The sequence below is a fragment of the Cynocephalus volans genome, chromosome 15 (genome assembly GCF_027409185.1).
Source record: "Cynocephalus volans isolate mCynVol1 chromosome 15, mCynVol1.pri, whole genome shotgun sequence".
Taxonomy (NCBI): domain Eukaryota; kingdom Metazoa; phylum Chordata; class Mammalia; order Dermoptera; family Cynocephalidae; genus Cynocephalus; species Cynocephalus volans.
In genome coordinates, this window is record NC_084474.1 from 71,755,519 (window position 1) to 71,827,607 (window position 72,089).

At 36.6% G+C, this 72,089-nt stretch overlaps 1 protein-coding gene across 1 annotated transcript; it reads left to right on the forward strand.

Moving 5' to 3' along the window:
- Window positions 1-28,350: 28,350 nt before the first annotated feature.
- Window positions 28,351-56,990, forward strand: MED30 (mediator complex subunit 30). The gene is made up of 4 exons (XM_063080027.1): window positions 28,351-28,673; window positions 41,854-42,012; window positions 43,958-44,062; window positions 56,781-56,990. Exons 1-4 carry the CDS (start codon window positions 28,497-28,499, stop codon window positions 56,874-56,876), a joined length of 537 nt encoding a protein of 178 aa, XP_062936097.1. The 5' UTR covers window positions 28,351-28,496; the 3' UTR covers window positions 56,877-56,990.
- The last annotated feature ends 15,099 nt before the right edge of the window (window positions 56,991-72,089 follow it).

Sequence of the window (72,089 nt, forward strand, 5' to 3'; positions counted from 1 at the left end):
ACTTAGTTACTCTGCTTTAAGGTAGCGAGGAAGGAGGAGGCTGGGCTAATAAATTATGAGGCAATGTTTCTCAGCAGGGGTTCCATGGACTCTTAAGGGTCTCAGATTTGTGGCTAGGAGTTCCACAACAGATTGTGATTGAAAAACAAAAACCAAAAACCTTTATTTTTTTCTGAATGTGCCATGCAATGTTAGTGCTCACAGAGGTAAACAGTGACTGATTGGCCCTATATGCTGTTTTGATAGAAACCTTTCAGTCCTGTGTGCCAGTAGGACTGTGTTCATTTGCTTAAGCCAATTTTCAGTTTTGGGTGTGGGATAAAGATCACTGATAACAAGTGAGCACTTTATTGCACAAAAAGAAGAGCAGGAGGCTGATGGTATCAGTTTATCTCTTTTAAACTCCTACCGTGTGCCACCAACTGACTTATGAGAAATTTCTATCCTGAATAAGGAAATTTTACATGCCATAGCTTAGCTGCCACTATGCTATTGTTGTGAAAGTTGTAAAATATGAATTGTGTAAATTCAAATTGAATTGTGTTTGGAATATTCATATTCTGGGTGATTTTCTTATTTGCTTGTTTTTAATGTGCTTATTTCCATATGTTATTAATGTTTGTGTTTCAAAAGTATATTTGTTGATACAATGTGGTTTTGTTTTTGTTTTTGTTTTATTTTATTGTTCTTTTATTTTTGGCCATAAAATAAGTCTGAATACATTTAAAAAGACGAAGATCATAGAAAATATGTTCTCTGACCACAATAACGGAAGGAAATTTAGAAAATTCACAAGTGTGTGGAAATTAAACAACACTCTTCTAATTAAAAAATGGGTAAAAAGAAAAATCACAGGGAAATTAGAGAGTACTTTGAGATAAAAAACAAAGTGCAACATCAAAATTTATAGGACGCAGGGCTCCTGCAGTGCTAAGAGGAAAATTTATACTTGTAAACATCTATATTAAAAATAAGAAAAATCTCAAATCATTAATGTAAACTTCTACCTTAAGAAAATAGTAAAAGAACAGCAAACTAAACCAAAATCAAATTATAAATAGGAAATAACAAAGATTACAACAGAAATATATGAAATAGGGAATTAAAAAACAATAAAGAAAATCAACGAAGCCAGAAGTTGATTCTTTAAAAAGATCAACAAAATTTGCAAAACTCTATCTGTAATGACCAAGAAAAAAAGAGAGAAGACCAAACTTACTAAAATTAGAAACAAAGCAGGGTTATTACATTGTCATTATGGTTTATCGTGGTGGTAAGATTTAGTTTCATTCTCTCTCTCCTTTGCCTTTTTGTTCTACCAGTGAGTTTTGTTCTTTCTTGTGTATTTGTGGTAGTGATTATCATTTTTTGGATTCCAGATGCAGGAATTCCTTGAGGATTTCTTGTAGGGCTGGTCATGTGGTGGTGAACTCCGACAGTTTTTTTCTGGAAAACACACTATTTTACCCTCATTTCTGAATGATCGCCTGGCTGAGTATAGCATTCTTGGCTGGCAGTTTTTTTCTTTTAGTATTTTGAATACATCATTCCATTTTCTTCTGGCCTGTAGAGTTTCTGTTGAGAAGTCTGACAGGGGCTCCCATATAAGTGACTTGACGCTTTTCTCTTGCTTCTTTTAAGATTCTCTCTTTGTCTTTGAGTTTTGCCACTTTGACTATATTGTATTGTATCTTGGAGAGGATCTTTTGGGTTGAATCTGTTTGGAAATCTTTGAGCCTCTGGGATCTGAAGGTCCATGTCTTTCTCTACACCTGGAAACTTTTCTGTAATTATTTCATTGAATAGATTTTCCATGCCTTTTCTTTTCTCCTTCCCTTCTGGAATACCCATGATTTGGATGTTTGTGCATTTAAAGTTGTCTGCTAGCGCTCTTAGATGTTCTTCATTTTTAAAAATTCTTTTTTCCTCTTTTTTTTTCCTTTTTTTTTTTTTTTTCTTTTGTCTGCTTGGGTTATTTTGAAAAGACTGTCTTCAAGATCAGAGATTCTTTTGTCTGCTTGTTCTAGCCTGCTGTTTAAGCTCTTGGTTTTGTTTTTTATTTCATTGAGTGAATCTTTCAGTTCCATGAGTTCTGCTACATTCTTTTTTAAAGTATCATCTCTTTGTAAATTTCCTCCTTCATATCCTAGATTATTTTTCTTATTTCATTATGCAGTCTAACTGAGTCTTCTCATATCTTAGTGAGTTTCCTTAAGATTGTTGCTTGGAATTCCTTTTCAGTAATTTCAAGGGTTTCCTGCTCTATAGGAACCCTATAAATACCTATCTGGTATTTGAGAATTACTGTATTTTTTTGGTGGTGTTATACTTTCTTGGGTTTTTGTATTTCTAGTATCTCTACATTGATGCCTGGTCATCTGATAGATCAGTTAGATCTTCTATTACTCTGGAGTGGGCTTTGAGGAAAAAGACATCCTCTTCTTTTTCTGGTCTCTGTTGGTGACTTTCCTTGTGTCAATGCAGTCGAGTGGCAGGCCACCTGCACAGTGGCTGTGGCTACTGTTGTGACATCAAGCCACTTCTGCAGCAGCCATGGCTGTGGTGGTGGCTGTGGTGAGCTACTTGAATGGAAGTAGTGTTTTCAGTGTGTTCCTTGCCTGCTTCGAGCCAGGGATGCTATCCTCTGCTCCTGCCTAGGACCCCAGGCATGCTCTGCTTCCTGCCTGCTTCCAGGCAGAGGGGGCTTCAACAATGTGGTATTTTTAAGACAAGTGTAAAACAGAAGAAATGAATTCTAGGCCTAAGACTACAAACAAAACTGATATGTCTACTGAAAAAGAATTACAATCTTCTGAGTCATTTCACTGTACTAGTGAAAAAAGACACACACACACATACATACACACACACACAAAGTCTGTCACTATGATGAAAGCTACTTGTCAATAATTTTAAATAGGCTGGTAATCCAAATTGTCCAATATTTTTGTGCATTATCTGTGGCCAACAACTTATCTACAAATCACAACCATTTGATAAGTAAAAAGAGTGATTATTTTAAAGGGCTATTGGAATCCCTAAACAGAGTAAAGATTTTTACTAAAAAAAATAGTGATAACAACATTCACTAAAAGAGCTCAGGAACCAAGTTATTTAGCAGCAGAACTTACTGCCCCAAAAAGTAAAGGTAACACAATTGGTAAGTGCCTAAAAATGTCAGCATGTTATATTCAATTGAGTAAAATGCAAGGACAGAGACAGTATTAGAAATTGAAAAGGCTCCACTTTCATTACAATAGGTCAATGTATTAATGACATGGTCAATAAATATCAGATTGTAAATAACGTTTATTAAGACCTATTTGTGACTTTTATTTAAATTAAGCATAGCAAGTCTATCTTTAGAAAATTAAACCTCTTTTTGACCTATGTCTAAAGTTATCTAACAATTTATTATCCTTGCCTTATGAGCTTTAAAAATATATTTTACAAAAAAGAAGGGAATAATTTTTTAAAAGGTGAGCTGTGCCTACTTACCTGTTTCTTTCTTTAATTTGAGAAAGTTTGGCTACAGAGTGTTTTTCTTTCTTTCTTTTTTTTTTTTTCTTTTTTTTTGAGTTCCAATTAGAGAATAAAACTACTCTTGTACATGACTTCTTCTACATATAGCTCCTTAGCAACTATGAGGTAGAAATTAGTGGTAAGATTTTCAAGTCTACTTGGATGACGTTTAAAATGATCGAGCAGGAATTTAAAAACCAATAGAACTGATGTTTCTTCTGTCTTCACTACTGACTAGAATTAGAGTGTGAGAAGGCAGAACCACACAAAAAGAATATCTCAGACCAAATAAACTGATATACAAGAAAATATCATTCTATACTCAAAAGAAGATTGAGATTATTATTGGATTATTATATCTACAACTTACCAATAACTCTAATGTACAGAGAGCTGTAGATACAGTAATTTTATCAGGGATTCCCTGAAACCTAAAAACTAATTCAATAGTTCTTCCAGGGTAAAAAACTTAAGAGAGGCTGCAGTAAATTTTTCCTCACCCTTTCTCCTCCCTGCCATGTATAACTTCCAAATCAGGGTAAAAATTTCTAAAAAAACAGCAACTAAAGGTTTTTTTAAAAGACTTAGAAAATCTTTCCTTGATTCTTTGGTGCACTAACAAATATTGTTCCTTCTTAACTATATTGAGATTTAGTCTGAGACACAAACCACTAATTCAAATACTGGGAAGATAGGAAATATGATTGATTAATGGTTAAAATGGACAGTTCTCTAGTGAAAAGGACCAAAATATACTCAGGAGAAGGATCTTGGAATAAAATTAAAGTCTGAACTTGGGAAAATAAATTTGGAGGGATGCCATGGCAGATTTAGAGGCAAGCAAATTAAACTTAGTGAATTTCAAATTAATTTCACAGATGGTATCCAATTCTGGTTGGGCTGGCAGAGTTCCAGGTTATATTTGAAACATAAAGAAAAAGCAAAAATCTTACTTTAATTTTCTGTGGAGATGTGAGATGCCTGATCTTTATGATATGTTTATATGTATGTTTATGTGTGTTTGTGCATATGAGTATGTGTTTTGTGTGCATCTAGTCAATATGATATAAAAATTAACCAAGGGTAAAAGTAATACAACCTGCTATCTGCTAGGAAATAAATTCTCAGATACTTGTCAAGGAAAATATCAAGTAAATATTTATTGGGTCTAACTAGTTTTAAGAACTGCCAGATTCATATTGTTATGACATTGAAAATAAACTTGATCTTTACTCAAGAGACAGGATTATATGCTAGCAATGTATATGTTATATTTCAAGGTTTGATTCTATACTTTTTGTGTAGAAATAGAAAACACACACACACACACAACACACACACACCTAACTGAAAAAAATATATAATATCAACTATCTAATATTCAATGTTGATATTAAATAGTTGATATTATATCTTTTTATTGATATTATATATATAGCACTTTTTACTATCTCAGAGAATTGCTGGGTATCATTTACTGATAGCTATATACATAAAAATTATTCACCTTTTGATTCATTCTTGTCCGCTGAGACACTATGCTCTTTTTAGATATTAACACGCAGATTCATGGCAGTTTTGAGACTTCTTAGTCCTCCAACATTCTAAAGTGTAAGAGGTTCCCATCCCATATCATTTCATCCAAAAAAGATACACATCTATATCAGATGTTAAATATAACTTCTTTAAAATTTTTTGAACTTTTTAAATAATTTTATGAATTTGAGTTTTCTTAAAGATAAATTACTTATTCTGCTCTTGTGGTTTACACCTATTGTATTTATATTTAAGTAGAGTTGGATTGAATTACACATCACATATTATATTCTGTAGACATTTAATCATATTCTTATTCAATTTGATTTTTCAGGTTTTTTGTTTTCTTATTTTGAAGCCAAGGAATTTTTTCCCAGATTTTATATAAGCGATTGACAAGCTTGTAGACTAGTCTAGACACTAAGCCTGCAGTGCCTAATGGATATAATTGCTGTTTAGTTACCACTAACAATGCTGTACTTGGTATAAAACCAAGTTTTGTATAGTGGCCTATAATGCCCTACACAAATTATTCTATTATTATTATTAAATTAAAATTAATTAATTGTTAAATTATTCTATGCTTTCTTCTCTGGCCTCATCTCATGCACTCCCCTTTATTCTATCTAAATCATATTGGCAGTCCTTTGGTTCTAAGAGTCCATCATGTATTGAAAAGGAAGAGGACAGTATGTTAAGAATGTGTCAGGACTGAGGAAAAAGTTTTGAAGGTTTCATTTCGATTAGTATAGGATAGGAAAGATCTGGGTCTGCTAATAGGCAGATGGGAAGTAGCTTTGGAAAGAAAAAAGCCCGAAAAAGAACAAAAGGCCTCTGTCTTTTTTTATTATTGAACTACTGCCCTAGCGTGGTGCCTGCGGAGCACATGGTAGGAATCCTTAAATAAATATTTCTTGAAGGACAGTGTCATGCAGTAGATGCCTTGATACCAAGGACAGTATGATTTCCTACCGCTGGGAAAGAATCTTCTTCCAAGCTCCCTCATGTAGTTGTAGACAGGAGTCAATTTCTCAAGGCACTGGACTAGAAGACCTCACTTCCTCTCTATCTGTTTGTTAGAGCCCTCCCTCAGTTCCTTGTGACATCAGCCTCTCCGTGGGGCAATGCACAACACAGCAGCTGGCTTCTGCCAAGCAAGCAAGAGACCAAAAGAGGGTGAGCACCCAAGATAGAAACCAAAGTCTTATTTATTTATTTATTTATTTATTTTTAAATTTTATTTTACTTTGTCGATATACACTGTGGTTGATTATTGTGGTCCATTACCGAAACCTCCCTCCCTCCTTCCTTCCCCCTCCCTCCCAACAATGTCCTTTCTGTTTCCCTGTCATATCAACTTCAAGGAATTGTAATTGTGTTTTCTTCCCCCACCCCCAGTTTATTCGTGTATTTATTTATTTATTTTTAGCTCCCACAAATAAGTGAGAACATGTGGTATTTCTCTTGCTGTGCCTGACTCATTTCACTTAATATAATTCTCTCTAGGTCTGTCCATGTTGTTGCAACTGGAAGTATTTCATTCTTTTTTATAGCAGAGTAGTATTCCATTGTGTAGATATACCACATTTTCCGTATCCACTCATCTGATGATGGACATTTGGGCTTGTTCCAACTCTTAGCTATTGTAAAGAGTGCTCCGATGAACACTGGAGAACAGGTATACCTTTGACTTGATGATTTCCATTCCTCTGGGTATATTCCCAGCAGTGGGATAACTGGGTCATATGGTAGATCTATCTGCAATTGTTTGAGGAACCTCCATACCATTTTCCATAGAGGTTGCCCCATTTTGGAGTCCCACCAACAATGTATGAGAGTTCCTTTTTCTCCGCAACCTTGCCAGCATTTATCATTCACAGTCTTTTGGATTTTAGCCATCCTAACTGGGGTGAGATGGTATGACACTGTGGTTTTGATTTGCATTTCCTGAATGCTGAGTGATGTTGAGACTTTTTTCATATGTCTGTTGGCCATTCATATATCTTCCTTAGAGAAATGCCTATTTAGCTCTTTTACCCATTTTTTAATTGGGTTACTTGCTTTTTTGTTGTAAAGTTGTTTGAGTTCCTTATATATTCTGGATATTAATCCTTTGTCAGATGTATATTTTGCAAATATTTTCTCCCACTCTGTTGGTTATCTTATAACTCTGTTAATTGTTTCTTTTGCTGTGCAGAAGCTTTTTCGTTTGATATAATGCCATTTGTTTATATTTACTTTGGTTGCCCGTGCTTTTGGGGTCATATTCATGAAGTCTGTGTACAGTCCTACTTTTGGAAGTGTTTCTTCTATGTTTTCTTTAAGAAGTTTTATTGTTTCAGGGTGTATATTTAATTCTTTAATCCATTTTGAGTTGATTTTAGTATATGGTGAGAGGTATAGGTCTAGTTTCATTCTCCTGCATATGGATATCTACTTATCCCAGCACCATTTGCTGAAGAGGCAGTCTCTTCCTCAGTGTATAGGCTTGGTGCCTTTGTCAAAGATCAGATGGCTGTACGTGTGTGGGTTGATTTCTGGATTCTCTATTCTATTCCATTGATCCGTGTGTCTGTTTTTATGTCAGTACCATGCTGTTTTGCTTATTATAGCTTTGTAGTATAGTTTAAATAAAGTCAGGTAGTGTTATGCCTCCAGCTTTATTTATTTATTATTATTTTTTTTTGCTCAGAATTGCTTTGGCTATGTGTGGTCTTTTGTTATTCCATATAAATGTCTGGATAGTTTTCTTCCATTTCTGAGAAAAATGTCATTGGGATTTTGATGGGGATTGCATTGAATTTGTATATCAGTTTGGGTAGTATGGACTTTTTCACAGTGTTAATTCTTCCAATCCAAGAGCATGGGATATCTTTCTATCTTCTTGTGTTCTCTTATTTTCTATCAGCAGTGATTTGTAGTTCATATTATAGAGATTTTTTACATCCTTGGTTAACTCTATTCCTAAGTATTTTATTTTTTTGGTGGCTGTTATAAATGAGCAAGCTTCCTTGATTTCTCTTTCTGCATGTTCACTATTGGTGAATAGAAATGCTACTGATTTTTCTGTGTTGATTTTGTATCCTGCAACTTTGCTGAAATCATTTATCAACTCCAAGATTTTTTTTTTGTAGAGGCTTTAGGCTGTTCAATATATAGGAACATGTCATCTGCAAACAGGGACAGTTTGACTTCATCTTTTCCAATCTGGATGCCCTTTATTTCTTTTTCTACCCTGATTGCTCTGGCTAGTACTTCCAACACTACGTTGAATAGGAGTTTTGAGAGTGGGCATCCTTGTCTAACTCCTGTTCTTAAAGGAAAAGTTTTCAGCTTTTCCCCATTCAGGATGCTATTGGCAGTAGGTTTATCATATATGGCTTTAATTATGTTGAGATAATTTCCATCTATATGTAACTGTAGAGAGTCTTTATCACGAACAATTGTTGAATTTTGTCAAAAACTTTCTCAGCATTTATAGAGATGATCATATGGTCCTTGTGTTTGCTTTTATTGATGTAGTGTATCACATTTATTGCTTTGCATATGTTGAACCAACCTTGCATCCCTGGGATGAATCCCACTTGGTCATACTGTATAGTTTTGTGTATGTGTTGCCGTATTCTCTTAGCTAGAATTTTATTGAGGATTTTTACATCCATATTCATCAAGGATCTCAGCCTGTAGTTTTCATTTTTAGTTGTATCTTTGTCTGGTTTTGGTATCAGGGTGATGTTTGCTTCATAGAATGAGTTTGGGAGAATTGCCTCTGTTTCAATCTTTTGGAATAGTTTGAAGAGAATTGGTGTCAATTCCTCTTTGAATGTTTGGTAGAATTCTGCTATGAATCCATCTGGTCCTGGGCTTTTCTTTGTAGGGAACCTTCTGATAACAGCTGCAATCTCTTTTATTGTTATAGGTCTGTTCAGATTTTCTACATCTTCTTTGCTCAGTTTTGATAGTTTATGTGTGTCTGGAAATTTATCCATTTCCTCCACATTTTCAAATTTGTTGGCATATAGTTGTTTATAGTAGTCTTGAATGATTCCTTGTATTTCAGAGGTATCGGTTGTAATATCACCTTTTTCATTTCTAATTTTTGTTAATTGGGTCTTCTCTCTTCTTTTTTTAGTTATCCATGCTAATGGTTTGTCAATTATATTTATCTTTTCAAAAAACCAACCTTTTGATTCATTGATCTTTTGCATCATTTTGGTAGGTTTTGATTTCATTAAGTTCTGCTCTGATCTCAATGATTTCTTTCCATCTGCTAACTTTGGGTTTGGATTGTTCTTGTTTTTCTAGTTCTTTAAGGTGAAGTATTAGGTTGTTCACTTGCCATCTTTCCATTCTTCTGAAGTAAGCATTTAATGAGATAAACTTCCCCCTTCGTACTGCTTTTGCAGTATCCCACAGGTTTTGGTATGATGTATCATTGTTTTCATTGGTTTCAATAAATTTTTTGGTTTCCTGTTTGATTTCTTCTTGGACCCACATGTCATTAAGTGGAATGCTGTTTAATTTCCCTGTGTTTATATAGTTTCCAGAATTTCGTTTATTATTGATTTCCAATTTTAATCCATTGTGGTCTGAAAAAATACATGGGCTAATTCCATTTTTTTTAAAATTTGTTGAGACTTGATTTGTGACCTAACATGTGATCTATCCTGGAGAATGATCCATGTGCTGATGAGATGAATGAATATTCTGAGGTTGTTGGATGGAATGTTCTGTAGATATTTGCCAAGTCCAATTGGTCTATAGTGTTGTTTAGATCTTGCATTTCTCTGCTGATTCTTTGCCTAAATGATCTGTCCAATATTAATAGTATGGTTATCATGTCCCCTGCTACTATGGTGTTAGTGTCTATTTCCTTCTTTAGGTCTAATAGAGTTTGCTTTATAAATCTGGCTGCTCCGACATAGGGTGCATATATATTTATGATTGTTATGTCTTCTTAATGGATCAATCCTTTTATCATTATGTATTGGCCCACATTATCTCTTTTTATGGTTTTTAGTTTAAAGTCTATTTTATCAGATATAAGAATAGCTACTCCAGCTAGTTTTTCATTTCTGTTTGCATAGTAAATCTTTTTCCATCCTTTCACTCTTACTCTGTTAGTCTTTATAAGTGAGTTGTGTCTCTTCAAGGCAGCATATAGTTGGGTCCTCCTTTTTAATCCAGTCAGCCAGTCTGTTTCTTTTGATTGGGGAATTTAATCCTGTTACATTAAGAGTTGTTATTGAAAAGTGTTGATTTACTCCTAGCATTTTATTGATTTTTGTTTGGATGTCTTAAGTGTCTTTTGTTCTTTTCTTTCTGATTTACTGCTTGTCTTCTGTATTTGTTGGTTTCTTGGGTTGCTTGGTTCCTTGGGTTCCTTGGGTTCCTTGGGTTTTTTTTATCTCTTCATTGTTGGCATTTTTATTTTATCAGTGGGTTTTGATTTTTCTTAAGTTTTTATGGCAGTGGTAGTTATTTTCAGGTAACAAACCCAGTACTCCTTTGAGAATTTCCTGTAAGGGTGGTTGTGTGGTAGTGAACTCCTGCAGTTTTTGTTTGTCTGAGAAATATACTATTTCCCCTTCATTTTGGAAGAATAGCCTTGCAGGGTAGAATATTCTTGACTAGCAATCTCTGTCTTTTAGTATTTTGAATATATCATCCCATTCCTTTCTGGCTTTTAGGGTTTGTGATAAAAAGTCTGATGTTAATCTGATTGGGCTCCCTTATAGGAGATTTGATGCTTCTCTCTTGCAGCTTTTAAGATTCTCTCTTTGTCTTTGAATTTTGCCAATTTGACTATAACATGTCTTGGAGAAGACCTTTTTGTATCGAATACATTTGGGGATCTTTGACCTTCCTGAATCTGAAGATCTTTGTCTTTTCCTTTACCTGGGACGTTTTCTGCCATTATTTTGTTGAATATGTTTACAATGCAATCTCCTTTTTCCTCTCCTTCTGGAATACCCATGACTCAGATATTTGAGTGTTAAAGTTGTCTGATATCTCTCTTAGATTTTCTTCAACATTTTTAATTCTTTTTTCTTTTCTTTTCTTTTCTTTTTTTTTTTTTTTTTTTTTTTTTTTTTTGTCTGCCTGTGGTGTTTCAAACAGCTTATCTTCAAGGTCAGAAGTTCTCTCTTCTGCTTCTGAAGCCTGCTGGTTAAACTCTCTGTTGTGTTTTTTATTTCACTGAATGAATTCTTCAGCTCAGCAAGCTCTACTACATTCTTTTCAGGGCACTGATTTCCTTGTACATTTCTTCTTTCAGGCCCAGTATACTTTTCCTCATTTCATTGTGTTCTCTAGCTGAGTTTTCTTGTATCTCATTTAGTTTCCTTAGAATTATCACTCGAAATTCCTTGTTAGACATTTCAAGGGCTTCTTGTTCTATAGGATCTAGAGCTTGAGAGTTATTATCCTTTGCTGGTGGACTTTCTTGATTTTTCATATTTCTGGTATCTTTCCTTTGATGTTTAGACATTGTGGAAAGGGATTTCATGGTCCACTGGTTTGACACTATTGTCTGGCTAGGATGCTGCTGGGGCTACCAATTTGGCATGGCTGCCTCAGTGTCTGCTCAATCACCCACTGAAGCCTCGGATGCTTGTTTGCCTCGGGTCTTGGGCCTCTCCAGGGAGTGCTTCTCCTGTCATTGTGCACTTGACTGGGCTGGGGATGGGGTCTGGTGGTGTTGAGGCCTTCCTACTAGGTTGTACGTTGGTGCCATGGGGTGCATAGTCTCCACAGATCTCCCAAAGTCTTTTTTATAACCAAGGCTTGGAAGTGACATCCCATTCCATCTGCCATACTCTATTCACTAGAAGTGCGAGTAAGTCCAGTCCATACTCATGGAGAAGAGTTACAGAAGAGCATAAATATCTGGAGGTAGGGATCATTGGTAGTCATCTTAGAGCTACATTTGCTATCTAGTAGAAAATTCAGGCATCTAAGCAAATAACAGTATAGAATGGTAAGTAGTATTTTAAATAGCAAAGAACTTACAATATTTATCCCTATCTGGAGCAGTGAAGAAAATCTTCAGAGAAGGTGACATTTGCACTAAGATGTGAAAAATAATGAAAATTCACCAGGCAGATAAAATATCTATTCTAGAAGAATAGATGCACAGATGTTTATGTCATGTTTCTGAGACTTTCAGTATTCCAGTGAGCTTGAAGGATATGTCCAGGAAAGAGGACGAAGATGATATTGAAACAGATAAACCATTGCAGAATATAGAGTTTCTCAACTGTTATGCTGAAAAATTTAGACTCCATCTTATACTTAAGAAGTAGTTACCCAAGGGGAAGTGATGAAAATTATATCTTAGAAAAATAATCCTGGTAACAGGATGCAGAATGAGAATAGGAAAAGAAAAGTCAAGTAGACCATTTGGGGGCATGTTGTGACAGCATAGACAAAGATACGGTGCCCTAAACTAAGTCGGTGGCCATGAGTATGGAGAAGTTGAGACAAATTTGGCAGATATAGATAGGGGTTGAAATAGAAGAAGAAATACAGTGTGATTTCCGATTTCCAGGCATGCATGACTAAGTAGATGTCGATGATATGAATCATAGATGGTTAAAAGAGAATGAATTCTTTTTTGGTTATGTTGAGTTTTGAGTATCCTTGTAGATACAATATGGACAGGCTTTACTTCATAGATAGAGAAAGGGAGGGGAAATATAGAGCAATCATCACTTGGATGGAAACAAGCAGGACCAAATTTAGTTTCACAAATATTTATTGAATGCTTGTTATATTCTTGGCCCCATCCTAAATATGTTATTATGGTGAATTATACCAAAGTATTAATGTATAGATTACATTCTGAAGAAAAAATAATCTCCTGTAGTATTATTATTAAATTCAGTTTCACTATTCTAAGTATACTATCTTCAGAATCAATTCTGGACTTCCAAAATAAACATACAAATCAAGATGAATGTGAAGAAGATATATGATCCAACACATACCAAGCAACTATACTCAACTATATTTGAATCACATATACTGTTTCATTTCCCAGAGTTTGTCTTTTACTGACATTTATTTTCTCTTGATTCAATTAGGAATATAGTCTGTAGTTTGGAAGCAATTCTACATTTTATGTGGATGAGTTTCACACAAACAATTAATAAAATGTAGGAAAAGACAATACTTAATGAATCTCTTATGTATGAACTTGATTACTAGAATTAAGTTGGCTAGTTCCATTCTGCAATGTTTAACACATAATGCTTACATAGCTTAGGGGAGTTTGCAATTCACAGCTTAGTTAATTAAAGTTTGTAGTTACTTGTTAAAATTGTAATTGCACAGTGCCTTGATAAGGGTCTTTTAAGAATTAAATTGTTACTTACCCAAGTGGTGATGAGTTCTTAGTGTGTGTGTGTGCGCGCGTGAGCACGGGTACACTTAACAACGCAATATTTAAGATTTTTTTTCTCTCATTACTTTGTTCTTGGAAAAAAGATATGTCCTTCAGCTGCTTAGTTTCTGGTCGCTGTTTTGTGTGTTCTGTTTTCCAAACGCTCCCGTTTGCTTTTTCACACACTCTTCAGAAGCATGACTACAATTCCTTTTATCTTCTCAGGATTCTAAACATCACACATTTTACAGGAAATTACACATATGCCATTGATTTCAATCTAGTCTACCCACTTTAACTTCACAGCTTGAACCAAAGATGGTAAATTCCTAAAATCCTTGACACATTAATGCTGTCTCCTGATTTCTGTGTTTGGCAGTTGTCATCACAAACTTACAATGGTTCTAACGATGACAATAATTAGAGAAAGGGGAACTGGGATTTTTTTAATTGTCCTTAGCATACACAGAAATTCTCTTCCCAGCAAGAAAAGAAAAGGGTATGTTTTGAGCCATATGGAAAGTAACAACCCCAAAACCAAGAAAACATCATCAATTTGGGGAGTGGGATAGCCACTGGATGGCAGAGGAAAGTGAATTAAAGTAGGTCCCTCTGTAGTTTATCTGAAGCAGCTATGAAAGTTTACACCTTTCCTTATATTTAGAACTAAAAATATATATAATAACTATAAATAATAAAATACTTTTAACTAGTTTTTTCTTTAATTCCAATTTTGTTAGCTTTTTATAGAAATCTGCTTGTGAGTGAATTTTGATTCCTTAAGGTTCTGTATTAATGTTTCAAATGTGCTAGTATGTATTTTCATTTTTAGATGCAACCTGATTAATACTCTATAGAAGTCAGAGATTTTCATGAAGAAATGCAAGCACACCAATAAAGAAATTTCTCAGCATTGGAAAGAATTGTGTCTATTTTATTCACCAATATATACCTAGAACATCACATGAGGCATGGCACCTAAAAAGCACTCCAAAATATTTGTTGATTTACATAAATGAGTAGTTAATTAATAGAATAAATAAATGATGATCAGACTGCATAAATTAAATATGATTCTTTTTTCAAAACAAGAGAGTTGAGGAAGAAATAATAGACATTGGAATTGGACCCACCCGCTCTGGCATGGCCCTGGGTAGATGGGTGGGCAAGCCAAAATGAAGTGATGTAAGCGTTATGCCAATGCAGGGAATCCAACCTGATAATACTCAAAATTCAAGTAAGATCAGGACCCTCTGGAAGAAACTCCAAGATACAAGAAGCAAAAGTACGACAGGACTGCAGTGCCAAGGACAAGAAGGAATGGGACAAAGGATCCCAGGAACGGTTCATGTGAATGGGAACCAAAGACTCAGCTAAGTGAGCTGGGGCATGCAAAGTCAAGAAAGCCAACACAAACAATGTTTCCAATTTGAAACAAAAAAAAGGACAAGAATGGAATGTTGTTGTGCACGTCACTGTGATTTAACTAGACCCCTTTAAGAGCTATGAGAGGAAACTATGTAAGATGTTAATAGAACCCAAATCATGTGGCTTTTGACTTCTGTCTAGTCCTCATTTTTACTGAAGCATTGACTACAAAACCAAGATGAGTTTGAAGTATCTACTCAATTAGAATAGTGATTCTTAACTTGCAGATGGTCCCATACAAGTAAAACTCAAACCTTAGTTGGTATATCTCCAAGGTGGTGGCCCCCATAACAATTTTTCTAAGGATTGCAGAGATTTCTAGCTAGAAGGAGATTCCTAACTGCTAGAAAGACTTTATTTTCAACTTGTTGCCTCTCACCGTTTCACCTTCTTCCCTAAGGCCTCTCTCGTAAAAACAAAACAGTTCCAAGCCTTTCCCTAAGTCCTTCAACCATGAAAGAATCCCCAGAGTTACATGAGAAATATTTACTACCTGTAGGATCCCAAACAAGGTGTTTAACTTCTCTGAACCTCAGCTTACTCATCTGCATAGAAAGTATGATGAAAATAGCACCTGCATAAGGTTATTGGGAGAATACAATGAGTGCAAACACTTTTAAAGTGATTTGCACCATGACTGCCATCTGGTAAATACTCTGTGAATTGTCATTACTGTTATTACTTAAAAAAACAAAAATCATTTCACAATAGAGAAAAGCTGCTAGAAACCCAAGACAAGAAAGTAGAAAAGAGATGCTTTTCTACCAATAAGATGGTAAAATCCTCAGTCTCAGTAAGAGACAACTGACTGACCCAAAAGACAACAAAGATTCTACATAGAGAGCCAAAAAAGCACTCTAAATTTAGCATCTAAAAAGAGAAAAATTGGTTATAGGGATAATTGCGTGTGTCCCAAGGCTAAATTGGAGGAAGAAAGGCAATGTATCCAAAGAACTTTTTACTTCTTCAGTCCTGAGCAAACTAGCTTCATCTCCCTTTAGTTGGGTCATGAGCGTCAGGCACAAAAATAATACAAAATTTTGATTCTAAAATAACTGGATTTTTTGGCTCATTGGATTGCAAGTGACATGAGTCAGGGTTTTCTCTTAAATCCTGATTCTCATGTATATGTCAGCTTTTCTTCCCACCAACGATCTCAAGATTTAAGAAAAATGAAAATCACTTCCATTCATCAAAGGATCACTGAGTCTTAAACTAGCTTATGAGTTTTAAGTGGAAATTATCCCAACACTCTTATTTTCATCATTTTCTTTCTCAAATCAGTCATTTCTTGTGTTTGGACATCTTATTCATCATTACAAAAGGAGGAATTCTGAATAAGTGACATTTTTTAGAAAACTGAAACTTATTCCCTAAAGTGTTAAAACATTCATTTTAACTGCATTTGATTTAAATATTTTGCCACCTTAATAAAGATATTGAAAACAATATAATCTTTTGGATAACTCAGGAGCATGATTTGAAATTTCATTATTAGAAGTAATAAGGTATATAAATTCAGATTTGGAATTCAGATTTGGTTCATGCCACCTATTGCTGTGTAACCTTTGAAAAATTAGTTACTTTGAGATATCAATTTTCTCATCTGCAAAATTGGTAACAATAATATAATAAATAACTCCTATTATGTTTTTGTGATGGTTGGATGAAATAACACAAAAGATATGAAAGACTGCAATTCATGATTTCCTATTACTATATGCTTATTGGGTAATATACTCTTGTTGATATAAACCAACCCTCCTCCCTACTGCCTTCCTCAGAATAAATGTTCTCCATGATATAGCAACCCTCACTCCACCTGCCCCTCACACCCCTTCCTTACTCAGGGCCTCCCTACTGAGGGCCTCTATACTTGCTGTTTCTTTAAGCCGTTGGCCATGTAAGACAGATAACAAGCTGTTAATGCCTGTCAAGCTGTCTCAAATGCTTTGCTCAAATACCTTTTAAAGGTATTTCATTCACCACTGTGCTCTTCGCATTTAGTTCAGTGCCTTGGATACGGGAGATTCTTAATATTCATTGAATGAATGAATGGTGAATTATAAGTTGTTCTGCTCATTCTCCTCTACCCTTCTTAAGTCTAGATTCAAGGCCTTTCACTCTTTCACTCCTTTCTCTATCTCGATGTCACCTTCTTTTCTGATCTTTTAATTGCATTTATAGATTAGCCAGCTTAAATTTTTATTTATTTTTTATTTTTTTTGTGACCGGTAAGGGATAGCAACCCTCGGCACGGTGTCGTCCGCACCACGCTCAGCCAGTGAGCGCACCGGCCATCCTTATATAGGATCCGAACCTGCAGCCTCGGCGCTACTAGCGCCGCACTCTCCCGAGTGAGCCATGGGGCTGGCCCAGTATGGTAGCTTAATTTTTACAGTGATGAAGGCAGGAACAGTGACTCTTGCCATGTGTGCCTTCCTTCCCCAAAGTGCCTAGCACAGTGCCAGACCTGTCATGAAAACTTAATAGTTAGTGACCTAAAACAAAGTCCCTTTTAGTGACTGAGCCAAAAAATTAAGGCTCAGGGTGTGATAAAGTTCTAAAGACTTATGTTTCACACTTTAGAAAATGTCTTCGGTGGAAGGAACTGTGGTTTCTATCATCGCTGTCCTAATGATTGAGAATGGAAGATCCACAGGTGCAGAGCTCTGGATTAAGTGCTGGGGGAAGTTTTAGGGTCAATTTTCAAACATAGTTCTAATGTATTTTTCAATTAAAGCTTAAGCAGACAACTAGAGACCTACTTCATGCTTTGAATACTAATGATCACATTCATTGTTTACATTTATTTGCATGAACAAAGTCATATATGGTAAGCTTTGTTTATTCATTCAGAAATTAGACTTTATGATTTTTTAGCTTAAATTTTAAAATTCAAAATTATTGTCTTTATCTCTACTTTTTGGACCTACTCTACCTTAGTTTATTTTACTATTTCATCTTTACCTCATTCCATATCTTTGTTACAAAAATCTTTGAAAATAGGCATCATATCTTCTTTTTAAGAAACAAGTAGTTTTTTATTCTGATGTTTTAATTTTTGTTGAAGTAAAATTCATATACAGGCAGATTTCAGTTTTTTCCAGGATCTGCTGTTAGGGGTGGAAAGATTGCTCTGTCAGGGAGCAACACCACCGTATTGGAAAGGGACCCTGCTACATGTTCTATATCTCTTCTGTTCCCCGCTCTAGTTTCTTTAGAGCCAGAGCATGGGGTTAGAGATCGGGTCATGATTTTTCTTTCTGCTTCTTCATGAATATACACAGCCACGACAAATGAAAGAACATATAGGAGACAAACAAAAATGGGGTGGTCAGGGATGTGATTGGGGGAGAGATCAAATTGGGTGTGGTTTCCTAAGAATCACAGAATAGATATTTTGAGTCTTAAGTGTGTTGCCGATAAATGAACCATATCAGATTTTTTTCTATCTGTGTATAATACTTAACCATTACTGACCGTCTACTGTGTGTCAGACATTGTAGTTGGTGCTTTACATACATTATCTTTAATCTGTAGGTCTACAAGGACTAAAGATTTATTTCGACTTTATTTCATATGTTAGGGAATGGTTCTAAGGAAGATTAAACACATTGTGTAATGTCACATGGTTTGTAAATAGTGGGGCTTGAGACACAAATCCTTTTCTTTTTGTCACAGAGCTCTGTCCCCTGTATCACCCTTCCTCTCAGGCTCCAATTCTGCACTAGTGTTTCTCCATATTATTCTGTTATGGAGTAATTCACTTTCATTAACTTAGGGGCTGTTGATCTTTCCAAAAGGTAGCCATCTGTGCAATATATTTCTGGATCACACAAAAATTAGGAACTGAAGAAAAATTTTATTTGCATTACAAGAGAAAGCCCAGTCTCCTTTCCCTAGGGAGTTCTCTTTTATCAAAAAGTACACTCCAGGTATTTGCTCACACAGCCATCAATAAATGCTTGTTGAAATGGACTGAATCCTTGGGGAAGTGTATAGTGAGATCAAGTGAATCATTGAAATAACCACAATTGTTCAAAATCATATAGAACTTAAGAGATCTATTAGCACCTTTAGTTGTAACTTAACACATACATTATAACAACTTGAAACTCATTAACAGCTTGTTCTCTGTCTGGTATGATCAATGATTTGCTTTCACTTACAAGATTTTTTTTTTCTTGCTCTGTTTTGCAAAAAAAAAAGAGATGAGAACTAATGAATAAACATACCAAAATCAGAGACATTCTACACATTTTTAAGAAGATCATCCTTTCAGAATTAAAAGCATGTTTTTTTTTAAATCCATGAATTCTTTTCTATTTATAATAGAAAATATCATGAGTATTATTAATAAAAATATAATTAACACCATATTATAGTTCTGTTTGTATCTGTGGACTCAATTATTCCTGAAATGACTAGCTTTTTCTTTCTTTCTATAACTCATTTAATATTCATTAGGAAACATATATTGAGCATTTAGAATATGCCAGGTACTGTGTAGACCCTGTGACTAAAGCCATGAAGAGAGTATAGAAAAATTCCTGCCTGAATGAATGGGAGAGACAGATAATAAACAAATAAATAAAATAACAAAAAGTGAAATATATACTATGTCAGTGGTTAAACGGGCTATGGAGAAAAATAAACCAGAGAAAGGAGATAGACAATGCTATTTTAAATAGTCAGAGAAGGCCTCACATGGTACATAATCTTTGAGCAAAGACCTAAAGGAGATGAGGAATCAGGTCACAAAAAAAAAAAAAAAAAAAAAAAAAATTAAGCTGGCTAATCTATAAATGCAATTAAAAGATCAGAAAAGAAGGTGACATCGAGATAGAGAAAGGAGTGAAGGGCCTTGAGTCTAGACTTAAGAAGGGTAGAGGAGAATGAGCAGAACAACTAATAATTCACCATTCATTCATTCAATGAATATTAAGAATCTCCCGTATCCAAGGCACTGAGCTAAATGCGAAGAGCACAGTGGTGAATGAAAATGCACATAATCCTTACCCTACATGTTGTTCCAGGAAGAAGCAGTCATCAAATAAAAATATGATTACAAAATAATGATTACAAAATATAATTACTGCTATGAAGGAACAGAACATGAGGCACTAAGGGAGTATCCAAGAAAGTGACATTTCACCTGGGACTTAAAAAAAGAGAAGTCAGCCAGGGTGAGTGGGATGGGGTAGAGTAATCTATACAGAGAGAAGAACCTGTTTGAAAACTTGGAGGAAGGAGAGATCTTGGTACCTCTGAACAGCTTCGGTGACAACATAACGCACTGTGCATGAGTGGAAGAGATGCAAGAGCTGAGAAAAGGTAGGACACGGACAGAACATGCAGGACTCCAGGGCATGTTCAGGATTCCAGATTTTAAATGGAATGTTGTGACCAGCTCGTGGAAACAACGTGCCCTCTGTGGTCAAATAAGAGTTAATAGATGGTGCACTAGACAATATGTTCCTCAAGGGTAGCTTCTCTCCAGTCTTGCCTCCTAACACCACTAGCCTTTCTCTCAATCTCTGCTGCTCTTTGGATTCATTTCTCCTTTAGCTCCTTTTCCTTTGTCTAATTCATTTTTTAAAAATTTTCTTTATTATTAGCATATTCATTCTTACCAATCACGGTATTTCTTTATGCCCTTTGCCCGACCTATCACTTCCCAAATCCCCTTCCTCCCTCCCCCACCCCCCCATTTCTAGCATCCTTAGATTTGTTCTCTCCTTCTGCAAGTTCAACATATTGTCATTATTTATTTTCCCATTTAAAGTCCTGAGAAAGACAATCTAATTGGCCCAGCTTATTACCTTCACCCCTGTTTCGGCAGAGCTTTTTGTACCAGGCCACATATAACTGGTTACCCTTGGACCACATGCCAATCCCTAACCCGAATTGCTGTGACCAGGAGTCATATAGGACAGAAATGGCTGTGTAAGACTGTCACCTAGATTGGAAGTGAGGATGGCAAGAACCATGACTGCACTGCTTGACAGGGTGAAAAATAAGATTGCTCTAGCAGAGCGGAAGTAAATAATGGGAGGCCTTGAAAATCAGATAAAATGAAACTTTTTATGGAAGATAATTGGAATGTTATGAAAGAAGTAAGCAGACTGGCATAAGGAAAATGGAATTTCAGGAAGACAAGTGGATTTGTCTTAATTTTCTATTTCTTTTTCTATTAGACGATGCATTGAAATTGAAAGGTCATAATATTTAAAGGTTGTAATATTTTCCTTTTCCCTCTCAGATCAAATGTGATGAGAAATAGGTAGAGAAGTCAGAAGGATATAGGTAAAATATTAGCCTTGTTATTGAGAAAGCTACATTATAGAATATGGCTTAACTTTTCCTTCCCCTTGGATTGACATTCCCAGGCAGGGAGGGGACAGAGGCTGAGGATAGGAGGTGAAGTCAGAGGGCCAGAGGGCTAGCCTTAGAGAAAGAGAGACAGACAGACAGACAGACTCTGGAGCCAGTCTTATCACACAGTCACCTCTCTGACCTTGGGAAGGAATAAGAGAAAGGCAGGAGCTATTTTGTCACAACTAGTCCTTTCCGAAAACTTGGCATGTGGCGGGTAAGTCCTTTCCCCCAATGTTATCTTCATCTTGAACACCTGTGGTTCCCCACCCCTGATGTTTCATCCTGCGCCAGTAAACAAGACATTCCCTGCTCCTCCTCACCATTACCTGTTACTGCTCTTTCAAAAGTCTGCTCAAAATTTAGACTGTATTTGGGGTCCCTCTAAGAGAAATCTCTTGGCTTATCTTACCTTTATTTTTCCATTCAGAATGTGTGGAAATATATTACAGCATAGAAATTTTTCATTTAACATCATTACCCTATCTCAACAAAATTGGTTGTAAAGCAATTCTCTCTAAAGCAAGCACACTTTTTTTTTTTTTTTTTTTTTTTTAGACAAAGAACCTGCTCTGTTTTTCCCACATGCCATCCATTATTTAACGAAGCAGTAGATTTGTGTGCTTTGGGGTAGGAGGAGTATGGGCAATATAGGTCTTTTTGAACAAGTAACCGATCATTCCAATGCATTACAAAATCTGATGACTACTCTTTAGGCCATTAACAATAAGGTAGAAGGCATTTCCATGCATAACTCTATGAAAGGGCTAAGTGTTTCTAAATATTGGAGTTTGGTGATAACTGTGAAACTTATGGAAAGGAGATATTAGGCACTTAAATTGTTCAAAACAGTTGACTAAGACTTGCAAATTCTTTAAACTTGAAGGAGGGACTATTCTTGAATGTGTACATGTGATTTCACTCATGCATTTTTTTTTAAGCATGGGATTCTACGTGAGCATTCTTGAAACAAAGGAAACCTTTACTAATGAACCTTCAGGGACCAGTTAGCACACTTTGTTAAATTGGAATGCTAATTAGGTCTAGGCAATAGTCTAAATGCTTGTTAGTTTGACCAATTACAGGTGCCCAATAAATGTTTGTTTAAATTCAATAATTCTCTGTCCAGAGGGAATATTCCTGATCATGAGTGGCTGAACTGAAAAATATAGGCAATTAGTCATGAATAAACTGTGCATAAACTGGTGCATTTCAACAATATTACTGATGGGCCAAAGTCAGGACTGAGATGGTTCAGTCATATCCCCTTCCTTTGCTAGGTCCTACGCAGTGACATTTCTAAGCAGATCTAGATTATCTTGAAGCTTTTTCATTGTATATGTAATATAATAAAAAGCACAAGAGTCTTAGAGTGAAACACTTGGGTTATGTGCCAGTACAGAACTGCCAAACGAATGCAAAGCAAAAAATTGTCTGGAACCCACTGTGTTGACTATGGGGAGTTTTTCTTCCATTTTGGCTTATTATATCTCTTTTACTCTATATTTCTCCCTTTTCTTCCTCAAAAGCCTGTTGCTTTCCATTCAGTGTATTCTCAAATATTGGTTTAGACAAACAACTGTGGCCTGTAGCCTTTTGATTCAACCACCACAGTGTCCTGACTCCACAAAACCACCCCAGGATTGTTCACATGTATGTTAGGTGCTAGAAAACGCAAAGCCAGCACTTTCCATGACAACATACACAAAGCTAGCTCCAACCCTGCAATTACACAAGAGCCAGGGGCACTTCTGTGGGTATAGGCCAGGTCAAGAGAGTTTCCAGTTTGCCTTTCAGGTAATTTAAAGCAGAGGTAGTGAATCATTATGACAGGAGAAACTACTTTGGTTATCAGCCAAAACCACATGGAGCTTAGGGCAAGTTTCAAATCTGTCTCTTCAGCACTATTAGATTCAGTTGCATGTGACTGAAAACTCCTAAATAAGCACTTATTTGAGCTGTAGCCTTAATCTCTGCATCCCAGCTAATAGGAAGAAGAAAATAAAGTCCTTCTTTTAAAGGAAACCACCAGTAGTCTCAAATATCACTCATACTTACAGCCCATTGGCTAGAACTTAGGGAAATGATCTTGCCCAGGTGCAAGGAAGGCTGGGACGTACAACCTCCACCCTGGGTGCCCTGCTGAAAACTAGATGTTCTCTTGCTAAGGAAGAAGGCAGAACAGAAATGGGATACAAATTGTAGTCTCTATTTTTTCCCATACTACCTATGGGATTTGGGGCAAGAATTGTCTGTTGAAAATTCTTCTTCTGTAAATTCAAATAATACTACCTGCTATAGTTTGAATGTCCCATCCCAAGCTCATACTGAAGCTTAATCCCCAATGTGGCAGTGTTGAGAGGTGGAGTTTTTAGGAGGTGATTGGATCGCGAGGGCTCTGCCCTATGGCTTTCCTGGTGGCGGAACTACACTTCAGGCTGGCGTTCCACTCTGGTAGCTCCACAAGTCTGGGGTCTCCATGGAGGTCCCACTCTCATGGCTCCACTAGGCATGACGCTAATGGGTTTCTCTGCTGCAACTCTGACCCCACATTTCCACTTGGCATTGTTCTAGTGAAGGCTGTCTGTGGTGACTTTGCCCCTGCAATAGATCTCTTCCTGGGACCCTAGGCTTTTCCATACATCTTTTAAAATTGGCATTCTGCAAGCCTGCAGACCTAACACCACATAGATGCTGCCAAGGCTTCCACCTTGTATTTTCCAAAGCTGCAGGTCCAGCTACACCTGAGGCCAATTTAGCCATGGCTGGAGCAGCCAAAGCAGCTGGGGTGCTGGAAGCAGCTTCCCGAGGTGGCCCTGAGCAGCGAGCCTGTGGTGGGTGCCTCAGGCCAGTTCCCCAAGACCATTCTGTCTCCCTAGGCCTTTGGGCCTGAAATGGAAGGGTTGGCCCCAGAGGCTTCTGCAATGCCTTCAGGGCCTTTTTCCCCTTCTCCTGATAATCCTGTTCTTTTGTGTTAATCTTCTTAGTACCGTTGAATTTTTCTTCTGAAAATGCTCTCTCCTTCTCTACCACATGGCCAGGCTACAAATTTTCCAAATCTTTATGCTCTGCCTTCCTTTTAAATTCTGATTTATATCCTGCCTTTTATTCCATAGCTCAGTATAGGCTGTTGCAAGTATCCATGCAGCTTCCTGAATGCTTTGCTGCTTAGAAATTTCTTCCACCAAATACTCTGGTTCACAACTAAGTTCCAACTTCCACAAAGTCCTAGGACATGGGCACAATGCAGCCAAATTCCTTGTCGATTCACAACAGGGGTAATCTTTGTCCCAGTTTCCAATAAACTCCTTGTTTCTGTCTGAGACCTCCTTAGAATGGTCTTTACAGTACATATTTCTATCAGCATTCTGGTCAAGACCATGTAACCAGTCTCTAAGACATTCCAAATTTTCCCTCATCTTTTTGTCTTCTTCTGAGTCCTCCAAACTCCTCCAATCTCTCCTCAAAACCCAGTTCCAAAGCTGTTTCCACATTTTCAAGCATCTATACTAAGTAACACCCCACTTCTCTGGTACCAATTTTCTGTATTAGTCTGTTTCTGTTGCTTTCAACAGCATATGTGGAACTGGGTGATTTGTAAGGAAAACAAAATGTATTGCTTACAGTTTCTGAGGCTGGAAAGTCCAAAGTCCATCTGGTGGTGGCCACAGTGACCCAGGGGTCTTACATTACAAGATGGTGGAAGCAGAGACATCATGAGAGAGACAGTTCCTCATGCCCTGTCTGTTTAAAGCCCTCGGAACCACACCCATGACCACCATTTTAAAACCATTCACTATGGCATGGTCCAACAATCTTATCACCTCTTCAAGGCTCCATCCTTCAATTACCATAATAGGATTTCCCACCCTCTTAACAGCTACAGTGGGGCTCAATTTCTAATCGTAAAGCTTTGGGGACACAATTCAGGCTTCAGTGAGTTTTGGGGGCACATAAGTCAATCCACTTCACATAGTATGATCTATCTTGATTTTCCCCTGACCTCTCTGGCTCTTCTCAATTTTTGTTGTTGTTATTGTTGCCTCCTCTCCCTGTTTCTGTTCCTATAGGCTCTGTATGGGGACAACGTATTCCTCACTTCTCACTTTACCCATTCTTCTCCCTGTTACACACAGTGAAAGATAGTAGAGTACACATTTATTGAATACTTACTATATGCTAGGAACGATAAGCAGTTTATACAAAGCATTCCACTTAATCCTATCAACAATGCCAAAGGTAGGTACCAGTGTTATTCCTATGTTTTACATGGTGGTTGATGTGATTTTTCCACTGTTACGAAGTACCAGTCCAGGAAGTCAGACCACACAGTTTTTGAGTTTACTACCACACCCACCCCTTATTTCCCCCCTCCGCCCTAAAAAAACCCCACCAGGTTAAATGCATGTACTCGGTTGCTTACTGGATAGCTCTGCTTGGCTATCTCTCAAACATTTCAAACTCAAGATGTCCCAGTGTAAACTCATGGTTCTTTTACCAACTATTTATTGAGCACTTACTCTTTGCTAGCACTGCTATATGTACTGAATCTACAGAAGTAACCTAAAAGGACAATCTGTGACTTCATGAAATTTACTGTCTAGTTAGAAAGACAAACAGTAAAAGAAACAGCATCAGTTTGTGATAAACAGTATAAAGAAAAATAAGGCAGGGTAAGTGCAGAGAGGGAGATGGAGTGCCAATTGGCCATCCAAGTAAAGATATCAGACAGGTGGTTAGGTACATGAGTCTGAGTTCAGAGACAGTTTGAAATGGATGCATATGGTAGGCAATATAATTACCCCCCCCCCCAAAGATCTCTACATCCTAATACCCAGAATCTGTGATTATGTTGTGTTACATGACATGGAAAATTAAGGCAGCAGACAGAACTGAAGTTGCAAAACAGCTGTCCTTAAAGAGGTATCCTGGATTAGCTGGGTGGACCCAATGTAATCAAAAGGGTCCTTAAGTGGGGAAGAGTGAGGCAGAGGACTCAGAACCAGAGAGATGGCATCGTGAGAAAAACTTCACTGGCCAATGCTGGCTTTGAAGATGGTAAAAGGGGCCATAAGTCAAGGAATGGGGCAGGCTCTAGAAACTAGAAAAGACAAGGAATCGGATTCCTCCTGAGAGCCTCTAGGAAGAAACACATCTCTGCCAACACCCTGAGTTTGGCTCAGTGAGACTCATTTCAGACTTCTGAGCTACAAAACTGAAAGATATTAAATGTGTGTTGTTTCTAGACACTAAATATGTGGTGATTTGTTTCAGCAGCAATAGGAAACAAGGCATGCTTTCTCTGAAACTTTTTTCTTCAGTGTGTTGTATCTTGGTTAATGACATAAACTTCACCCATTCATACAAGGCAGAAATATGTGCCATCCTTGATTTCCTCCTCTTCTTCATGCTCCCAATCCAGTCAACCACAAATTTTCTAGAGTCTACCTATTAAATATTTATTCAGAATTACTCACTGGACCATTTCTCTAATACAGATCATGGTCATCATCATCATCCCCCTTTGGGAGGGAAGAGGGGACAGTACACATCCACCATCCATTCTGTATTTTGCAGCCAGAGTAAGTCTTTTAAACTGGATATTTCACGTAATTACTCTTCTCTCCTTGAAACTCTGCAATGGCTTGCTCTTTCACTCAGATTAAAGTCTAAACTTCTTGACATAGCCTAGAAGGTCCTTAAGGTTTGCCTGTCTTCAGCCTTATTTCCTGACACTCATCCTCACACTAAACTTCTTTAAGATCCTGGAAAGCATGAGGAGGCCTCCTCACCTTAGGTGTTGTCACTGGCCTTCTTTGATCCCTTTCCTCCTCATATAAAAGACACTAATGTTCAGTACCAACTCCCCCAACCACCTTCAGGTCCCAACTCACTCCATTCCAGTTAGGATACTGGAATGTTTTTCCTGATCTCCTAAATTGTTAACACCGTGATATCAGAAACTTGAACTTTTGTTCCAAGACATCACAATAATTAGTGTTCTGTCTGTCTCCATGAGAGCAAGGCTTATGCCTAACTTGTTCATGACACTATCTCTGTTCCTAGCACCCAGCACTCAGTAGGTTCTCAGTAAACATTTTACAAATGGTAATTGCTTACTAAAGAGCTGCAATTCGTTATTTTGTAAATCTCTACAATGGTTCCTATCTCATTTTTTTAGTAACCATTTCCTGGAAAGCCCTTAGTAATGGAATGTTCAGATACTTTTTAAAATGAATAAGGTTGTGCCTGTCGCCGATTTTTACATTCTTGACTCTCGCTCCCTATCCTTCCTTTGGAAATGGGCAGTAAGATGTAGGTGAGAAAATGGTTTTATTTTTACTTTTCTTGTGTATATAATGTTACTCAACAATCATTCAACACGTATTTATTGAGCACTATGTGCCAAACACTATGTGCTGAGAATACAGTAAGTGAATAAAATAGATATGGCCTGTTTTTACAGAGTTTGCATTCGAGTATGTGTGTACATAGGGTCAGGGGACGTCAGAGAGTAAACTGAAGATTGTATAAATTATCAGACAGTAATAAATGCCAAAGTCAGAGTGTCTGTTGTGTACTTTTAATTTTTTATTTAGGATGATCGAAAAAGCTCCTCGACTAAAACGACATTTGAGCAGGAACCAAGAACAAACAGGAGTTAATATCATGTCACTGCGAAGCATGAAAGGTCAGGAATCTTGTTTTCCAAGTTCTAATCGCAGGTTGCCAGTTACAAACTGTAAGCAACTGAAGTCCTTTACCACCTCTGAGCCTGATCTCTAGCTGTAAAAGAACAACGATCCTACAAACCTTACAGATTGTTATGAGAAAATGCTCAGTAGGAAACCTAACACAAAAGGACAATTGTACCACGAACTATAACACGGAGCTCACGCTCTGGGAAAGCCCGCCCCACCCCCACCACTCATACCTCCCGCTCTGGCCAGGGCGCAGCTGGTGATTGGCTACTCACCCGTCCGTCCCGCCCCTCCAGGATATCCAGTCCAATCCCGTCTGGCTTCTCGCTGACGCAGTTTCTCAGGCGTCCGCCGAGTGGGCGGTGTCCAAGACGTTATGATGACGTTTTACGTCACGGAGGGCGGAAGAAGTGGCCGCTGTTTTGAAATCAGGCAGTACCGGGCTTTCAAGCCCCTACCCACGTGGGGTCCCGGAAGCCGCCCAATTCCGGGCCGACCCCCTAAGGCCTGCTGTGTGACCCCTGCCGGCCTGAGGCCGCAGCCGCGTCATGTCCACCCCTCCGCTGGCGGCGTCGGGGATGGCACCCGGGCCGTTCGCCGGGCCCCAGGCTCAGCAGGCCGCCCGGGAGGTCAACACCGCATCGCTCTGCCGGATCGGGCAGGAGACGGTCCAGGACATCGTGTACCGCACCATGGAGATCTTCCAGCTGCTGAGGAACATGCAGGTGGGTAAGAAGGACGTGCGTGGAGCAGGCGGGATGCTCCTGGGCGGGAAAGGGCCGCAGGTTTAGTCGTTACATGGGAACCCTGGGTGTCAGTGGGGCTGCCCTGGGCAAACTTCAAATGTCGGGTAACCCCCTTCTACACTCAGAAGTGTCCCCCAAGTCAGGGATGTTGAGGTGATGTTTTACAGACCGAATTCCTGCAAGACTGAAGCCACATCTTCTAGATTCGACCTAGTTTTCCAGTTACTGTGTAAATTCTTGTACCTTTCAAGGTACAGGTGCGTCGCACTCCATTTTCCTCTTTAGATTGTTTTATATATATATACATATACAGGTAGATAGATAGATAGATAATTCTTTTTTTTTTTTTTTCCAAGCAAGATTCTTCTGGGTGTCCAAGGAGTTGAATTTCCCTTTTTTGGGTATAATTGATATACAATAAATAAACTACACTCATTTAAAGTTCTTACATAAACAATATATATATATATACACACACAATATATGTATATACTTGGCGAAACCATCACCACAATCAAGTAGTAAACATATCCATCACTCCAAAAGTTTCCTCATGCCCCATTGAAATCTTTGCCTCCAGCCTTCCATCCCCAAGCGACCAGTGATTGTCTTCCTGTCATTATAGATTAATTTGTATTTTCCAGAATTTTGTATAAATGGAATCATACAGCATGTAATCTTTTTTTGTCTGGTTTCTTTCACTCAGCAAGCATCAGTAATTCATTCCTTTTTATTGCTGAGTAGTGTTCCATTGTATGAATATCTGTATATATGTTGATGGACATTTGGGTTGTTTCCACTTTTTGGCCATTATAAGTAATGTTGCTATGAATGTTTGCTTACAAATTTTTGTGTGAACATGTGTTTCATTTTTCTTGGATAGATAGATGTTTAGGAGTGGAATTCCTGGGTCATATGGTATATGTCCGTTTAACATTTTAAGAAACTTTTCCAAAGAGGCTGAGACATTTTACATTACAGTCAGCAATGTGTGAAGATTATAGTTTCTCTTCATCCTCAACAACACTTGTTACTGTATGTCATTTTGCTTTGCAAATACTTTCCCAGTCTGTGGCTTGTCTTTTCATTCTCTTCACGTTATCTTTTGAAAAATAGACATTTTCAATCTTGATGAAATCCAGCTTCTTGATTTTTTTTTTTTTTTTTTTTTTTAACAGATTTAGCTTTTGGTGTCATACCTAAGAAATCTTTGGCTAACCCAAGGTGACAAAGATTTTCTTCTAGAAGTTTTGTAGTTTTAGGTTTTACATTTTGGTCTGTAACCCATACTAAGTTTTTTTTTTTTTTTTTTTTTTTGTATAGTGATAGGTATGGATCCAAGTTCATTGTTTTGCATTTGGATATCCAATTGTTCCAGCACCATGCTAACCCATTTTTAATGCTTGGTTATCTTACCACTACATGATGTGGATATCATTCTTGTTTTGTAAATGAGGATTATGTGGTTCAGAGAGGTAAAGTGACTTGCCTGAAGCTAGTCAGTGGTATAGTAAATTTAAAACCAGGTCTTTAGGGCCGGCCCCGCGGCTCACTCGGGAGAGTGCGGCGCTGGTAGCACTGAGACCGCAGGTTCAGATCCTATATAGGGATGGCCGGTGTGCTCACTGGCTGAGCGTGGTGCAGACCACACCGTGCCGAGGGTTGCAATCCCTTACCGGTCACAAAGAAAAAAAACAAACAAACAGGTCTTTAGACACTTACAATTCTTATTTCTATGGGTGCTCTAAAAAGTGTTTATTGCCTTTGTTTTTAAGTGGTTGAGATTTTTCTTGTCCTGTATAAGAGTAACTTAGTTGTTTTGAAATCTTTAAGACCATATCAATATGCCAATGTGAAATATAATGCAAAGGGAATCCAAGACAAGATTTGAAATTCTTTGGCAATTTTAAAAATGAATAGTTTCATAACTAAAATGGTCAAGGTTTGGATTAACTGATGTCTCAGAATTCAGCATATTTTTCTTTATTTTTAACCTGCTGTATGCAAAGCACTGAATTAGGGCTAGTAGAGGTAATAGCTAACATTTATCAAGTGCTTTCCTTTGTCAGGTATACTCTTGTGGGAGCAGTTTTAAGAAGTATTTTTATTCCTATTTTACAGTTAAGGAAATTGAAGCTTAAAAAGAAAATTACCTAATGTCACACATGACTAGTAGCTCTTCCTGTTAACCTCTTTATAATACTAACTTGCTGTCAAACAATGCATGTTATTAAAAGAGATATAATACATGTCCATGACCTATAGAGAAAGAACTAAACTCTTTCAAAATATCACCAATAACTACATTACATGTGGACCAGTACAGTAAAGGTAATCTGTAAGGGACTGTGATAGTTATTTGTTTGCCTTTCATTCTATGAATTCTGTGGTCTGACTCATTTAAGACCCCTTGGGGCATATCATTCATTTCCAAAAGTTTGGAAGAAGAGTTGATACAAACAATGTTCTTAACTACATATAACTTAATTATTTATTAATACATTTTTTAAAGTACTCAAATTTTAAAAATCATTCTATGAATGAGGGTACTTCAAAAAGTTATTGGTAATAGAATTAAAAGATAATATGAATCTTTCCATGAATTTTTTAAAAAATTTAGTTGTACATATTTGTGGGGTACAGTGCGTTGTTTCAATATTGCGTATATTGTGCATTGATTCACTTAGGGTAGATAGCATATTCATCCCCTGACCGTTTATTTTTGCTTTGTGGTGATTACAGTCAATCTTCTTTTCTAGCTATTTAGAAATATACAACATAATATTAGCTCTAGTCAGCCTAGAACACCAAAACGTATTCTTCCTATCTACCTATAGCTTTGTACCAGTTAGTCCACTACTTCCCCTCCCACCCTCCTAACTTTTTGAAATACCCTGGTATTGTTAATCCATAAGGGTAATGTGCCATAAATACCAACTGCTAAGATTATTACTTAGTGTTTGTTTTAGAGAAGTGGTTCTTAATATATTAGGTGTCCTTTAGCCACTTGAGATTCTCATGAAAACTATAAACTCTCTGCTGAGATAAATGCACATTTTTTGAAGAAAATTTCAGAGGTTTAAAGGATGTTTCCCCAAGTATCCCTAAATCTCAGATTAAGATTCCCTGCGAAAAATAGCATTGCTTTGTTACTGTTTATTATCCTATACATCTTTTAATTTTTGAGTGCATAATACATTCAGAATTCAGGAATAAAAAAGGATATGACAGTGAACACTCTCCCTCCCATCTGTATTTGCTATGTGCCTAATCCCTCTCCACAGGCAATGATTGTTAATGATTCTTACTACTATTTTTGTGTATCCTTCCAGATAGTCTATGCATGTTTAAGCAAATATGTATGTATATTCTTTCATTTCCCCCTTTTTACACAGATAATAATAAGTTATACGTACCATTTTGTACCTTGCTTTTTTCATTTGATGTATTTTGGAGTTTATTCATATTCATACAGAAAATACTCCTTTTTCCTTTTTATAATGTATAGTATTCCAACGCATGGAAATACTATAATTTATTAAACCAGTTCTCTAGTGAGTGCATTTAGGCAGCTTTTAATCTCTCCCTATTGTGCTACAGCAAATGCAAGTTTATCCTCCTACACAAATGTGCAGGTATACCTTTAGGATAAATATTTAGAAATAGCTATGTGCTTTTGTAATTAGATAAATTTTGATAAATTGTCCTCCATGGGGGTTGAACTATGTTATGCCACCATATTTTAAGAACAACACAGTGAGTTATTAAGTGAATATTCTACTTTATGTTTCTCCTAGTTTGATTGAGTTTGAGCATTATTTCATATATTTATGAATCATTTATATGTCCTTTTCCATTAAATGCTTGTTTATATTATTTGCCATTTTTCTATCTTTTACCAAGGGGTCTTAGGCACTATTGCCATGCATACTCTGTAGTGTGAGAACCTCATCTCATGTTCACTGCTCTACCCCAGCTTCTCGAACAGTGCCTGATACATGAAAGGTGTGTGGTAATTTTTTGTTCTTCTTTACCTACCCCATTTTGTAGAATTTAGCTATTTACATGTTAGTCAAATTTCTCTGTGTGATATAACTTGCAAGTATTTTTTTACCATTTGTTTTTTTTACCTTTTGGGTCTGCTTTTGGTAGTTTTTGCCATGCATACTTTTTTTTTTTTTAGGTAGTTGAATTTATCAGTCTTTTAGGGCTACTAGGTTTTAAGTCTAGTTAGGAAGGCCTTCCCCAGTCAAAACTCAAGAAAAATTCAATGGTTTTTGCTTCAGTTTTTACATTTAAAACTTTGATCCTTGTGGAAATTATCCTGTTATAAATTGTGAGGTATTGGCATAAACTTACTTTATCCAAAAGATTGACTACTTCATCTTCCTTCTCCATCAATTTCAGATGCCATTTATACAGATGAGACTATTCCTGTACATTATATTCGGTTCACCATAGCTGTGTATCTCTAGTTAGGTATTAATGTCAAACTTTCTTATATTTTTTCAGCTCTATAATGTGTTTACACTTAATTTTCAGAATTGTCCTGATTATTCTTGTTTGTTTATTTTTTCACATGTACTTTAGAATCAGCTTGTTTAATTCTGAGAAAATCCATTAGCATTTTTATTAGGGTCATTCAACCTAGGAGACTTGTCATTATTGTGATGTTGAGTCTTACTAACCAAGAGCATGAAATGTGCTTTTTTTGTTTTCCTATGAACTATTTTAAGTTTTCATTTTTATCTTGAGATTTTTAAAGTCAATTTATGCAAATTTTATCTTTTTTATGGCTATTGTAAATGGGATCTTTCCCATTATCTTTTCATTTTTGAAAGAAAAGATATTGCTTTATTAACTACCCATTTCTGTATTGAATTCTTTAATTTTTAGTAGATTTTTGTCATATCACTTGTAAATAGTGATAACTTACAAATCGTCACTTTTTAATCACTTACTTTTTAATGTTTCTTTTTTTCCTCCCTTTCTTCTCTAATTGCATTGGCCAGTACCTCCGGAACAGTGTTCACTAGTAATGTTAGTGATCTTAGTAGACATCCTTTTCTTTGACTTAGTGGGAAAGCTTCCAATGTTTCCACATTGATAATGGTGCTGACTTTTTAAGTGAGATAAATGCATTTTATCACACTGGAGAATTTTTATTGGGCTTTATATTTCTTTTTGTTGAATTTTATACTTATATTATGAATGGATGTTGATTTTAGTTGAATGACTTTTTTTAAAATTTCATTTTATTTTGTCAATATACAATGTGCTTGATTATTGTTCCCCATTACCGAAACCTCCCTCCCTCCTCCCTTTCCCCCTGCCTCCAAACAATGTCCTTTATGTTTCCTTGTCATATCAACTTCAAGGAATTGTAATTATTGTGTTTTCTTCCCTCTCCCCCCCCCCCAGGTAGTTTGTGTATTTATTTATTTATTTTTAGCTCCCACAATGGGATATTACTCTTTTCTCTGCCTGATTCATTTCACTTAATATAATTCTCTCTAGGTCCATCCATGTTGTAGCAAATAGCAGTATTTCATTCCTTTTTATAGCAGAGTAGTATTCCATTGTGTAGATGTACCACATTTTCCATATCCACTGATCTGATGATGGACATGTGGGCTGGTTTCAACTCTTAGCTATTGCAAAGAGTCCTGCATTGAACATTGGAGAACAGGAATATCTTTGACTTGATGATTTCCATTCCTCTGGGTATATTTCCAGCAGTGGGATACCTCGGCAATATGGTAGATCATCTGCAATGGTTTGAGGAACCTCCATACCATTTTCCATAGAGGTTATCCCATTTTGCAGTCCCACCCACAATGTATGAGAGTTCCTTTTTCTCCACAACCTTGCCACCATTTATCATTCACAGTCTTTAGGATATTAGCCATCCTACCTGGGGTGAGAAGGTATCTCAGTGTGGTTTTGCTTTCCATTTCCCGAATGCGGAGTGATGTTGGGCATTTTTTCATGTGTCTGTTGGCCATTCGTATATCTTCCTTTAAGAAATGCCTATTTAGCTCTTTTGCCCATTTTTTAATTGGGTTACTTGTTTTTTTGGTTGTAAAGTTGTTTGAGTTCCTTGTATATTCTGGATATTAATCCTTTGTCAGATGTGTATTTTGCAAATATTTTCTCCGACTCTGTTGGTTGTCTTTTAACTCTGTTAATTGTTTCTTTTGCTGTGCAGAAGCTTTTTCGTTTGATATAATGCCATTTGTTTATTTTTCCTTTGGTTGCCCGTGCTTTTAGGGTCATATTCATGAAGTCTGTGTCCAGTCCTACCTCCTGAAGTGTTTCTTCTATGTTTTCTTTAAAAAGTTTTATTGTTTCAGGGTGTACATTTAATTATTTAATCCGTTTTGAGTTGATTTTAGTATATGGTGAGAGGTATGGGTCTAGTTTCATTCTCCTGCATATGGATATCCAGTTACCCCAGAACCATTTGCTGAAGAGGCAGTCTCTTCCCCAGTGTATAGGCTTGGTGCCTTTGTCAAAGATCAGATGGCTGTAGCTGCGTGGGTTGATTTCTGGATTCTCTGTTCTATTCCATTGATCCGTGTGTCTGTTTTTATGCCAGTACCATGCTGCTTTGGTTATTATAGCTTTGTAGTATAGTTTAAAGTCAGGTAGTGTTATGCCTGCAGCTTTATTTTATTATTATTATTTCTTTTTTGCTCACAATTGCTTTGGCTATGCATGGTCTTTTGTTATTCCATATAAATGTCTGGATAGTTTTTTCCATTTCTGAGAAAAATGTCATTAGAATTTTTATGGGGATTGCATTGAATTTGTATATCACTTTAGGTAGTATGGACATTTTCACAATGTTGATTCTTCCAATCCAAGAACATGGGATATCTTTCCATCTTCTTGTGTCCCCTTTAATTTCTCTCAGCAGTGATTTGTAGTTCATATTATACATATGTTTCACCTCCCTGGTTAACTCAATTCCTAAGTATTTTATTTTTTTGGTGGCTATTGTAAATGGTCAAGCTCTCTTGATTTCTCTTTCTGCATGTTCACTATTGGTGAATAGAAATGCTATGGATTTTTGTATATTGATTTTTTTATCCTGCTACTATGCTGTAATCACTTATCAACTCCAAGAGTTTTTCTGTGCAGACTTTAGGCTGTTCGATATATACGATCATGTCATCTGCAAATAGGGACCGTTTGATTTCCTCTTTTCCAATCTGGATGCCCTTTATTTCCTTCTCTTCTCTGATTGCTCTGGCTAGTACTTCCAACACTATGTTAAATAGGAGCAGTGAGAGTGGACATACTTGTTTAGTTCCTGTTCTTAAAGGAAAAGCTTTCAGCTTTTCCCCATTCCAGATGATATTGGCAGTGGGTTTATCATATATGGCTTTAATTATGTTGAGATACTTTCCATCTATACCTAACTTATAGAGTCTTTATCATGAATGATTGTTGAATTTTATCAAATACTCTTTCAGCATCTATACAGATGATCATATGGTCCTTGTGTTTGATTTTATTGATATGGCATATCACATGTATTGATTTGTGTATGTTGAACCAACCTTGCATACGTGGGATGAATCCCACTTGATCATGGTATATACTTTTGCGTATGTGTTGCTGTATTCTCTTAGCTAGTATTTTATTGAGGATATATTCATCACAGATATTAGCCTGTAGATTTCTTTTTTAGTTGTATCTTTATCTGGTTTTGGTATCAGAGTGACGTTTGTTTCATAGAATGGGTTTGGGAGAATTGCCTCTGTTTCAATCTTTTGGAATAGTTTGTAGAGAATTGGTGTCAATTCATCTTTGAATGTTTGGTAGAATTCTGCTCTGAATGCATCTGGTCCTGGGCTTTTCTTTCTTGGGAGCCTTCTGATAACAGCTTCAATCTTTTTTATTGTTATTGGTCTGTTCAGATTTTCTGCGTCTTCTTGGCTCAGTTTTGGTAGTTTGTGTGTGTCCAGAAATTTGTCCGTTTTCTCCAGATTTTCAAATTTGTTGGCATATAGTTCTTTATAGAAGTCTATAATGATTCCTTGTATTTCAGAGGTATCAGTTGTAATATCATCTTTTTCATTTCTAATTTTTGTTAATTGGATCGTCTCTCTTCTTTTTTTAGTTAGTCGGGCTAAAGGTTTGTCAATTTTATTTATCTTTTCAAAAAACCAACTTTTTGATTCATTGATCTTTTATATTGTTTTTTGGGTTTCGATTTCATTAAGTTCTGCTCTGATCTTAATGATTTCTTTCCATCTGCTAACGTTGGGATTCGATTGTTCTTGTTTTTCTAGTTCTTTATGGTGAAGTACTAGGTTGTTCACTTGCCATCTTTCCATTCTTCTGAAGTAAGCATTTAACACAATAAATTTCCCCCTTAGTACTGCTTTTGCTGTATCCCACAGGTTTTGGTATGATGTATCATTGTTTTCATTAGTTTCAATAAATTTTTTGGTTTCCTGTTTGATTTCTTCTTAGACCCATATGTCATTAAGTAGAATGCTGTTTAATTTCCATATGTTTATATAGTTTCCAGAATTTCATTTGTTATTGATTTCTAGTTTTAGTCCATTGTGGTCTGAAAAAATACATGGGATAATTCCAGTTTTTTTAATTGTTGAGACTTGATTTCTGACCTAAATTGTGATCTATCCAGGAGAATGATCCATGTGCTGATGAGAAAAATGAATATTCAGAGGTCGATTGATGGAATGTTTTGTACATATCTGCCAAGTCCAATTGGTCTATAGTGTTGTTTAGATCTTGCATTTCTCTGCTGATTCTTTGCCTAAATGATCTGTCCAATATTGATAGTATGGTTATAATGTCGACTGCTATTATGGTATTAGTGTCTATTTCCTTCTTTAGGTCTAATAGAGTTTGCTTTATAAATCTGGCTGCTCCAACATTGGGTGCATATATATTTATGATTCTTATGTCTTCTTGATGTATCAGTCCTTTTATCATTATGTAGTGACCCTCATTCTTTCTTTTTATGGTTTTTAGTTTAAAGTCTATTTTATCAGATATAAGAATAGCTACTCCAGCTCGTTTTTCATTTCTGTTTGCATGGTAAATCTTTTTTCATCCTTTCACTCTTAGTCTATGTGAGTCTTTATAGGTGAGTTTGGTCTCTTGAAGGCAACATATAGTTGGGTCCTCCCTTTTAATCCACTTATCCAGTCTGTGTCTTTTGATTGGAGAATTTAATCCTTTCACATTGAGTTGTTATTGAAAGGTGTTGATTTATGCCTAGCAATTTATTGATTTTCATTTGGATGTCTCAACTGTCTTTTGTTCCTTTCTCTCTGATTTACTGTTTGTCTTCTGTATTTGTTGATTCCTTGGGTTGTAGATAACTTTTTTTTCTCTTCATTGTTGCCATTTTTATTTTACTAGTGGGTTTTGATTTATCTTGAGTTTTTATGGCAGTGGTAGTTATTTTTCAGGAACCAAACCCAGTACTCCCTTGAGAATTTCCTGTAAGGGTGGTCGTTTGGTAGTGAACTCCCACAGTTTTTGTTTGTTTGAGAAATATACTATTTGCCCTTCATTTCAGAAGAATAGCCTTGCAGGGTAGAATATTCTTGACTGGCAATCTCTGTCTTTTAGTATTTTGAATATATCATCCCATTCCTTTCTGGCTTTTAGGGTTTGTGATGAAAAGTCTGATGTTAGTCTGATTGGGGCTCCCTTATAGGTGATATGATGCTTCTCTCTTGCAGCTTTTAAGATTCTCTCTTTGTCTTTTGCCAATTTGCTGTAACATGTCTTGGAGAAGACCTTTTTAGGTTGAATACGTTTGGGGATCTATGATATGTCTGAAGATATGTCTTTTCCTATACCTGGGAAGTTTTCTGCCACTATTTTGTTGAATATGTTTTCCATGCAATCTTCTTTTTCCTCCCCTTCTGGAATACCCATGACTCAGATATTTGAGCACCTAAGGTTGTCTGATATCTCTCTTAGATTTTGCTCAGTGTTTTTAATTGTTTTCTTTTTTTTTTTGTCTGCCTGTGTTATTTCAAGCAGCCCATCTTCAAGGTCAGAAGTTCTCTCTTCTGCTTCTGCAAGCCTGCTGGTTAAACTCTCTGTTGTGTTTTTTATTTAGTTTAATGAATTCTTCAGCTCAGCAAGCTCTGCTATATTCTTTTTCAGGCATTAATTTCCTTGTACATTTATTCTTTCAGGTCCTGTATACTTTTCCTCATTTCATCGTGTTATCTAGCTGAGTTTTCTTATATCTCCTTTAATTTCCTTAGAATTAGCACTCGAAATTCCTTGTCGGACATTCCAAGGGCTTCTTGTTCTATAGGATCTAGACATTGAGAGTTATTACCCTTTGGTGGTGTACTTTCTTGATTTTTCATATTTCTGGTATCTTTCCTTTGATATTTAGTCATTATGGCAGGGGATATCATGGTCCACTCGTTTGACACTATTGTCTGCCTAGGATGCTGCTGGCACTGCCAATTTGGTACAGCTGCCTCAGTGTCTGCCCAGTTGCCCAGTAGTGCCTCGGGTGCATGGTCGCCTCGGATCTTGGGCCTCCCAGAGGAAGCGCCTTTCTGGTCAGCACACACTCGGCCAGGCTGGGGATGGAGTCAGGCGGTGGTGGCCAGGCCGACCTGCTGGGTCATGCACTGGCACCACAGGGCGTGTGGTCTCCACAGATCTTGGGCTTCTCTGGCTGGGCACCTCTCGATCAGCACACACTCGGTGGCACTGGGGATGGAGTTGGGCGGCAGCATCCGGGCTTACCTGCTGTGTTGCATGCTGGCACCACAGGGTGCGTGGTCTCCACTGATCTTGTGCTTCTCCAGCTTGGTGCCTCTCTGATCGGCACACACTTGGCGGGTCTGGGGATGGATTCAGGTGGCGGCAGCAAGGTCTACCTGCTGGGTCACGTGCTGACACCGCAGGGTGCATGGTCTCCGCAGATCTTGGGCTTCTCCCACTGGACGCCTCTCTGATCGGCGCTCACTTGGTGCGGCTGGGGATCTAGTTGAATGACTTTTTAGTATTTAGGTGTATGATTATTGATGAACTTTGCCGTACAACTACATCACAGTGTTCATATTATTTGCTCATTTTTCTATCTTTTACCAAGAGATCTTAGGCACTATTACCATGTATACTCTGTAGTATGGGAACCTTGTCTCTCTTGTGTTTACTGCTTTACCCCATCTTGTAGACCAATGCCTAACATACGAAAGCTGCATAGTTCTTTTTTTGAATGAATTAATCATTCCCTTCTTTGAGATACTTACAGTATATGTAAAAAATAATATCCAAACTTATTAAGTTGGCAAATTTGAGGAGTATGATTCTTTGTATTTCAAAAAGATTGTTTTCCTTTATGACAGAATTTATGAAGAGGTTTTTACATGACACTTCTTAATGAATTTTAAGTATAGATTTAAAGGTAAAATAACTCACTAAATTAAAATAATTTAGACTACTTTAAAACCTTCTCTGTGTGTGCACTGCACTAAATATGGTGATACAATGTAAGTTCCAGTCTTCAATAAGTAGAAAATTGGGCAACATACTAAACATACTAAATGTCATAATAAAGGTATATCTCTAGGAAAGATATAGTCATTATACTTCTTATTATCACCCAAATGAAAAAGCAGGACTCCATTTAAACTTTTCTCTGAATTGCTAGTGTCTTGCAAGTTCATGAATTGAGAGTTCATGAGCAGGAATTCTGCATTGTACTAGGGGGTGAACCCTTAATGCCTTTCCCCTTTAAAATATTTTGACTAATTCAGCCTTTGGTATTTTATTACATTTTTTGAAGCATTGTAGAGTATGTTAATGATTAAGAGTTTCTGAAAATTCTAATATATCAAATAATTCATCCATCTTCTTAACTCATAAACCATTACATTACAGGAAATTTGGGAATGAGAGAAAAGAAGAAAATAAATTGTTCAAGCCTTTCTACCTAATACATCTTTATCAGCTATTTATAGGCCTCTCCAGTCTTTTTTCATGTTTATGGTTTTAATAATTGTGTGTCCTTTGTGTGTCCTTTTTTCCTTTCCTTTCCAAACATTGTATCATGCTTTCCCCCCCAATTCAAACCTCACTCATCTGTTTAAAAAAGAAAAAAAAAAAAAAAAGTAAACTGAAATCTAGAATAACTGGAATGATCTTCTAGCTATTAGATAGTGCCTTGGTTTTAAATTATCTGATTCTAATCTGCAAAATTAGTATACAGGCTAATTCCTATAAATGAAAACACCTGTATACTGGAAAACATGGTATAAATACTCTTGATTCAAATATTAGGATGATTCCACAGATCCTATTGTGGGAATAAGATATTGTTAATGTGTACAGAGAAAGGAAGTGTGTGTTCATGAATTTCAGCAGTGCTCAAAAGGTACATATTTAGCTGTAAGTTCTAAATAAGTAATAGTCAATTTCAATTTAACTGTGATTTTTTCATCATTTCAATATGTACTTTGGCTTCTTTTGCTAAAATTCTTGAATTAAAAATATATAATACCCAAAGTAAGTTACAATGATAGCATTTACTTGTAATAATTTATTGATGATGTAAAGTATAGATTGATTTGTGCCCATATCTTCTGCTGCTGTTTTTCTTAAAGTAAAATTTTAGGTGACAACTGTATATTATAATGTGTGTTTTGAACATCTTAATTATCTTATCATAGTTAGGTATTTTTGAGAGTATTTTTGCAACAGCAGCAGAATACTGTCCCTTTTCTTCCACTAAAAAATCCTGAGCTTCACTTTTTTTTTGTAATATTGTATTTTGTTTTTAATTTCCTGCTTGAGCTCAGCGACATGCTGCCTTTATATAATAGTAAGTAATATTAAAATTTCATTCCTTTTACAGTTGCACTTCAAAAATTAAAGGGGAAAAAGTATTTCCACTGGTCAGAGAGGGCTTATCATAGTACTTTGTAGGGCTATTTACAGCAGTGAAAGAGAATGCCAAGTTGCTAATAGATGGATTTGTATTACCCTTAAATTTTTAAAACTGCACTTGATGTGTTGTGAGGAACAGTTTGATGTTATGCAATCCTTAAAATTTGTTTCTGTTTGTTATCTTCACATATAGAAAATATTGATTTTCATTACTTTATATTTTTATTGTTTTGTTTTACCTGATAAGCTGCCAAATGGTGTCACTTACCATACTGGAACATATCAAGATCGGTTAACAAAGCTGCAGGATCATCTCCGCCAACTTTCTATTCTCTTCAGGAAGCTGAGGTTGGTCTATGACAAATGCAATGAAAACTGTGGAGGAATGGATCCCATCCCAGTAGAGGTGAGTTTTCATGATAGAGAGAGGATAAATGTAAGTTGTGAAATGGTGTCAAGACATTTGTAATATTTTTCCCTTCTCCCTTTCTCCTAGTTTGCTGTATTTCCAGATTTTGAATTTTATCGGTTTTACTTTTGACCAGAGAAGATGAAAATGTGATATATATGCATAGAATTGCTACCATATTTTCACATTAATAATTTCTTGTAGTCTCTGACATCCGGGCTTATAGTGATTTTTTTGTTGTTGTTTTTGGGAGGATAGAGTTTTCTGTGGCAATTTTTATGACTGCTGTCAGTGTCTTCTTTTAATTAAATCAGTACATGATTTTTTTTAGTAAGAATTTTAATAGTATTGTAAAATACTTTTAAAATGGTTTTCATGAAATTGCTTTACAGATAATAGGTTATTTTTATCATTATTAATTTAGATTTGATATTTAGCTCAGCAGAGTCACTATTCTAAATATGTATTCTCTAAATTTAATCTTGGTTCATAGATAAATTTAGTTAATTAGTATGTGATATTTCTGTAGGTGGCTCTTTTCTGTTGAGAAGTTTTATCTCTGCCACCAAAGGTAGCTGAGAAGCATAAATGTTCTCTCACTATAAGTAAAGAACAAGTTCATGTGATCAGTGGTTTCTTTTTGAGTGATCAGCATAGAAGAGATGAACAGAGAAGGAGTAAACTGCAAAATATCCTGAAAAGAAGTGATCAAAGATGTGGGAGAAAGATCAGAAATGCAGTTGGGAAGTCAAAGAAAATAAGGAATGAAAACTGCCCAGTAGATTTTGCTAGACTAGAGTTGTTGGTATATTTGAGTTCTAATACAAAGTCAGATTGCAGCGCATTGAAGATTAATCAAGGAGTAAGGAGCTGGAGGCAGCAAGTGGATATCAGTCTTTCAAGAAGCTTAGATTAAAAACAAAAAAAACAAGAGAAGGAAGCAGTAGATGGAAGGAGGGATGGAGTCAAGGGTTTTTGGAGATTTTCCCTTCCAAATGGAAGAGACTGTACCATGTTTAGATGATAAAAGAAGAAAACTATAGGGAGAGGTTGGGGTAAGGGAAGAGAAATAATGAAGACAGGAGGGCAGAGGAATCAGAGCACAAAAATAGAGACTAATCATTTTCAGGAGGAAGGACAACTCTGCCTTAGGAGAGAGGAAAGGAAGAAAGGGAGATGTCGATGTGGGTAAGTTCATACTCGTCCCAAGAATTTGATGTTTGGCCAGATGACTCCTGGTTTTACCAATGGCCTGTTCCTGTTCCTGCATTGGTAATATAAGACGGTAGAGACTAGGTAACACGAGAGTCTTCATCAAATAAACTTCATCATAAATCATACTATGTATTTACTTATAATTCCGCTAGAAGTTTCAAGGCTATGCAAATTTTTTTCTCCTGCAAAAAAAAAAAAAAAAAAATTCTCACAACTAAAAGAAGTTAAGACCTCTAAAAACTTGCAGACACTGAAGTTTCAGAAAGCTAGTTAATGACATTTATGTAATGTACATCCATGAAGTTTCTTTTTCTTTTTTCTTTCTAGTATAAGTGAAGGAAAGCCTGTCTTATCTATCTCAATAGACTATAAATCTCTTAGGGACCAGAATCACATCTTATTTGGCAATATTTTTGCAGTTTCTCACCCAATATCTGGCAATTAAGTATTTGCTGATTGAATGAGTAGGGTATTATTTAATTATATGTGACAACCAATGTTATAAAAGCTTTTCTACAAAAGAAACCTGAAAGAGTAATGTACAGAATGCATTGAAATGATAAATTTATAAAGCTGTTGTTTCAGGCCCTTTGAATTGAAATTTATTTTTATACTGTTCAAAACAAATGAATAAAAATTGACCTTAATCTGATGTATTTTCTATACCAGTGTAATTGGAAAACTTGGATCCTATTTCTGACTTCGAACTTTTCTTCATCACTTCCAGCAACTTATTCCATATGTGGAAGAAGATGGCTCAAAGAGTGATGACCGGGCTGGCCCTCCTCGTTTTGCTAGTGAAGAGAGGCGAGAAATTGCTGAAGTAAATAAAGTGAGTTATTAGTCTGTACAGAATAAGAGATAAAAATTACTAGGGAATCTAATGTAACTCAAAAACATAATTTGAATTGTAGAATTACATGAAGTTGTTTCTGTGGCAAACCTAACCTATTTAGAATACAGCCAAGAACTAAAAGGTAAGCAGAAATGCCATCTGAATAGTCAGAAGAGAGATTGCAAAATTCATTCGCTAAAGCTCTTAGAAGAGCTCTGTAGACATTCAGTCACAACCTGTTTACTATTTTCTAGGCAGAATTCTGCCTTTCTATTTCAGCATATTTGGAGCAGCAAATGATAAAAATGTACAAATAAGAAATGCAAATGTCTCAACACCTGTATAAGAAATTAAGAGAGTTATCGAAGAGTTATCCTATCCCACTCCCCCAAAAAGTTCCTTACTGGAATGTATTTATTGCCGAGTACTTTCAAAAGTTCAAATGGTAAAGTTCATATCATTTTCATGAAACATAGGGAAATAGGGAAAATTGTGAGTTTGTTCTGTGGTGGAAATGTGCCCCAAGCTTACCCAAACCTAACAGAAATAGAGTAATGAGTAATACGACCAGCCTCACTCTTTCACTTACAAATACAGATCACCCCCTCCTGAAATTCCTAATTCTATTTAATAGAATTCATCAGTGATTTACCACAACCAAAAAGGATTTTCGGAGGATCATTCAGCTTATGTATATCATATGTAATGCCTGTAGGTTACATTGTGAAAATGTTTATAATATTCCTAAAAGACATTTGATAGAATTCAATACCAGTTGCTGATTCAAAGAGTACTTAAAACTATTAATAAGATGGATTTTTAAAATCTTTTTATTTTAGATAAATAGCCAACATATCTTATACAGGTGAAATATAGAAGTACTCCTATTAAAAACAGACATAAAATAAGATGCTTTACTCCACTATGTTTAGTATTATTTTAGAAGTTATAGCACATGCAAAAAGATAACAAATGTTGGGAAACAGGAGTAATAATATATATAAGCATGTTAGAATGTTCAAAGAAATTCAGTTGATAAACAACTGGAGTCTATTAGAGTTCCATAGAAGGGCTTAATACAAGATTAATACCATGCTGTTATAATGACATAAAACAATTAGATTGTATGATTTTATTCATAATTGCAACCATGAATATGAAATAGATAGGAATTATATCAATGATATGTATGACTAAATTAATTAAGATATATAAAAGAAGTTTTGAATAGTTAAAATAACATATAAAGTTCTTGGATGGGCAATAAATATTATAAAAATAACCATCTTAATTACTTCACAGTTTTAATGCAGTAACAATCCAAATCCAAATTGGACTTTTCTATGTCCAATACCCATCGAAAACAATCCAAATAAAATCTAAATGCAATTTTTTTGAGAGTATACAAAAATATCAAGGAAAATTCTGATAAATAAGAGTACTAAAGAAGAATTCTTTGCTTCAAAAATTAAAATGGAATAAGAAGCATATTATAAAAACAGTAATTGAGCATGCAATACTGGCACAAGAATAGGCAGATTAGTAAAATAATAGCGAGAAAAATAGTCTTCCTATTATATATGAGAATTTAATATGATAGAAGAGGGATTTTTGTGGAAAATAGTCTTTAAAAATAGAAACTTTGGAGGTGAAATTAAGCTAGCTTTTATATTACACCATATATCAAAATGAATTTCAGAGTTAAAAATGAGACCTGAAAAACAGAATATTGGGTAATTAAAAGAAAAATGTATTTCAAAACTCAGGAGGAAGGTGAAACATGGATCAATTTTATTTTTTTATCTTTATTTTTAATTTAATTTTATTTTGTCAATATACACTGTGGTTGATTATTGTGGCCCATTACCAAAACCTCCCTCCCTCCTCCCTCCCTCTCCCCCTCCCTCCTCCCTCCCTCTCCCCCTCCCAACAATGTCCTTTCTGTTTGCTTGTCGTATCAACTTCAAGGAATTGTAATTGTTGTGTCTTCTTCCCTCTCCCCTCCTGGTTTTTTTGTGTATTTATTTATTTATTTTTAGCTCCCACAAATAAGTGAGAACATGTGATATTTCTCTTTCTGTGCCTGACTTGTTTTACTTAATATAATTCTCTCTAGGTCCGTCCATGTTGTTGCAAATGGCAGTATTTCATTATTTTTTATAGCTGAGTAGTATTCCATTGTGTAGATACACCACATTTTCTGTATCCACTCATCTGATGATGGACATTTGGGCTGGTTCCAGCTCTTGGCTATTGTAAATCGTGCTGCAGCGAACATTGGGAAACAAGTATACCTTTGACTTGATGATTTCCATTCCTCTGGGTATATTCCCAGCAGTGGGATAGCTCAGCAATATGGTAGATCTATCAGCAATTGTTTGAGGAACCTCCATACCATTTTAACATAGATCAATTTTATAAAATAAAATTTTGTAACTTTTTTAAAAGGTGAAATACTGATTAAGAAAAATATTTCCAGCAAATTTAATAGCAATGAATGACTATCATAATAAAGAACTCACAGCAGCAAATTGGTAGGTGATAAGAAGGGGATTGGGAAATTTTAATTTAGATCTTGAAAAATAAATGGTGTTTGGTAGTCCAGAGGTATGATTCATTTATTAGGAAGTATTATATGTTTCCGTTGATATAAGGTACTTGAGAAAGTTTGTGGAAAAATTGAATCCTTTCATGATTTGAAGACTGCATTAATTCACAATGAATGTGTTGTGTTTATTCTTTTTTCTGTAATAATGATTTTTTTTATAAAATACAATGAAATAGGTATATAAATAAAACACCACTATAATTGTAACTGTGATTTCAGAGTACCAGATGTGTAACGTAAATGTAGTTTGTTCTCTACCATAGAGGACTTTTTGGAAAAAAGTTAAGCTGTGTAAATGATTTTTTGGAAAAAAATTAAGCTGTGTAAATCCAGAAAGATATAATTTTTCTAAATGTATGTTTCATTTAACTTTTCATTTCTCTAAGCTATTCTTTCTTTTTTTCTCCCAATTTAATGGCTTAGAAATAACTTATCCTTGATTTTTATTTTTGAAAAAAGACCTTTTATATAATCAGAATATGATAATACTCTGACAGTGCGTAATCAAAAAAATTTTACTATTGACCTAGAGTTTTGTGAATTTCAAATGAAGGATCTAATTGATACAAAGGACTTCTTTCTCCACATGAGGACTTACCTCTTCACAGCCTCTCTCTCCTGGGCCCACCTATCTAATTTCCTTCCCCTGAGCCTCTCAGTGCAGTTATATCATAATTGGAGCTCAACAAATATTCTGTGTTTATATTATTATGGCTACATATGCCACATGGGAAACTAGGGTTACATTTCCTTGGTTAAACAATTTTTTGTTTTCCTGGAGTTAATAATTACCTCTTTAATTTTCTAAAATTGTAATTAGTTGTTTAATCTATCGATGGCAGCATCTCAGTACTGTTTTTCACCCTTCCACAGAGTCAAAATTATCAGACAATTTCTTGGTTCCCCTGCCTACCCTGCCCTCCTAAACCGTCTATCTCCTTGCTAAGTAGTTCTGGACCAAATGCCCTGTGGGCCTGCTGTTTAGCTCTTGTCCTGGAGCTTCTCTTCACCTCTTCTGTTGGTTTCATTTTTTCTTCAACCTCATGTCCTCCACTTTCTTGGTCTTCTCCCTCATTGACAATGTGCGTACATCAGTGGCTGCTTTAAAGTTTTAGAGTCTTTAAGTTTTGAGTCCTTACATATCTGTCCAGTTCATCATTTGGCTGGCCAATACAATTTTATGTTGCAAATTATTTTCCCTTAGAAATTTGAAGGCATTCCTTCATTGTATACTCTAGTATAGAGTTTGGCAACTTTTTCTTTAAAGGACCAGATGGGCAATATTTTAGGCTTTGCGGGACACATATGGTCTCTGTTATAATGTGAAAAACATCCTTCGGCTGCAGACCTGAAAAGCAGGTCATGGGCCATGGCTTCCCAATCCCTGTCTATTTTGTTTTGTTGTCTTTGCGGATAATCTCTAGAAGATCTGACAAGAATCTGATGATTAAATGTGAGCCATTCATATTTAAGAGTAAACACTTAAAAGCTAATTAGAACCTTGTGAGTTGGTTTCACCACAGGTGATTGAGAAGCAAGTTGGCTTTTTTCTATGGGGGACCCCTGACTATCGGCTTCTGAGTTTTTTCTTCAGGGCTATTCAGTTTCTTCAGAGAAGAATCTTTCAGTGCCCTATAAGAGGAGATATTCTCTTGTCTTTCTGGAAGCCTGGTGGAGGAACTGTTTTGGGGGGCCCACCATTCAGGACACGCTCCATATTTTCAGCTCTGCATCTCATTCATGCCTCCTGCTGTGCTAGTGTCAATGAGTCCACAACTGTTCTGGTTCAGTTCCACAGGCAATAAACCTTCTGTTCCTTGAGAGGCAGAGCAGGGCAGGAGAGAAGGTACTCAGGCACCTGTTGGTGAGGAGTGCAGGTGCAAGTTTGTGGGGCACCTGGGGCCCTTACTAGAGCATGTGCCTCTGTCAGCCCTTCCTCCAGTTTTCATCCCCAGGCCTTCTCTGGTGCCTTTAAGATAAGCCCTGTCTCCAGGTCTCCCTGGTGGGTCCACCCTGTTCTCAGTGGCATCTCCCTGCTGCTTCTCTGGGTTGTAGATTCTTTCTCTCTATCAAGGCACTGACCACTCCCCTCTGTACTGTTCATCTTAAAATTTACCACCTTGCATCTGCTATTGTCTCCTTTCTGATCACTTTTCTCCACATGTATTTATAGCTGTTTTATTACTCTCCTGCATTTTTATTAGGGCTTTGAAAACAAAAAGAGATAAACATGTATATTTAGTCCACAGGGTTTATCTGGAACAGGTTCAGTACAGCAAATAGACACAGTGTTTGTAAAAGTTTGTCTATTTATGGAATAAAAGTCAATATTTCGAATTTTGTTTTCCCAATTACACTTCAGACATTTGAGATCTCTTCCTTTGATTAAACCACTTGGATTTGTTCTAAGAGCTTTTAACTTCAGGGTAAAACATATTTTAGTTAACATGATACTGAACTGAAGGTTATTACAAAGAGGGAAGAATCAGTGTAAATGTTTTTAATAAACTATATTTAAAAGTAAGCCCTATATTTTTATGGGAATTTTTCTCTAAAGAGAATTTAAGGGACAACTATTAAAAAACAATGACTGCCAAGCTGGGGTTACTAGAGCTCAGGGGAAGAGGAGGAGAGACCTATGGAGTTCATGAAGGTGGGAGAAGCCGTGCTAAGAGAAAGAACGAACCGCTCCAACTGTTTCGAGCCCTAGCCACTTCAAGGCTCACACTGGTGAGCACGTGGAGCAAGAGCTGGCAAAGTCACAGCTGTGCCCTTCATATGAAGTTGCTTGGAGGCTGTAGGAGAGAAGGCCTTGGAGGCCCTCAGGCCAGTAAGACCACTAACAGGGTTCCCATGGGCCCACATAGGAGCGAGGGGGCCTCAAACAACTGAAAAAAGGAGCCACACAGAGTCTGGTGAGTCATTGCAAAGGACCGGCTTATGGCCTGTCCCATGGGAAATGTTTGGAGTGTGGGGGTGGTGGGGGAGACGGTCCCACTGGGAGAACATTGGCACACAGCATGGACAGCTGATCTACCCTCCAATCAGCACAGGCTCACTCAGTGGAGACTTATCAGGAATATAGAACTGTATGGGTCGCAATTTGCTGAAAAGGCTCAGGCCCAGACCAGAGTTTCCAGACAACCCAGGTGTACCAACCTTCATATGTAAGAAGTGCTTACAAGGTCAACAATTAAAACCTGAGCTGCACAAAAAGCCTTCCCCAGAGAATCAGCAGCAAAGCAGCAATTTAGCTCAACTATAGGATTCAAGTGCTGGTTCCCACAGGAAGTTTCCCCATTTTAGAAGTAAGCAAAAGACAACAAATTAGTTCCATTGCAGAGTTTAAGTGTTGGCAATAGTGAATAATCCAACACAGAACTGAAAGACAAATTAAAAAACCCACAGATTGGAGACAATATTCTGATGTTAACCAGTAAAGGTCTAACACCACTAAAGAGCACCTATAAAAGCTAGGATTGGAAGCCCCCTGAGTTCCCAAGCTGAAGTGGAGAGAGGGCCAAGGGCCTCAGCCATGCCCCTGTGATGTCTGCATCCAGCCAAGCTGCCATCGGAAGTGCCCCAGGTGCCCTAGCTGGGGTGGCTGGAGACTGAGGGCCACGGCAACACCCCTGACATCCGCATCCAGCCCAGCAACAACCACCAAGCTACCGCTGAAAGCACACTGGGCTCCAAAGCTGGGGCAGTGGGGGGATGAGAGCCTCAGTCACCCCCCCCCATGTCCACATCCAGCCCAGTGATGACCAACAAGCCACCACCAGAAGTGCCCCAGGAAGTGCCCTGGGCTCCTGAGCCAGGGTGGGAGGTAGCCAAGGGCCTCAGGCATTCTGCCTGACATCCGCATCCAGCCCAGCAAAGACCACTGAGCCGCTACCAGAAGCCCCCTGGACTCCCCTACCAGAATGAGGGGGTTACCATGGGCCTTGACCTCCTCTCTTCCTCCTTCCCCCTCCTCTCACCCTCCTCCCTAACTGCTCCTCAACAACATCTTAGAATATAAAAGGAATAATAATAATACATAATTTTTTTTTTTAAAGAGAATTTAAAGGGAAAGCATCTTTTCTTGATTGGATGGGGAAATGCTCATTTGATGGCCTCATAGCCCTCTTTCACTTCCTGGGAATTCCTCTTCCTATATTTTGAGGAAGCACTGCAAAAATGGGTGGTGAGCAGAGGTCAAAAATGGGAGAGGGCTAACGTGGTTAACGTAAGTTTAAATCCCAAAAAAGGAAGGAAGAAGAGAATAAAATTAACTGCTAAAAAGCAAGTAAATTGGGTTTTTTGACCAAAAGCGTTTTTTAATTAATTAAAAATCATCATAAATGTGAATTGAATGTACAATATATTCTCTTAATAGAGTAATTTTATGTATAGTTAAACTACTAATGTATTTTATTTATTATTTTCCTTTAACTTTTTCAAACCCTGTATCTTCCTTCTAGAATATAAGGTTAAAATATTATTGAAATTTTAAAAAATACTATGCTCATGATCTATTAATATATATACTATTTTTACTTTAAATAGCTGCCTATACATGATAAAATTTAATTATTTAATCACATGGATGCTATTAAAAAGATTCATTGATGAGGTTTGACAAGTATTTATAAATATCTGTGTACTGCATTCATAAACTTAAATTTTTGTCTTCCCTTTGTCTATTATATTAACCAGTGCACATTTTTATTATGCAAGTAAAGGTTTGCTTTCTTTTTTCTTCTTTTTTTAGCTCATACAATTAGTTGGTGGTACAGTTTTAAAATTCACAAAATCTTAGCTAGTAATACTAAAACATTCAAATACTTATATCTTTTGGTATGGAGTATAAAAATGAATAATTTTTAATAATAGCAATGTCTTTTTTTAATACTGAAAAGCAATATTTTAAAAAAAGAATAAAGAAAAAGTTTTGAAATGATTGCAAGGATTTTTGTTTGCTTGTTTTTTCCTTCTAGGTTTGGAAGGAAGCTTTTTGATTTAGCCTTTTATTTTTCCTTCGAACATTCAAATATTCAAATATCTGTGCAAATGCTGTGTGTCAGGTATTGTCCTAAGTAGCAGAATTTCTGCCGTAAACTAGCCAAATATGTTGTCTGCCATTATGCACGTTTCAGATGAAGGACAAGTTTCTTCTTCGAGAACATGAGACTCTCTAATGGAAACGAAGCAGCACCTGTTTCATGTACCCATTTCATGATTTGGTGGATATTTACAGAATCAAAAATATTGCACCATGTTTTTAGTACATTGGTATTTGCTTGTATTAAATAACTAAGCTGCTTTATGGATTTACATAATCAATGATAAAGTTATATTCTTTGCATTCAATTAAAAATATTCAGAATTTTACTATAATGCATATTTTCTTACTTTTTTCTCCTAAATAAGCTATATAATATAAGTAGATTTATATACCTTTTGGTTGACCCTCATTTAGTCATTTTCAAAATACTACTATCTCATTGTGTACTTGAAATTGTGCAGGACAACACATTGACAATGTGTTTATTATTTAATATATATATGGTCTGGTTTCTAACAATGCATGTACTACCAGTGTCTACCATAGTGCCATGAAACTTCGAGGCACACAGTTGGTAGTCAGAATTTGATGTAAATGGCCTAGTTTTAATAGTCAGATTTTGGTTTATTTAAATTCTTTTCTCTTCATATATCCTGGGATCCTTCATATATCCCAAGCCATAATAACCAAGTAAAGGTTGAGTACTTGTTTGAGACCATATGCTTTAGAGCCATCAAAATGAGTTTTATTTTGCATAAAGCTATTCTGCTGATGATAAGATGAAATTGAAAGAGGTAGTGGGTAGCATTTACAGGGCTGAAGTGTAATTGAGTCCATGCATTTAGAAATTAAAACACTTTTGATCAGATGTCACAGTCATTGTATGAATATTAAATTACTTGGTGTAACTTAGCATAAACATATTTTTTAAGTATCTACTCACACATTCACCTGTTAATGTAACAAATTAGGCACAGCTGATGGATTTTGAAAATAGCAGCTGTCAACCTCTGTTAAAATCAATCAGCGGCAAGATTGTATATATTAAATCCTATATCATGTCATGAAAATTTATCTACAGTTTAACCACTAATAAGAATAACTGTCAGCTTTGCTGTTGATAGTTTCATGATGTGTTTTGACTCTAGATATTTTACTTGTATGCAAATTTTTTCATTTAAAATTTTGTGGCATCCTTGAGAAAACTATCCAAGTGTCTTATAATACATCAAACTTTTAAAAAAAAATTTACTATTGCCTAGAGTTGATCCAGCAATCTCACTGCTGAGTATATACCTAAAGGAATGGAAATCATCACGTCAAAGGGATACCTGCATTCTCATGTTCATCACAGCTCTATCTACAATAGCCAAAATATGGAATCAGCCTAAATGTCCATCAATGGATGACTGGATGAGGAAACTGTGGTATATGTACACCATGGAATACTACTTAGCCATAAAAAAAGAATGAAATTCTGGCATTCACAGCAACATAGATGAGCTTGGAGAGAATTATGTTAGTGAAATAAGCCAGGCACAGAAAGAGTAATACTGCATGTCCTCACTCATAAGTGGGAGCTAAGAAACAAAGAAAGAAAGGAATAAAAAAAGAAAAAGAAAGATGACAATAAAACGTTGAACTTTCCAGAAGGAGAGAACAGACTTATAGTTACTGGAGGTAGGAAAGGGGGAGAAGGAAGGGAGTTAGGGAGTAATTGGGTAAGAGATACATGGAATAATTACTATTTGTAATGATGAACATTTGTACACAAATAATGATGGTCAACTCTGTACCCCCATAAACATACATAATCAATTATGTTTCATTTAAAAATAAATAAATAAAAGGATTATTAAAAAAAAGAGTTGAATATTATCTTGAAACTACCATATATTTTTTAGTTCTCTTTATGTTTTAGGAATTAAGCCTTTAAAAAAAAAGTATATCAGAATTTATATTTCCAAGAGTATTCTTGGAAATGATCTTTAATTAGTAGGCTATGCATTTATTCCAGTGATGAAATCATTGTGATAGCTATCTGCAAACCTTGTTTTGATATTAATTAAAAGTCTTGTTTATAACCACCCAAGTATGTTATTACTTAGTACTCCTTAATTTTTACTGAAAATGTGATTGCTGACCTTATTCACCAGACTTAGCCTTTGAATGGTTTTCAGCTGTCTCTAAAATATAAATCCCTCCTCTTTCTTCTTTTTTGTGGACACAGATTTATCAACATTGGGGATATTTTGGAAATGCATCCCACATACTTGCCCAGTTAAACTTTTTTATTGCAGTTTAATTATATTTCTTCCCCTTCAAGAATTTTGGTGGGTCCCCATTACCCACCACCAAGCCCAAATTTATCCTCCTTCTAGTCTTTGCTCACTACCAACTTTTCTAGACCCCAAACAAAATGTTTTCATTGTTTGCTGACCATTTCAGTCAGAGGCAGTGTCTGTCTTTCAGGTTCCAAGCATCTGATATATTTCCTCTGCCATCTGCCTTACCAGGTTATAATCTAGTCATTTGGGCACTATCTTCCTCCAACTGTGAACATACTTAAGATATTCAGAACTTACTAATTCAAATAAGATTTTTTAAAAAATCTACTCACAGTCTTTTTCTTTTTTTTTAATTCTTACTCAATAGCTCTTTTCCACATCTGTCCTGAAAAATTAGAATTGATAGCTGAAGTATTTCACAGCCAGAGGCAATGGCTCAATAGGGGGCTATCAACTTCAGCAGTGGTGGAGCGCAGCGACTTTGAGCCATTTTGAAGCCACAAATTACTTCCCTAAACCACAGTTACTGGTTTTCAATCATGTGTCTGTGTAACTGATTGTCATCTTATATATGAATGTACAGAAAGTATAACATGCAGGCACCTTAAATTATATATAATTCCATTTTATAGACAAGAAAACTGAGCAGAATGAATTTGACTTAGATAAAATAGCAAGTTAGAGGCAAAGTTAGAACCAGGACTGAGATTGCCAACCTCCCACCATAGTGCCTTTACTGTTGTATCTCTGTTTGCTCCTACCCTTGACTGCTGACAGAAGTGTCAGTTTCTTGGTCTTTATGATCAAAAAGACTTAAGAGGCTTGGCCCTTTCCCCTCTCTCCCAGTAATATGGGTCAATTTTGTTAGATAATATACATGACTGCTTAAATAGCTGACTACCATCTACTCATGATGATAGAACTTAGAAGATGGGTCATCTGAAAACTGAACAAGGAGATGGAGTAACTAAAAATACTAACTATCTATTTTCCCAAAGTCTGTTCAAGTGAGCTTTAGAATCAAGCCCTGCGTATAGTATGGTCATATGTTTTATCTGTGTTTCAAATATAAATTAAATTTAAATATTTAATTTTAAAGTTTATTATTAAACTTTATTAAAGATTATTATTAAAGATTATTATTAAAGTCTGTGTAAATGGTTTTTCTATTTTCCAGTAAGAGTTTCTTGGTCTTCCCTTTTAGCTTCCAGTTCCTTCTTTAACACTAGATGGAAGTAATATAAACAGCCTACTTAATCTTAGTTTGCTTTTTTATGAAATCAAAGTTAAGACTTTTAGGCCTCTTTCTTATGAACACATACTAATTTATCTGGAGGTAGTTTAATATATTACCTTAATACTATATTACCTAATTAAATATATTATCTCCAAATGTAATGTTTCCTAAAGGTTATTGAATAATAATGATTATTCATTATTATAATAACTAGTAAACACTCTGACCAGAAGTTTTCTATGTTGTTTTATCTAAGCAGACATTTGACACATAGGATTTGAAAAAAGGATGCTTAAAAAGAAGTTTGTAATCATAGTCTAGGACAACACAAGTGTAGAGAATGTAGAGATACAGAGACACATACCATGTACACTCGGAGCATTCAGCAAATCTCGGCTGTGGAGAAGATTGCTTCAGGCACTGTGCCATTTTGTCTTCACTTTTCAGAATTAGAAGTAGGTTGCTGTATTGTCCATTTCTGTTGCTTATAACAGAAATACCTGAAACAGTAATTTGTAAAGAAACAATATTTCTTTCAGTTTCAGTTTCAGAGGCTGGGAAGTCCAAAGTCCAGGGAACACATCTGGTGAGGGCCTTGATGGTGGCTCTACAGTGACACAGAGGTAGAGAGAGAGAGCTAATCTCTTCACTCACTCTCCTTTTAAAGCCATCAGAACCATGCCCATAACCACCATTAAACCACCAACTTATTACTCAGTGCATGGATCATTCCGTTCACTAGGGCATGGTCCTCACAATCCAATTACCTCCTAAGGCCCCATCTTTCAGTTACCATTCATAGGATTTCTCACCTTCTTAACACTGTCACAGTGGAGATTACATCTCAGTGAGCTTTTGGGGGGGACATCCAGTCCACAGTAGTTGCACTTCATTTTATGGGCAAACAGTGACTTTTGCTACAGGACCAGTTGTATCAGTCATTCTCTTTTATTTTCTATATTGAAAGTTTACATTCTGTGCCTACCAGTACAATCAAATGCTTACTTACTATACCAGGCACAGTTCTAGTACTTTCTCTGAATCAAATTATTTAATCCTCATAACAACTCTTATGAGGTAGGTTCAATTATCTCCATTTTTCTGATGTGGAAACTAAGGCACTGAGAGGTTAAATAATTTGGCCAATGTCATATGTTTCATTGGGGAAGGGGCTGAGCATCTGAGCACCCAGAGAATCTGGCTCTACCGTGTGTATCTTGACTGTTGTGTTACATTGCCCCTTAGAATACCTGTATACTTAGGTTTTATAACAATTAAATGTTTAGCTTATTTTCTCTGATGGTGCAAGTGGAAGAGTAAATGGGGACAGAGGCCTCTGTGGACTGAGTTAGAATTCAGGATGCCTGTCAGTAAGTATTTGAGGCCAGAAAAGAGTTGAGAGGTTCTGTTATACAGGAATATTTAGCTTAATTTCTGTCTGGATCATTAGAGTCCTAACCCATGCCATTTTAATTTTCTAACTCCATGGTCTATATTTCATGAAACATTTTTGATAAATTCTTTTGTTTCTACAGAAACTGAAACAGAAGAATCAACAGCTGAAGCAAATTATGGATCAATTACGAAATCTCATCTGGGATATAAATGCCATGTTGGCAATGAGGAACTAAACTGATATTTAAATTTCCTGCTTTACATGTTATACCTTTTTTTTTTTTTTCCTTCAAGTATTTTTTTCCCTTTGAAAAAGATTATCTGTTTTTATTTTATTCACTAGAACTAAAGCTCCAATTTTTACATTGTGGTTTTACTTTAAAGTATTCATTAACTTTTTGTTTAATGCTATTGATTCTATGAAAGATTATTGTAATAAACTTGGATAGGGTTTGTGTTTTGGTTAATCTTCATGAATTGAATAATTGCTTTTTAAAAACAAAATAAAGTTTTGTAAATAAATTTTTTAATTTGATCAGTGGTTTTTACTCATTTCCATTACCCTTTTAGAAGAAAATTAAAGATTTAAATATTTTTTGCAGATAAAAATAAGTAGTCAGTCTGTGATACAAATAAATATAAAGATATGTTACTATTTCAGGTCAATTTTTTAAGTTCAATGTTATTTCCAAACCAATTAAAGTGAGAAGATATTTAACTTGTATATTGCTATAAGTAAACAAAAATTATCATATTCTTTAATTGAAATAATGTGTCTCTAAAAGAGAAATAAATGACATGAGGATAGCACAGATTGAAATCACAACTGTGTGCTTATCTGCTGCCTGCTTAAGGCCAAGAAACAATCACCTCTCTACCTTGTTACATACACCCTAAAGTAATCATGAGTGTTTTGGAAACAGTACATTCTTAAGAGATTTAAATGAGATATTGCTATATGACATGCTTTTTAGGTCTGTGGTAAATCCTTTATAGGTGTGCCTATGGGAGCTGGTCTCTAAGATTATAAAATATATCCTCAGATAAGAGAGTTGGAATCTTCTCAGAAAGGACTTTTCCAGGCTGATTCAGAAGCCCCTACCTCTCTGGCCTGAGTTCTGACTCTGAAAAATACTATTTGACTTCTCGTGTGTAGATAAAGCTCTGAAAGGTTACACAGGAAACTGGTAACCAGCTTGCTCTGGGAAGGGGAACTGGGTGGTTGAGGATCAGAAGGCACTGACTTTTCATTGTATACCCTTTTGTGCCTTTTGAATTTTATACCACATGCAAATATTATTTATTGAAAAAATAAGCAAATTTTCATTTTAAGTTATGCAGATTCCCACCTATAACAGATGGCAGAGCACAAGAAGACAAGCCAAACAATGCAGGCATCTTTAGACCCTCTAACTTTACAAAGCAGTTTTGAGCAAGCCCTCTGTTAGTCAGCTGGGGAGTTGACTCTGCCCACAGTGGGAAGCTCTGCAGAGTTCCAGGGCAGAAGGTAAATAAATGTATATGAAGCTGTGACAAAAAGAGTTAGGACCAATAGTCCAACCTACCACGGTACTTCACAGTATCTACGTATATTACAGTTTATTTGAACATGCAGGTTTTTAAAGGTTTTCACTACTTATTGTGTTCTTTGCATGGTAGTTTATGTTGTGAATTTAAAGCACTTTTCCAAGTTTCTCTTGTGAATTTAGTATTTTGGTACTGAAAATTTTTAAGACAGTTATAAAGAATGTTGTAACCTAATATTTTTGTTGTTTTAATTGTCACACTCAACTGCTTAGATCATTTGAGATACTACAAACTCAATTCTTGGAGGGAATGTGGAAATTGTATCTGCATCCTTTGGGTCTTGGTTCTATAGAGAGCGTCTCTACTGTAGACCAATAATCAATGTGGCCTACACTCCACTACAGAGCTGTAGCCTCAAGTTCAGGGAGGGTGTATTCTCAACCTTCAGAACTGACGTCAGTTTACCCAGTCACTCACAAGCCTATTCGGAACCAATTATGAATGTGGTGGGTGTTATTAAAGACATAGACTTTACTAACTCTCGGAGTTTCAAATTTTTTCTTGAGGGAGTGCATGCCAATGTTTTGAACAGCAAAGGTATATTCAATGGTAATGTGTACCATTGGACAAGTTAATCTCTACTTTGTTGTCTGTAAAATGATGGGTGAGATAGTGATCTCACAGTCTATTTCAGAATTGGAGTTGCAAATGTTAGAAACCCAATTCCAAATGGCTTAAGCCAAAAAGGGGATTTATCAGTTCTGTAGTAAAAAAAGATGCTAGAGAAGAGCTCACAGAATCAAAATTGCAGGAACTAATGCTTTAGAAATTAGAACCAGAATTCAGTGCCCTGAAGACTTTCTATGTCCCCCCTAATTTCTGCTTATCTCTGTTTGCTTCATTCTCTTATTGCAGACAGGTTTTCTTCAAAATGTGGAAAAGATGGCCTTCTACTGTCTTTATATCTTTTCCGTATCCTGATCCCAGAGGTTAGACTGTTTCTCCTCCAATTTTAAGTTGAGAAATCCCAGAATGAACTCTAAAAGCTTGCGTGATATAACCAATCTCTGGACCAACTGTTGTGTCAATGGGTGCTATGATTAGACTAACCCAGGTGGTAAGGCCATTTCTGTAGCCAGGAATTGGCTGCGGAAGTCATGGAAGAGTGTACTGTGCAGGGAACAAATATTAGGGAAAAGGGACCAACCAAGAAAATCTGCAAGAAAAACAATGGCAACCACAGTCCACTGATGTTCTTCCGTGGTTATACTATCTCAGATATCATACCAGTTATTCAGCTTTCAAAAGCCCAAGAAAAGTTTACAGAAAACGAAATTCATGCATCATGGGAATATCACTACATTTAATTATTTTTTTCTGAATTTGTGAACTTCTGTGCTAACATTTTTCTTTGCAGCTGTTTCTTTGCAGCTGTTTCAATTAATTGCAATGTGATCTTCTCAGGTCTTGGTTAGCCTGGGTTAAAGCACAGATAGGAAAGAGGTAAGAAAAAATAAAACGAAAGCTTTGGTATCTTGGTAAGGACGTTATTGTTGAAATGATTTGGAAATCTATGGCCCTGATCATGCAGACATTAGATCCCTTGGCACCATTACAAGCCAAAATGTGTTAATTTGACATTTTGATGTAGTTCCAGCTTGAGTAATTCATTTTCTTTCCCTAAATTCCCACTGAAGTTTAAGCTAGATAGAAGAGTTTTTCAGCCTTAAACTAAAATGTGTGCTTCTCCTAAAGCCTCTGTTATCCTGAGAGTTCTTAAATGTTTTCAACATAACTGGATGCCTTAAGTTTTTGTCTAATCATTTAAAGTACTAGTGCATCAAGGGCTGATTGTGAGTTTTAAAGGTATTGTGGGTGTGTTTTTTTATAACATGATAGTAGTTTTGAATTCTTTCACACTTTTTTTAACCAAAGAATTAAAATTATTAGATTCATTTGTTAATATTTTTTAACTTTAGTATACTCAGGAATTATTTGGCTGCATTTTTTAAAATGCAGATTTTTGAGTTTACCATAAATGTACAAGTCAGAATCTCTAGGGTAGGGGTGTAAAAATCTGCATATTTAACAAATTTTCCAAGTGATCTGTTACTGACACTTTGAAAAATATTGTTCTAAACAGTTTCATGAGAGTTATGAGTATTTTATTGTGAAAAACTGTTCAAGTATAGCAATGTTCATATAAAATAAGATGTATTTTGCCATATTTAGAGTCTGGCCTTTTGAGTACTTAAAAATAATATTCTGTATCAGCCGTTCTCAGTCTTGGCTGCACATTAGAATCACCTGGGGAAATGTTAAAATTCACTATGCTGAAGCCACACCCTAGACCAATTAAATCAGAATTCTGGGGTGAGATCCAGGCATCAATGTATTTTAAAGTTGTCCAGGTGATTCCAATGTGAAGCCAACGTAAGAACCATTGCTCTATACAGATTTATAGGCATGGAAAGAATCTTAAAGGATTGTTTTTTCAGTAACAGTAAAGTATTTGGAGCAAAGCACTTCTTCAAGAGGGCAGAAATGTAAAACTCACCAATATACAAGTATATATTTTTAAGAATACTTGACTAACCCTACACTCGGGTGTCAGAGGCAAAGGACCCTCCCTCTTGTCATCCACAGTTAACACTGATGGAAACATTGAAGAGATAATGTCATACAGTTGGCCACTTTTACAGGCAAAGGAAGAAGAGGATTGTTTCACCATCCTTATAGGTCATAACGCTTCCAAGACATAACAGAGGTCAAGCGAAGTCAGAAGGAAGACTGTAATTCTCTTTGTTGCATGCTGTGCGTGGCCACATCTTTTTTAGACTGATCAAATAACTAACCCAGACTTATAATTCACTTATCTAACAGCTATTTATTGATCATCTAGACTCCAGAGAGACACCAGGCTAGGATCTGGGCATACCTGGGCAGAAAGGACCCTTCACTCAAACTTTATGGACTATAAGCTAGAAGGCAGTCATTCGTACACACAAGCTCTGGGATAGTCAGAGGACTTCTGCACATTCTCAAACTGGACTTTTACCAGCCGAAGAGCCGATGAACTGCTTTTTTCCATTGGTTCTTAGATTTTTCATAGTGACTATGAAGAAGATCATAGAGCTCAAGATAGAGCCTTCCTGTGGGATACCACACAGAGAATGTCTCTGTAGTTAAAAAGTTATTGTTGTGTATACTCAGACCTGTAACAATCTAAGTTAGGATAAGGATGCAAGAAGGCAACTCCACAAAAATATTCAATTCTAGAAGATGAGAATGTAGCACAGCTTTAATTGCAATAAAGTAAGGGAAATAGTTTTCAAAACAGCTTTGAAAGGGGGGAAATGTCATTTGTGAAAGCTCAGTACTTAAAATCTACAGATGGCATACCTAACAAATCAGTTAAAGAATTTGAAGTGTGAACAGAAACATAAATGTGAATTAAAAGCATTCAAACTTCAAGTTATGTATGAAGTAAGTATTTTAACCACTGGCACTAAAATTTTAAATTGAATTCTCTTATGAAACAGAAAGCTGGTATAATTGCCTGAGTGAAGAGTGGTTTGAGAATTACAGCTGGTGGAGAAAAAAATAAATGTGTTTCTGAGTTTTGAATAGACAGTAAAAGCACAACAGATGACTAGAAAGGGCCTACCAAGGTGCAAATGATAGCCCAGGTGAGAAAGAACTAAAGCATAAAAGAGCCTCAGGGGCAGAACTTGAATTGAGTAGTAAGTAGCAAGTTTTTCTCCTATAATGCTCATCTTGATGGATTCCTACCTGTGGCTTATTCTTGCCAATTCATACAAGGTTGTAACTGTACAGTCTGTTGGCCTAGTGAGGTCACAGAGTTTGGGGTGTTTCCTGGAGCTACCAGCCTCTGTTCTGAGCATTTATTTTTTCCTGGATCTTTAAAAGATTTTGTAACAAGTATTTTATACCAGTCTTGGGTTATTTCTTTACTTGTTTACAACACCGGATTTGTGGAGGAGGTGGAGAGGATGGGTGGAGAAGGGTCTTCTCCGGTCTTCTCCTTCTTGATGGACAGCAATACCATCAGCACATAGAGAATTCTTACCCTCTCCCATGGCTGAGTCCTGAAGAGTGGGCAAGAGTGTGGTCCCTGGAGGCAAACTGCCTGAATCCCAGCTCTGCTGCTTACCAGCTGTTCCTTTAAGCAAATTTTTTGACTTGCTTGTGACTTCATTTTTTTCTTCTGTAACAGGCACAAATAGTATGTTCTCACAAAGGTTTTATTTTTAAACAGCTCTGAGGAAAGTTCATATTTACAAGAGCCAAATACTTAAAATCTCCCAGTGCTTTACCTAACAAACAACTCCATCATTTGCAAGGAAGAAATGGAATAATGTTTTAACACTGTGCCTCTACAGAGAAAGAAAGGGGATCTATAGATGTCAGGTGTCATTATCCCCGCTGGGATAAAAACTAAAGATTTTGAAACAAATTCATCATCATTTATTTCCCCTTCCTCGCAAGTCAGCTCTCCCTCCAATTGCCTTCAGCAAAGCAGCACTGAAGTTTCCTCAAACTTGCAGTGGAATTTCAAAAACTCCACTCCAGTAAGATGCGTCACCACTGCAATTTTTTCTGTTGGCAAAGCCCTAACTCCCCACCCCACCCTGTGCTTTTTTTAATCCCATCTGTTTCATTCGATCACTTCTATCCTATCGGTCTCCAATTACTATCTTTTATTCCAAATGTGTTTTCTTTTTTCCCCATCGTATCAAATTTATATTTTCTTAGTGGGCACATAATTATTATTTATATATTTCTGGGGTACACTGTGATATGCAATGATCAAGTCAGGGTAATTAGCATATCCATTGCCTCAAACATTCATCATGTCATTGTGTTAGGAACATTCAAAATCCTCTCTACTAGCTATTTGAAAATATACAATAAATGGTTGTTAACTGTAGTCTCTCTGGTGTGCTAGAGAATACTAGAACTTATTCTGAATGCCAATCTCCCTTAGACATAACCACATAACTACGATGGCTGCCTTTCAGGATGCTCTAATAGCCTAACGATTTGTTGGCAAATTCAGTGTTGGCTTGGCCTCTTTGTCAGCCTGGATGCCCTGTCCCCTCTGTGTAAATCTGTAATCCTTCGAGGTTCATCACAAACCCCACTGCTACCCACGAGACCTCTCCACACTGATTTCCGCCATCCTTTAATTCTGGGGACTCACCTATCATTACACCTGCCCCCTGCTCTTATGTTCCAATTTCATGTGCATGTTTCACCTGCCTAAGTAGATGGGAAGCCCCTAGGATAGGGATTAATTCTCCCTCTTTTCACATCCAGCACAATGCTATAAACTGTCACAGATTTTCAAATACTAGTGGTTGAGCTTGTTTGAGTCCAAATTCATTTTAGTTTATAAGCTCCCACAGATTAAGAAATAATCTTTTTACTTTGTACATTGACTTAAGCAGTTACTCCTTTGTTTAAACAATACTTGATCCAAGAAATAATACTTTTGAAGTCAAAATAATTTATGTATTAATAAATAAATTGATATATTAATAAATACTTTTTATTTGGCATCCATAAATAATAAACCAAAATCTTAGAATAAACTTCTATACTACAATAGCAAGAGCAGTTTAAGGAGCCTACTTGAGGAGCCTACATTTATTCGGAGCCTACTATGAGGTGACAGTGTATAGGGTACTGCTTGACAAACATTAAGTCATTAAATCATGAAAACAATCATATGAAACAGATATTATTATTCCCATTTTACAAATAGGTATCTTAAGCCCATGCTAGAAAGGAGGTAAAAACTGAAAAGAAGGAAAACGTTTTTCCTTGGAGAAGAAGTCATAAAGAATCAGCAAAGATAATAGATTTTGTGTGCTAGGTTGTGCTTTATGTGTAATGACTCATTTAACTCACAACTTCCTGAAATGGGAACTATATTATTGCTTCCTCTTTACAGACCAGGAAACAAATGCCCAGAGAGGTTAAATCACTTGTCCGAGGCCACACAGCTCGAAAGTAGTTGAATCGTATTCAAATCTCAGTCAGTTTAGCTCCAGAGTCTTCATTTTTTTAAAAAAATTTATTTATTTTTTATTTTTTATTTTTTAAATTATTTATTTATTTATTTATTTATTTATTTTAAATTTTATTTTGTCGATATACATTGTGGCTGATTATTGCTCCCCATCACCAAAACCTCCCAGAGTCTTCATTTTTAATTAGCATACTGACTACAGAAGTTAAAAACATAGTTATAACATAGACAGATGTATCTGGTGTTAAAATCTCAATGCCTCTAGAAGATTTAGACTCTTCAGACCTTGAACTCCTCTTAGCAACTAGCTGAACCCTTGCCCTAAAAATACCACAAAATTACAAATGATACTCATACAGATTTAGCATGGGCCTGGTGCAAGTGCATGAAAAATGTTAAGTCCTCCTGTCATCACGCCGCCATACTAATTTCCTTTCTAGTATAGCCGGAGGACCAGCACCACTTAAGCACTAAACTTGCTTGCTTTCTTCGGGTCTTTTCGTGCACAGGGGAATCTATTTATTTATTTTTGTTGAAACATAATTGGCTATACATATCTGTGGGGTACAGAGTTGAATATCAGTACCTGTGTAAAATGTACGATGATCAAATCAGGATAATTAGTATATTCATCATTACAAAACGTAATCATTCTTTTTGACCCTTAACCAATTTCTTGCTAACCGCTTTCCCTTCCCCTCTTTTCCATCTCTAATTCACAGAGGGGAATTTAGAACCCTTTGTTTTATTTCTACTTTCTGAAGGTTATAAAGGACTTTTTGAACAGGTCATGGAAAGGAAAAAGAGCATAATATCTAAGAATGGAGCTAACGTGGTCTCTTTTACTTCCCACCCTCAGATGTCTTCTGCATTTTCTTTCATTTACCTATTTTTCTTGTCTCTAGTTACATACTTGCTTAGAAACCACCAGGAAAACGCAAGGCATTTCACCATAAGGGAGACCCAAGGCATCTAATAAATCAAAGCATTGCTTCGCTGGGCACAGAGTGCACTATGTGAGGCTTGTTAGGTCTAAATTCAGGAAGACCTGTGCTGCAAGGACTCTCGGCAGGGTCTGAAATGCTCTCATGGATCAAGTTTGGTAACAGAGCATGAAAGCTGTGCAAGAAGAGAGTTTACTCCTACTAGGTGGTAGATTGCTTTCTTTAGGGATAGTAGTGCTTTCTGCAGAAAAATGCCAATGAAACAGCAGCTACATAGAAGAGATCAGCAGCTGAAGAAATCAAATGGCTATTATCAACAAGACAGAAAATAACAAATGCTGGCAAGGATGCAGAGAAAATGTGTACCTTCTACGTCGTTGGTGGGAATGTAAACTGGTACATCCTTTGTGGAAAACAGTTTGGAGGTTCCTCAGAGAACTCAAAATAGATCTCAGTTATGATCCAGCCATCCTACTATTGAGAATATACACAAAGCATATGAAGTCAATATATCAAAAAGATCACCATCGGAGTTGCAAGCTCCACATCTTTCAAGGTGGATGAAGCATTTTGAACATCAGCAAGAAGAGAATGTTTCCTGGCACAAGAACAATTCCCAACACATAATAGGCACTCAATAAATACCTGATGAATGAATGGGTGACCCATAAGGAAACTATAAAGTATTTTTGAAAATAATGGGTAATGTTAACAGTCATCCCACGGTATCCATGGGGGATTGATTTCAGGACTTCCCACGGATATTAAAACGTGCAGATATTCAACTCCCTGATATAAAATGGTGTGGTATTTGCTTATAACCTCTGTACATCCTCCTCTATACTTTAAATCATCTCTAGATTGCTTATGCTACCTAAAACAATGTAAATGCTATGTAAATAGTTGTTACACTGTGTTGTTTAGGCAATAATGACAGGATAAAATGTCTGCACATGTTTGCTCTGTAGTTGGTTGAATCCACAGATGTAGAATCCATGGATAAGGAGGGCTATCTGCATTGACTTCTGTGCCATATGGTTTATATCCATTACCTCACCTAATCCTTATGGCACTACTATGAGGTAGGTTTTATTCAAGCCCTCATTTTACAAATGGAGAAACTGGTAACTTGCCCTTAGGACATATAACTAGTAAGTGACAAAAGCAAGATTGCGATTCAGGTCACTCTTATTGTAAGCCTATGCTCGCTAAGTGTTGTTTCACTGCCTCTCTCGAATGAGCCACTTAGCTTGATTAGGTATGTTCCAGAATGTTCTGGAAAGGAAGTATTGCATCTCTGCGTACAGAAATTAACACTACTTGTGAAAGCTCTTATTTTGAGCAATATTTTGGTTCTGAATTTGGTGAAATGTCACGATCATATGGCCAGCCATTGTGGGTACATGTACTGGGTCTCTCTTCCCCAACAGTTTGCCTAATTCAGCACCAGCTTCTGCCAAACCAGTTGCTACAGTCATTTTTGCCAAAGAGATGAGTCTCTGCACCTTGAAGTGTAGTGTACTGCAAAAAATAGATGAGGGAAATATAAGAAGTTGTGAATTGTACCCCTTTTGAAAATTTCCCAGTGAGAAAGGGCCATTTTGTATATTTTGTTGAGAAGGAAGGAAGACACAGGAGTACTTTATTCAGGCACTTTAGGAGCAGAGCCTCGGCTGCTTTCTTCCCCTTTGGAATTGGAAGAGACTGATGCCTTTTGAATTCCTTTTGAGAGACAGAGAGGAGGCTGCAAGAGCCATTGTTGGCCTGACAATGGAAGATGATTTTCATAGACAAGTTGATTGCTTTCTAAGAAGCAGAAAAATAAAGCCGATTTCAGCAGCTACCCAAGAGTCTGTGACAGCAGCCACTTCTGAAGGGACAAAGAGAGGAGAAACGAAATTGAGACAGCTTCACAAGCCAGCTCATTTCTCTTAGCTGGGAGGAAAATGGGTTTCACAATATTTTCATATTAGATCCATAAACATCCTGGCCAAGGTTCTGCTAAAATTTGTGGCCTGCTGAAGCTTATAAAAGCTTGGAAAAATGTTACCAGGAAAATCTGATACGACGAGGCTTAAACCAGCCTTGGCAGGTGTAGACAGAGTTCTTTAATGGATAGCTATCGTAAGAACACAGACTGTTTTCTGAGCCCTGAAACTCAAAGGTGACAAACATGCCCCCCCCCCCGAGAGAAGGAAATAGTCAGCTCTCTAACAAAGCACTGAAAAGGATGGATGGAGAAAAAATATATAAGTGTAGGTATGCATATTGATACACACCTGATATTTATATATATATAGTAATATCACGATTTGTAAGAATGAATATACTAATAATAAATAAAAATTTTAAATACATTAATTAAAACAGTGTAAAGCAAAAAAAAATTGTATTGTTGCTCATTCTCTACATTAAAAGGTGATGATATTCATATTCAACTAAAAGCAGTGCTTGACACTCCCAGTTTTTCTTCACATTTAACGAAAATGTACTAAATATCTACTCTGAGTGGGCAGCCTTGCATCAGGTGACCTATGTGGATGAAATAATTTCATCACCCCCAACTCTGCTAAGTGCTGTTAGCCTCTCTTTTTACACGAGACAGTTTATGTTCAGAGAGGTTACATAACTGTGTATCAGTTAGGGTGCTTTAAACTGTAGGTAACAATACCTAACAATGGCTTAAACAAAAACCACTTCAAGTTATCCCTCATAATAAGGTGTCTGGAAGCATGGGTCCCAGGGGGGACAGCAGCTTAATGACATTAAGGAGCCTGACTCTACCCCTCCTTTCCCACCTCCTCTCTTTGCATGTGGGCTTTTAGTCTGCAGGCGTCTCATCTTGTGATTGTATGGTGGCTGTGGCAGCTCCAGACATCAAGTGTTTATATCACCAAGACCACAAACAAGAAAGAAGGGAGAAGGGGCTTCTCTTGCTGCAGCATCCCTTTACCCAGGGCCCCCTAACAGACATCTTCCTAAATCTAATTTGGTAGAAATGAATCACATGGCTACCTGTAGCCATAAGGAATGCAGGGCAAGTGGGTATACAGCATTTTAGCCATTGTCATTGGAGGATGGCTTTGCAAGGAAGTAGGAAAAAAAAGAAGGAAGGGGAGAGGAATGGCAATTGGGCCCACACCAACAGTGTCTGACTCACTTACCAAGGTGAAAGGTTGATAGAGCTGACTCTCATTTCATAAAGCATGTACCAACTCAAACAACTACTCAATGGTAAGAAAACAAATAAGGTTAATGAAAAATGGGCAAGGGCCCTGAATAGACATTTTTTCAAAAGAAAACATACAAATGGTCAACAGGTATATGAAAATGTGCTGACATCACTTGAATCATCAGGAAAATACAAATCAAAACCACAATGAGATATCACCTCACACCTGTTAGAATGGCTGTTATCAAAAAAAACCAAAGATAACTAGTGTTGGTGAGGATGTGGAGAAAAGGGAATCCTTCATATACTGTCCATGGAAATGTAAATTAGTACAGCCATTTTTAAAAACAATACGGAAGTTCGTCAGAAAATTAAAAATAGTACTACCATATGATTTAGTAATCCCACTTGTAGGTATATATCCAAAAGAAATGAAATCAGTATGTTGAAGAGATATCTTTACTCTCATGTTCATTGCAGAACTATTCACAATAGTCAAGATATGAAATCAACCTAAGTGTCCATCACAGATGAATGGATAAAGAAAATGTGGTATATATACACAATGGAATACTATTCACCCATAAAAAAGAAAAAAATTCTGTCATTTGTGATAACTTGGATGAGCCTGGAGGACATTACACTAAGTGAATTAAGGCAGGCACAGAAAGATAAGTACTGCATGATTTCACTTACACGAGGAATCTAAAACAGTTGAATTCACAGAATCAGAGAGAAGAATGTGGTTACCAGGGGCTGGGAATGAGGAGGAAGGAAATGGAGAGATGTCATTCAAATGGTGTAAAGCTTCAGCCACACAGGATGAGTAAGTTCTGGACATCTATTGTACATCATGGTGCCTATAGTTAATAGTGTCCTGTACACTTGAAAATTGTTGAGAGTACATCTTCAATGTTCTCATCACACAAAAAATGAAAAATATGAGAGGTGATGAATATGTTAATTAGCTGGATTTAATTATTTCATAATGTGTATATATATACATCAAAATATCACATTGCACACCATAAATATATACAATTTCTGTCAATTAAAATGTAATTACGAGGTCAGGTGGAGGGCATGAGGAAAGATTACAATATGTAATTGTGAATATGCTAATAATAATAATGAAAGTAATTAATTTTTTATTGTTTATGAATATTCATGGGGTACAAAGCCGATTGACACCACTCATGCCCAAGATGTGATGGCCAGATCCATACGGCAGCATACCCATCACCACAAATTGCGATTATACCCCGTGTCCCCCACCCAATGAATCTCCAACCTCCCTCCCCATCCCACTTTCCCCCACTTCACTTTGTATCTCTAGGTATACTCTCTCTCTCTGCAAGTCCAGTGCTCCACTGTGGTCTTTCTTTCCTTCCTTCTTTCTCTCAGCTCCCACTTATGAGTGAGGACACGCGGTATTTTTCCCTCTGTGCTTTGTTTATTTCACTCATCATAAATTTCTCTAAGCTCATCTATGTTGTTGTTTTGAATGGCAGAATTTCATTTATTTTTATGGCAGAGTAGTATTCCATGGTGTATATATACTACATTTTCCTTATCCAATCATCCATCGATGGACATTTAGGTTGCTTCCAACAAAAAGAACAAGAAAGCATACCCTACATCATGTTGAAGAAGCAGGGAAGTCCTTCTTCAGGTAGTCAAAGCCCACAACTTTTAATCTGAGTGCTATGTCATTAAAGGAGCAGCTGAAATGTTGCCAGGAAGATTGTTGGTGACTGTGGAACTGAAATTCTCCCTTTAAAGCATGGGGCATCTAACTCCCTTTTCAGAGTATCACTTGAATTTGAGGTCTCTAGTGAGTCAAGCTGACTCCCCTTGGGGAACAGAAAGACATCCAGGCCTTGCTTGGGCTGAACCCACACTCTTGGGCTCTGAGAAGGTGTGAGGATCTGAGGAGAGCATTTCATACCTGGCTTGACTCAGACTTTCCACTGGGTCAAGGCACTTGTCAAGTCTTTTTTTTTTTTTTTTTGTCTTTTTCGTGACCAGTGCTCACACCGGCCATTGCTATATAGGATCCGAACCCGCGGCGGGAGTGTCGCCGCGCTCCCAGCGCCGCACTCTCCCTAGTGCGCCACGGGCTCGGCCCCTCAAGTCTTTAAATGTTATTCAGTTCTGTACCCATTGCAATGTACAAAACTTCTCCAACTCCATTCTGCTGTTGGGTCTATCGGTTTCCCTTTGAGTGGTCCAGATGTGTGTTCTCACACCACACCACACACACATTTTCTTGTGCGTCATTAATGACTTCTAGAAGTTGCATATGGAAAATTATATGCAATAATTATGAAATAGCACTGGGATTATTTGCAACATATTGACTTATATGAACATATCAATATATAATGTGGATTTTAAACTTTTATTTTTATTTGCACAGTTAGTCTCCAAGAGCCCCAAGAAACAAAGCCTTGAATATAGACTTTATGTGGATATAAACACACGCACACAAACACACCTCTACCTTGGTACTCAGTGATGGAATAAAGAAAAGACAGAAACGATAATCCTATTCTCAAAAGTTCATAGATAGGAAGAAGCAAAAAGTAAAAGCATACACAGAAAATTCAGAAGCAGATTTGGTTATGTATTCTAGCTCTGCCACTGCTGCCCCTTGGCATTGGGCACATTATATCATCTCACTGAGCCTCAATTTCTCACTTGAGAATGGGGGCACTAATACCTACTCTGCACAATTGGTGGGGGGTTTAGACAAAAAGTAAAAGAAATATCTAGCACAATGCTTAACAATACCTATAAACACTCAAAACCACTCTATTGTTGTTCAGACAAGTAGAGGAGAGACTTAGAGTATCACCGGTTTGGGTTTCTCAGCCCCGAAGAGTCTGTCCTACTTCCTCAAAGATGTTTTATAAATTCTAAAGTGGTAAACCTAAAAAAGTGACATTAGAAGAACCCCTAATTAGGATGTCCTAGGACCTCCTTAGTCCAATGTAATATCTATTGGCAATTGATTTATCACATCTTTCATCATCTCTAGTAAAGCAGATTTCCAGCTTTCGTTAATAATCCTTCTTTTCAGTCACCCACATGAGCAGGTAATTGCCTTTTGATTTTGGTCTCTGGGCAAAGGAAGTCTTTCCTTCCATTCCAGTAATTCCATTGCTGAAGAATAACACTATTGAATCGATTGGCCAAATGCCAGGACAATTTTTCTAGTGTTTGGAGCTTTCCATTTCCATCTTATCCAGTGCTAGTTAGGGCATGGCTTTTCAAACCCTTGGAGCAGAAGGTTTTCAGGTTTTGGCTTAGGATTCAAGGGAAAAGGCAGTCTAGGCTGAGGTTCTCAAAGTGTGGTCCATCATTAGCCTCACCCAGGAGCTTGTTAGAAACACTGAATCTCAGGCCACATCTCAAAGCCTACTGAACCAAAGGTTTCATTTTAACAAGAGCCATAGGGAATTTACACATTCAATTTTGAGAAGCCTGTCCCGGGTCTACAAACTAACTTCATTTAAGTAAAGAAGCCTTCCACCTAGTCCGACCTAAGGTATCTGGAGCACTACACTGGGATTTGGTATAAATTTCTAGTTGGTTAAGAAAAAGTATTCCTTAATGTAGCATTGCTTTTGTTCCCTGCACTTAAATTCCTCTCTGGGTCCTCAGTGGTGAGATGGAGCCAGCTGGCCAGACTCGAGATCCCGTTCTGCGTGTCCCTTCCCAACCTCACATTTAGAGATGTCATGTTAGT

Coding starts and splice junctions, on each gene's coding strand:
- MED30 (XM_063080027.1), top strand. CDS start 28,497: ATGTCCACCCCTCCGCTGGCGGCGTCGGGGATGGCACCCGGGCCGTTC. Junction 28,674..41,853: donor AGCTGCTGAGGAACATGCAG/GTGGGTAAGAAG, acceptor TTACCTGATAAG/CTGCCAAATGGTGTCACTTA. Junction 44,063..56,780: donor AAATTGCTGAAGTAAATAAA/GTGAGTTATTAG, acceptor TTGTTTCTACAG/AAACTGAAACAGAAGAATCA.